A 71,368-nucleotide genomic window follows, 5' to 3' on the forward strand; every position below is an offset into this window, starting at 1 on the left:
AAGGGCACTCCGTTCATCCACCTCTGGCCTGCTCGCCTCCCTACCTCTGAGGAAGCACAGTTCCCGCTCAGCCCAGTCAAAACTGTTCGCTGCTCTGGCACCCCAATGGTGGAACAAGCTCCCTCACGACGCCAGGACAGCGGAGTCAATCACCACCTTCCGGAGACACCTGAAACCCCACCTCTTCAAGGAATACCTGGGATAGGATAAAGTAATCCTTCTAACCCCCCCCTTAAAAGATTTAGATGCACTATTGTAAAGTGGCTGTTCCACTGGATATTATAGGTGAATGCACCAATTTGTAAGTCGCTCTGGATAAGAGCGTCTGCTAAATGACTAAAATGTAAATGTAAATGTATAGTTTTTTAACAAGAAATGTGTGGAGTGGTTGAAAAATGAGTTTTAATGTCTCCAACCTAAGTGTATGTAAACTTCCGACTTCAACTGTAACTTAACATTGTGGGAGGATAACCAGCCTTCCAATTAATGGAAATGCATTTCTTAGCCGCTATAAATGCCTGGTTACACAGTTTCTTCAGATGACAGTCTCCAGTATAAACATTTCCAAGCAAACAAAAACAGGGATCAGGGAGAATCTGTAGACATGCTGAGATAAAAGAACATACACTTTGTCAGAATTCAGCCAGCCTTCACAAGACCATAACATATGTAAATATGTCCCCTTTTGTGTTTTACACCTCCAGCAGAGGAATGCCATTTCTGAGTGCATGTTATTCAGTTTCACTGGAATAAAGTATGTTCTATGGATGGTCTTAAACTGCAGTAATTGATGCCTGAGATGATATGAACATGACTGGGCATTCAAACATATCTGTATCCATTCATCATCAATAGCTTGTACCAGGTCTTCCTCACATTTTTGTTTTACATGTTTTGTGTCATAGAGAAAAGCTATCAACCCTTGATACAGTTTGGAAATCAACTTTGGAGGTTTGTCCAAGTGCCTTAAAATAGCTGGCTTGTCCAGTGTTTGCTGCACAGAGAAAATAAAGTGTATCTGCAAAGATTCACCTCAGCTCCATCACAAACTGGTCTTCCCTGGCTGCCTGACCCTTCTATGACGAGGCTTGGTGTACATTTATACATTACATTATCCAAGAATATAATCAATGGTTCAACCATTGAAATGACCATTATTCCTTGATCCCAGACTGTAGCTTTAAGCTAAAGCTGCTGTCCTGTAGCTACTGGAGGTCTACCCATCAATTCAATGATGGAACTTTTTTTATCATTCACTGATATTGTTAATATACTGCAAAATTCACCTGAGCTCCATAGAATGGTCATCTCTGGCTGTCTGACCCTGCTGGGACTCCTGTCACCATCTGATCCTGCTAAGACATGATGAGCAGTGTGGTGTACTGACTGTGCACTAGAGGGCTGCATTCCCGCGGGATGCCTGTTGGACTTGTGGGTCCCGACATTGAACATTGCGGTGCGGTCGGCATTTTTCATGCTGCGGACGGTCAGACAGACGACTTTGGGATGAAAATATTTTTGTTGTACCACAGATTATTTGGAAACGGTCCTCTTTCTGCTTTGTATGCATTCGCCTATGTATTGTATTAAAATCAGCCATTTTTCTGATTATTCCCACACTCAGAATTTGCTGCTTCAATTTCCGTAGTCTACCTCTCCTAGTCTGGGGTCAGAGTTCAAGTGCGCCTTGTATGTGTGGTCTCATTGAAATAGTAACACAATCTCACACTCAATTCGTGCAAATATGTACAAAAAGTATTTCAGCAGATTTAATGTGTTTTTGTGCCTTTTTGTGTGGCTTAATTCATGTGAAAAGAACAACATTTTGTAAGACTTAATTCGTGGGAAAATATACACATTTTGTGCGACTTCATTCATAGGAAAATACATTTTTTAGGGGCAAACTTCAGAACAATCTTTTGAAAGTTATTAGAGCAATGCATGAGGGGCAATGGTGTTCCACACTGACTTTTTTTGTGTGTCCCACATTTATTTATATAAAAAATATATTGTTATTGTGCAGAAGAAAGTGAAAGCTGCAACAGGGACTCTAACCAGAGCTCATATGTGGCAAAGTGAACTCTATTGGCCGTTGCCATGAAAGCCTAGTAGGCCTCTGGGCAGAGGCAGTAGGCCTACGATGCTGGCATATGCTTTGTTACAATAGCCTAAGTATATAACATGATTGACAAAACCGTAATAATCATTATGAAATGGCCTTGGAAGTTCCATAAGTGTGAACCAACATAATTCCTCATTTTACATTAACTTGTTTAACTGCATTGATATGGCTTAATTGATCATAGTCCAGACTTGTTATAGTTGCAAATACCATGCAGTTGCACGAGGGAAATTTAAACCAAACAGATTTGTAGGTCTTCTGTTTCCCCACATTTATCGATTAATTAATTTTCCATTACGAAAATGTATCCCCATTCCCCACTCAAATACCTTCATCGATACCACAAAAAAAAAAAAAAACAGACAAATACAGCTTTTGACTCCAATCTGGCATGTTAAGACGTTTTTATATATATATATATATATATATATATATATATATATATATATATATATATATATATATATATATATAAATGTGGGACACAAAAAAAGGCAGTGTAGAACACCATTGCCCAAAATGCATTGCTCCAATAACTTTCAAAAGATTGTTCCGAAGTTTACCCCTCAAAAGTCGTCCAAAAATGTGTCTTTTCCTACAATTTTCTTTTACACGAATTAAGACACACAAAAACATTTTTGAAAAACTCACAAAATCAGCTTTTTATACTTATTTGAACGAATTGAGTGTGATATTGTTTTGTTGGAAATAGAGTAGGATGCATAGGCGGAGAATCACGTGGAAGTTAACTTAAATATGAAATTAACTTAAATATGATTGGACTGTATTTTACTATTGTGTCTGTAAATAAATAGGCTATTGATAATGGAAAGAAGTGGAGGGCGCTCAACCAACGTGAGTCGAAGTGCAATCAAAACATTTAATCATAATTTAAAAGGAAAAGGCACAATGCATTGCGATTTCATTTTCAATAAGTATTGATTACCCATGTATTTGTTTCTGTCTGCAAATCGTCCTGAGAGGCAGGCTATATCATAAAGGCCTATGCAAAACGTAGCCAGCGTCGCTGTCGTCGTTATTGCTGCTTCAAATTCAGTAGCCATACCTGCGAGATCGGTGCGCGTGTGGTCTCAATGAAATAGAGTAGGCTATAGCCTATGCATGGGCAGAGAAGTACGGGGCAGTTATCTTTCCAAAGAAATGTACTTCCTAAATAGTTTACTACACTGTATAGAAATAGTCCTAAAACATTGATCACCCATATTTCTCCGTCTGAAAATATTCCCACCCCTAAAATGTAGGCTATAAAAATACCTCTAGAGAAAGTGTAACCCTCTCCAACTCTGCTTTCTTCAAACTACATCTAGCATATTGGCTGATATAGCCCAGTAATACAGATAGCCTAATATAAGGGCCAAGATACCAAACAGAAACCAAAAAACAAGCCTGTTTAACTTCATTGTTTGTACATAATGTTAACAAACACTATATAGCTTTAAAACACAGTTAAATCTATAATTTTTATATCATAGATGGTCAGTCTTTGCAATACAGATAGCCTAATATAAGGGCCATGTGAGAATCTCTGGTCATTTAAACTATTTCTTAAGTTATTTTTGCGCTTTTGACTTTCCCTATATGGTGCAAAATTGCTGGCAAGTGAGCTGCATCACAAAAGCCTAAGGGACAAGTTCTTGCAGTAGCGGGTGGGAGTCGGACAGCGGGTGGTCCAGTGAAAGTTGCGCCCCTGATTTTTATATACATTCTACACGGAAGTGAAGCCCATTCGAACTATTGTGGGCTCAGTGTGGTAGGCATTCCAGTACGTTAGATGGCGCTAAACAAACGTTTATAGCTACATTTCCTGGCTCAAGTTTGTCCATGCTCCTTTGCCTTACCCGGCTTGGTTCAATGACATTCCGGCTTTCATAAGGATAAATATCGAGGTTTGAATATATAAAAAGTTCCAAGAATGGCATTAACCTATGTTTTCAGATCAATCAGAACAGAGTTCTCAAAGGTAGGCAAGAAAAGGGTGCGCTGGCATCCAGCATTTTTTTTCTGGTTGTGCTTTCTGAAGCTGCTGTCAGCTGTTGATTTGAAGCTAGCTAGCTTCCAGTACCTAGCCTAGCTAACCACGTATGGGACAAGAAAGTTAAAGTATTCCAAATTCTGCAGCTAGCCTTTGAGTGTTGTTGGCAACATCACAGTGAATTGAAATATCATCCTAGGACCAGAGGTCATCATGGACATTTGATTTGTACCTCTGTTAGCAATGATGATGGCTTCACTGAAATGTAACGTTCGATAATCTCATTTCTTTTCCACCCCAGGTCTGCACCGTTCATCATGCACAGTCTTTACACACAGGATTTCCAACTCTTGCTGCAGAGAAAGCTCTCCTCATGAAACTACGCAAAAGTACTGGCTACACATTCATTAACTGCAAAAAAGCATTGGAGAAATGTGATAATGACATCACAAAGGTAAACATTGCTTCTTTCAGTACAGCTTTGCTTGCTGAGCAGGGCAGGGATGGATGTATGAACTTGGCCCTGGAGAGGTGCAGGATTTGTTCCAGCCCAACAATAACACATATGGTTTTAGTACTTTTCAATCTGGTGAGTTAGTGCTGGGTTGGAACAAAAGCCTGCCCTGCAGTGCCTGCACACAATGCAGGCCGCCTGGATCGGGATTGGGCAGCTGCTGACTTAAATGTAGTGTATATTTAAGCTGGCGTGTGCGTGTGTGCGTGTGCGCGTGCGTGTGTGTGTGTGTGTGTGTGTGTAATGTTTTTCTCCAACCAAGGCAGAGAGCTGGTTACATGAGCAGGCCCAGAAAGAAGGCTGGAGCAAGGCCAGCAAGCTGGAGGGGAGGAGGGCCAAGGAGGGGCTGATCGGTCTGTTTGTAGGAGACAAAGCTGCAGTCATGGTAGAGGTAAGCAGATCTCATTCACTCAATGAGATCCTATCACTCATCCTCCTTGATGCAGTCTGCATACAATATTCAAGTTGAATAATACCTGCTTTGAAAGTCATCTTCATTTGTTTAGTTTGATAAAATGTAAAATGATCATGAGTATTTGTATCCCAATGTCCTCCATGTTTGTGTGTTGCAGGTGAACTGTGAAACAGACTTTGTTGCCCGTAATGAGAAGTTCCAGCAGCTGGTGAAGGATGTGGCGTTCGCCACCATGGCTCACCACAGCAGTAAAAACCAGGGCCAAACTGGATATGTGAAGGTATGACACATCACCACACCACCCCCCACTCAGTAGCCACATCACCCTAGTATACCTGTTGAAATACTTAAAACTGCATTTATCTTTGTTGGTTTTAGAGTCTCCTGGCAGCAGAGGACCTCTCGAAATTGAACTTGGGTGAAGATGCTTCTCTGGCTGATCAGCTGGCCCTTACAATAGGTGAGTGAGTAATAAAAATAGCCATTTAATCATTTAGTAGACTCTTATCAATATTGAGATGCTCTCATTGAATTTGAGATTTAATAACCTCTATCTGCAGCATTATTTCTTACTTGGAAGCATTTGGAAATTGAAGACCGCTCTGTTAGTGAAGTTGTAATTTCCTGTCAGGTCGTCTGGGTGAGAACATTTCAGTGAGGCGGGCGGTGACGGTTGGCGTCCCTGCAGGCTGGCATATCGGCTCCTACATCCACGGTGGTGTGGCGGGCCAGTCTGATATGGCCATGGGGCGATACGGCGCCCTCGTGGTGTTCCAGGGGGGCAAGGACGGGGCGCTGGACACCCTGGGGAGGAAGCTGGGGCAGCACGTAGTGGGAGAGGCCCCCGTATCCCTGGGCAACATGGATGACCTGCCCTGTGGGGACGCGGAGACGCGCCTGCTGCCCCAATCCTTCCTCCCTGACCCTAGTAGGACAGTGGCCCAGTACCTGACGGAGCAGGGGGCACGAGTTCTGGACTTTGTTCGCTTTCAGTGTGGGGAGGCAGGCAGTGATGGGGCACATTGAAGGGTAGAGGAGAGCATCTCAGAGACCTTACAGGTCATGTTTTATCTGCCTTTTATGTGTTTCTAAATTAGGCCAAAGTGCAGATGGTTATTTGATGTCATGCAAATGCATTCAACCAATTTCAATGTGTCATGTTTTCATGCCTTGTGTGATAAGCTTAATATATGTGTACCAAAATGACATATGCTGCAGGATGAATGAACTGAATCACCCCAACAATAAAGATATTTCAAACTGTAGATTTATATTTTACTAATTTGTCATATAACTCTAGCTACAGTTTGTATATTCGTACCACACGATGGCGCACTTGTTCAATCATACAAATGGTTTATATGGCTGACTCGTATGATCGTCTACATGAAAGCTTCAATGGAATTGACTAACATAAATTCAGTTTTTCCACTACCACAGCATACATACACCAATATTTATTTACTCGCTTTTAAAGTACAGTCAGGATTCCAATAAACTCACGTTTGGACAGTTTTGTTGCACCTATCTTCCAGAATTACGGTAAGTAATCCGAAAAGCCAACGCCTGCCAGATGTGATTGGTTTGTACAGTGCATGAATTAAGGATGACGTCACGAGCATAGTTTTCTTAACGTTCGCGTCTATCGGTCTACATTCCCCTGACCTCCGCCCGCTGACAGGATTCAAACCAAGCCCAGAAATGGTAAATGCCTTTGCTTTGTTCCGTTTTAAAGATGTTTGTATGTGACGTGCAGTGTAGACTATTAGCCTAGCAAAATGTCGTTTTAAATTCGTGTAGACAAAGCCAGTTAGCTAGCTAATCCAACGAAGACGTTTCACTGCTGGATTATCAAACAATGGCTGGCCAATGTTAGCTGGTTAATGTAGTTATCTAGCTAGCTACTTGTTCTCTTCATCTTCGATAATCATATTCATTTGTTTTCCCTTTTCATTCTTGCCGTACCGTTTAACCAGTCTGACTTCTCAGAAGACCAGATCATTGGTGAGTTTCAATCCGCTTTGTGACAGTAACGTTATTTGAAGGCTAACTAGCTACTGTAAAATGTTAGCTAGTTGCTAGTCTATCCCCTTGTTTCATCTGTGTCATTCATTGTGGAATAGCTCTACTTCTTTCCTGTCCCCTTTGTTGTGAGAAGCAGTTTCCCTGCTGACAAGTTGATATAAACTGGAGTTTATGGTGAGTTATTTTTTTTGACGGACCAGGTTTTGTTTTCTCTAACCATTTTGGGAAGACCTTGCATTATTAGAGGCGTTGTCGTCTGACATGTACACATCAACGAATGGTGATCTACGATTACAAAAATATTGATTCACGGTTGTCTATTATTGGCGCAGTCAATCCCCTCCTTTGATCCCACATAGCGGTTTGATTGAATGGTGTTTCATCAGATTAATGTTTTGTGTTGAACGTTACTGACCAACTAATTTTGCACTGAGTTCTGTGCCTGGTATTTTTATGCATGCAGAACAAAGTAAAGGGACAGACGTCAGCATGTCAAGACATTATGGCTAGTCATTATACGATCTGAGTGTTCAAAAACCAGGCTACTTTGATGAAAGATTTGCCGTTTAGTAATTCCATTTTAAAGTAGTTTTTTGCCAACACCAATTTTGGTATTATTTATCTGTTCCGTTAATTGTTGTGTGATGTCTAGTTCGGCTACCTAGCTGCGTGGTTAATTTAGAAACCGGAAGTTCTCAATTCTGGAACGTGAATTTATTCGTTCCCGATGCCAGAACTGTATCAAATGTCTAGATATATTATAGTGAAAATCAAGCAACTATATTGTAATTTGTTCCCAGTCCTTCACTGGTGTTGACTCGTATACATTGTGTAAACAAAAGGAAATGACTAAACCACTTATTAAAGAGTTGTACGCCTCGAAGGCGTGGCCGAATTAAACCTCACAGATATGCTGTTCTTTGAAATGGAGTTGGCGAAGCATAATGTAACCATTTAGCAAGAATATATGTAGCGACATAGTGTTACTGTAGGCTACTCATCGATTGCCTGTGCCTTTTTCCTTTACTCAATCAATGGCACTTTTAGGAGTTTAGTTTCGCAGTTGCTAGATTTCGTTTGCGCTCGTTTGGTTGCTGGATTACACCACCAGCGTTTTCTGTCAATGCCATATATGGGTAAATGAGTGGCTGCTGTGTAGTTTCAGGCGGGCCATCTCGGGATGCGCAGCATACCAGTGATGGAAGGCAAGCACCATAACAATGGCCCTGGGAAATGACCCTGGGAAATGACCCTGATGTCAGAAAGCATTCCAATAGAGGCCACCGCATTTACTGTAGATTACACATAATCAAAGAAACAACAAAACAAATCATCTTTGGATTCTCTTTCTTGACCATTTTTATGGGTGGGGGGTAAACCAAAACACATACACACTCAATCCAGCTCTGCTTTTTTAAAAATGTATTTTTAAATTGTTATGCCTTTTCTCTCCCTGTCTGTCAGAGTTCAAGGAGGCCTTCCTGCTGTTTGACAGGACGGGCGATGGGAAGATCAGCTACAGCCAGTGTGGTGACGTCATGCGGGCCCTCGGCCAGAACCCCGTCAACGCTGAGGTCCTCAAGGTCCTGGGCAACCCCAAGTCAGAAGGTCAGCCCTGCTTCTAGATACTTACTGAACATTGACCATTAGTATCTATTGGCTGGATCAAACTTATAGAAGTATTACACACATCAGTAAGATTTTATTCCGGCATGGCATCGTCTTGTGTTCAGTTCGATTTAGGCCTATCCTCCAAAGCTTAGGGCTGGTGTGTTTTTAGGCCTGTTGCTGTTTGTAGTCAACCACTTCACCAAACCAGTTTGACTAATTTGTATCTGGTTAGGTGGAAGATGTCACTTAATGTGCTTAACCATCCAAGGATAAAACTGACGTGACAGAATGTTCTTCTGGGTATGAAATTCCCATCCTATGGAGTGTGAACTTGTGTGTAATCTGCAATTGTCAAGTACCACAGATGTTCTGTGTTGTAGTCGCGCAGCCTGTCACTTATCAGCTAGGGAACAGGAGTGTTGTGTGGGGTCCTGTTCTTACGTGTGTTAATTACACACAGAATAGATGCAGCTCATGTCAACAGGATCTGATAACGTATAGCTGATTATCAATTTATAGAGTACCGCAAGTTTACCACTAATTAGGAATTTATAAGGTTTGTGGATTTGTTCAGATTTCTTACAAAAATCTAAATCAAATTGAAAGTTTATTGGTCACGTACACAGATTTGCAGGTTTTATAGCGTTCCCACAAACAAAGTTAGGCTACACATAGTGGGACTGAGTGCAGTAGTTTGTCCTTTGGGGATTTAAGAAATTCTTATGAAAGCTCTCCTTTTTTTAAATAAATACATTCCAAGCCATTATTTTTACTCTCAGTATGTGGGCCTAAACATAGGTCTTTCATATAAGTTATTCTCTCTGTTTATAGCAAAGTAATAGTAGTTTCTATTAATAGCATCTAGTAATAGTTTTTGTTTCACTCCCCAGAAATGAATCACAAAATGCTGGACTTTGAGCAGTTCCTCCCCATGCTCCAGGCCATCGCTAAGAACAAGGACCAGGGCTCCTTTGAGGACTTTGTGGAGGGTCTGCGTGTCTTTGACAAGGAGGGCAACGGCACAGTGATGGGCGCTGAGCTGCGCCACGTCCTCACAACACTCGGTAAGACCTCAGAACGATTTTATAAAGCTTTCATGAAGCATTTGTAAGTGCTGTCACGGCTAGGTTTACATCTCCCTGTATGAAAATATATAGAACTGCACTGTCTGTTTATTTCTCTTGTATTAGCGAATGGTTTATATTACACTATAAAAGCTAACAGTTTATTTCTTGTACTTGAGAGCTCAACTTCAGCTTAAAGAGCAACTACCCCTAAAAAACAACTTTCCCATTTAGAAACATCCTATGTGGCATCGATATGAGTCAGAAACATTTATTCTACTGTTAAAATTGATCACAAATTGTAAATAGGATAACTTTGGTCATAAAGTCAGTTTTTTCCAAAACAGAGTTTGAGACGTGAGGTCATGACTGCGTCACAACGTAAATGCTGGTTGGGTTTGTTTCAATCCTGCCCACAGCTGGCAGCACACAAGTAATCATCAATTTAGAGTGCAGCTGCATGGGACCCGATCATAATGCCTGTGGTACATTTGAGTTAACTTTGGATATCCCTATGGGGATAGTTAAGATCTGTAAGTTACACAATGTACATGGGACAATATGTTAAAATTACAATAGTGCCAAATGTCAATGACTTAACCTCAAACCAACTATAAATTGTAGAAATTCATATACAAATATTGAAAGCATTTAATGAGAACCTAAAAGGTGTGCAACATGAAAAGTCTAATTTATATTGTGTAATGTATTGACGGTCCCTAACTAGCCCCGGAGATAGGCTATCCAAAGTCAAACTAATTTTGCCACAGTTGCACACCAGCTGGCTGAAGCTAATTGGTGAAATAATTTGGCCAACTCTTCCCACCTGCGCACACACACACACACACACACACACACACACACACACACACACACACACACACACACACACACGACACTCACATCAAACCCGCACCCTGAAACCAGCTTCTGTTTGAATTCAGTCATAGCATTTCTTAATGAACCAAATTTTAAAGAGGCCTAGTCAGGGAGTGTATTCGCCGTTTAACACTCCAGACAAACAGTACTGCAACCTGCCATGTGACGATGTTGGAGACATAAACCATTGACATTCAGCTCTTGACGGTTTGACCTGAAGAATTGAATTTGGATCAAGAGAAACGTTTGATCCACACAGTCCTGATAGTTTACCTCTTCTCCTTATCAACCACACCTGACTGTTGTGCCAAAGGTCTTCATTGTCACTAATCAGTAATCACCTCTTAAACTGACTCAATGCCCTACTGTATCCATGGTGATACACTTAATTTGCATCCTGGACATCTTTCTTGTCTGTAAGGCGATTGGGCAACACAAATGACAAGACGTGACTTTGTTGAGTCTCCCTGGTTAACTGTGTCAGTATCCCTCCAGAATGTCTGCTTGGTAGTGTAGGGATGGACATTTAAGGGTTGTAAGTGGACTTGGCAGTCATTAAAGTTAAACCTGCGCCGAGGTTGCCTCATTGGGCAGGTGAAAAAGTGAAAACAACCAAACTGTAAATAATTCCTGTAGCCTAAAACTAATCTTTCTGGTTCCTCCACACTTTTTTAGTGAAATACACTATTTATGGATGTTGGGTAAGTTGAGCCTGCTCTGAGTTATAATTTTTTTATTTTTTACTGATAACAACCAAAATACAAAGAATTCCAGTCCTGAGCATTCTGATTTCTCTCCTATGTGTAGATGAAAGGCAGGCAATAAATGGCACTTCCGTGTGTAAATAGCTCATTTGCCTGAAAATGTAAGTAATCATAATCGGTGGGGGGGACCCATAAATACTCCTGACTTGTCTTTCACACTTTGTCAATCCGTCTAGTGGCTTTTACCTTTGTAGAATGAAAGGAAAGATGGGATTCCCTTATTGTACACTGTCTTTTTGTCTATTTATCTGTTATGAGAATGTAAAAGAGCATTTCATTTGTGTTACAGGTGAGAAAATGACAGAAGAGGAGGTGGAGACTCTGTTAGCAGGACACGAAGATGCCAACGGCTGCATCAACTACGAAGGTAAAGCAGAGTGGTGAACAGGATGGATATGATGGCTGTAAAGGAGAGAACACTGAACCTCGTCCTGTACTGTAGAATATATTACAATGCTTGAGGAATTACCATTTCCCATAGTGTTTGAATGATGGAAGAATCATGTGAATGATAAGACATGAATTGTAACAAAATACAATTGTCTTGAATGGGATGTACTCGTGTTTTGTGCCACGTAAACACAAAGCCCTATGATTATTAAGAAGGATTAGGCCTATGACTGGCTGGAGGTTGTATTATTGGATTTCAGGTGTGTTTGTGTCCCTTGTTGTCCCTTCACTGACCTCCCTGTTCCTCTCCCACAGTCTTTGTCCGCCACATCATGTCCGGCTGAGCGGCGAGTACGAGCAGACCCCCCCCCCCCCCCCTCTGTCTCCTACCCCAGCAGTGGGCTCTCACCTGCTCTGGGAGACTTGTGTGTGTAGGGGGGAGGGGGCCCTCTTGTCAGCCCATCACTGCACAGAATGCTCCTACTCCTAGCTACTGATGCCACACATATAGCCAGTAGTTTACTAGCAGTTTTACTCTTTAATGTTTTAAAATTATACTTGGTTGGGGTTGTATGGGGGGACCGGGTGCTCCTAGTCTAACACACTTGTTTAATAAATGGCAGGCTGTTGTAGAGATGCAGAGTAAAAGCTATGATACTAATAGAGTAGGACATCGCTCTGTGCCATGATGGTGTTGTCCGAGGCTGCTGGGTTCCTGTGGTGGAATCAGTGGTTTGAATTTATGGTTTGATCTCTTATCTTTAACTTTCTATCTTGCAGGGTTCTTCTCCTGCCCAGCTCCCTCGCCTCTCTCTCCCTCCCCTGGCTGTAGCCTGCATGTAGCGTCTCTGCATGTGTCTAGGTGGCTCCTCTAAATTACCCCCATGGACACCGACTCTCCAACTGGAGGAGGGCAGGACACTGACGGGGGGTCTGTTAGTTAGACTAGAGGGGTGACAGTTCAACTCTGAATGTAGGGGAGAGAGAGGGGTTTGGATAAAGTGGTGTGCAATAATAAGGTTTCTGTTCCCTTGTCCTTAAGGAAGCTGCTGCTGGTACTGTAGGCGTGCTAGACACCCTTGATTTATTTTTTTCCCTGCCTTTCTGCCAGATCCATCGCTCCTCCTCCTTCCTCACAGCTGTCCTTGTTCTCCTCTGTTAGAACAGCCCAAATAAGGAGGGGGGTTGCTAATCCTAACACATTCCAGGTCCTGAGGCCTGGCTGAGCAAATCCTTGGCTGTTCTGGCTCGCTAGGAGATAGAGCTTCTCTCTGAGTCCCTCCTCTACAGCCCCCCCCCCCCCTCGCTCCTGCCTCTAATGCTCAACCTTTAATGCTGACTCTCTCTTCTGTCTGACTGACACATGGAGTCTCTGTGGATCAGATTCAGGCTTCAGCATCCAGCTGAGAGCAGTGCTCATGTTGGGGAGGAAAACACCTCCTAGAGAACCATATGGAAGCATGTCACTTACAGTGCATTCGGAAAGTATTCAGACGCCTTGACTTTTTCCACATTTTGTTACGTTGCAGCCTTATTTTGTTTCCTCCTCAATCTACAGACAATAGCCCATAAATACAAAGCAAAAACAGGTTTTTATATATTTTTTTGGCACATTTAGAAAAAAACGAATCACATTTACATATGTTTTCAGTACTTTGTTGAAGTACCTTTGGCAGCAATTACAGCCTTGAGTCTTCTTGGGTATGACGCTACAAGCTTGGCACACCTGGAGAGTTGGTTGTCCTTCTGGAAGGTTTTCTCATTTCCACAAAGGAGCTCTGTCAGAGTGACCATTGGGTTTTTGGTCACCTCCCTGACCAAGGCCCTTCTCCCCCAATTGCTCAGTTTGGCCAGGCGGCCAGCTCTAAGAAGTGTCTTGGTGGTTTCAAACTTCTTCCATTTAAGAATGGAGGCCACTGTGTTCTTGGGGACCTTCAATGCTGCATAAATGTTTTGGTTCCTTTCTCCAGATCTGTTGCTTGACACAATCCTGTGACCTCATGGCTTAGTTTTTGCGCTGACATGCACTGTCAACTGTGGGACCTTATATAGACAGGTGTGTGGCTTTCCAAATCATGTCCAATCAATTTAATTTACCACAGGTGGACTCCAATCAAGTTATAGAAACATCTCAAGGATGGTCAATGGAAACAGGATGCACCTGAGCTCAATTTTGAATCTCATAGCGAAGGGTCTGAATACTTATGTAAAGTATTTTTGTTGTAAATTTTTATACGTTTGTTAATATTTCTAAACTTGTTTTCGCTTTGTCATTTATAGGGTATTGTGTGTAGATTGATGAGTGAAAAACAATTATTTAATACATTTTAGAATAAGGCTGTAACATAACAAAATGTGCAAAAAGGGAAGGGGTCTGAATTCTTTACGAATGCACTGTACCTCTCCGTTGATTCATTTTAATTTCTCATTGTGATTTTGAAATATATAGGTGTCTGTAGACTGACATCCTTTGTGTGCTTTGAAAATGACAGCTTGTTGGGATAATGCTTAAGAAGGCTTTTGGTCAAATTTCTTTGCTTGTAATGGCCCCTCCATAAATTATTCTCGGCTACCCAAGCCATTTCATATTGGGCCATTCAGTAATGAGTCACAGTATGAATTAATAAGGAAAATAAGGCCCTCAATCTTGATGGGGGAGTCTGGGGCTATTTGGGAGAGATGGGAGGCTATAGCACTGCTGTCTGATGCTGGAGGTGGAGTTTGCTCTAGGCTCTTCTCAGACACTGATATGCTGCTGATGTTCTTTCTTCTTCTCTCCCTCAGAACTCGTCCGGATGGTGATGAGTGGTTGAAGATTAAGAACACATCCGGAACATTTTATTCCCAAATGTTTTTTCTTCTTCTATTATATATGTAACGTCTGTCTTGCCCCCATCCACCGTATCATTCCCCACCCAGCTCTCGTTTGCCCTTGTTTTGTCATATTTTTTAAATTTTCTTTCAAAAGTGCCTTTTCTGTGTCTGAGTTGAAGAGCCCGTTTTCATTTCACTTCAAAATATCATCCAACCACGGAGGCGCATGCTATCATGCCTGGCTCGTGGACAGAATCGGCAATAACATTCCCTTGATTATTCCATACATTCCCATCGCTCACCCTGTCACTCAACCCTTGTCAGCCCCACCACCAAATAGCTGTGTTTTTATACGGAGGAGATGCATGTTCATTGGCTGAGACCATGCTGTAATGTGGGTTTTACCAGGCCAACCAACCAATCATGAAATTACAGATTTGCTGTCATGTATATGTTATAACGAACGGTATTTAATAAAATCCCCAGTTTCTGAAAGTAATGTATCTTTTTTTAAAATACAACGATGGTGATGTTTTGAAGCACCATTCTTCATTTAGTTTAAGAGTCAGTGGAATTCTAATAAAGCAGCAGTGCAGTAATATATAAATGGATACATCATGTACTGGACCATTTTGGCGCAGTGTCCAGGATGGGCTGGATACCTAGCTATTCTGGCTACACATCTGGGATGGCTAAGAGATGCATGTTTTGAGTTGACACATGTAATGCAATCTAGGAAGTGGTATTCAAGTAGCAGATTTAACCGTTGGACAGTTTAAGTGAACAATCTTCTCTGATAGCTTTCTCTCAAATGTAAAGGTCATTTGAATAATTTAACAGAGCTGTATAGGGCCTTTATTCTTTGCTTAATGTAAGGCCTACTCAACTTTGTCATAGTATCTTTTTTGCAGTAGTCCTTTATGGTTAGATGAGTATGTTCTATTGCAGTGGCCCTGTATGGTTCTCTATGATGTAGTTCCAGTACTTACACCAGCCCTTGTATGGTAATGCAGGTATGAGTCTATTTGCTCCGAGGCAGTAGGCCCTGTATGGTAAGGTGAGATTTTCCCGCTGGATTGTTTGTGGTCTCTGCAGTATCTGTTTAGTACTAGGTGATAGTTCAGTGGAAAATTTGAAATGTACAGTATGTTCAGGATGCAGCAGTCTCATGCATAGAGGGTGGGGGGGGGGGGGGGGACTGTAAGTAAGACAACACACACAGCCTGTCCTCTTGTGGTGCCTGCAGTGCAGACACTGACTTTAGGATTATTTCCATATAGACCTAATGTCGCATGGGGAAAAAAGTGAAAGATCCTCATCTGTCTATTCCTTTATATAAAAGTTATGTAAAGAAATAGACAAGAAGTAATAGTTTTTTTTCTCTCAAATGTAGTGGACATAATTATTGAAATCCCTTTTTTTCAATACTTCACCTTGCGAGGATAATGACACTGAGCCTTTTCCTAAAACATTTTATGAGATTGGAGAATACACTGGGAGAGATATTAGACCTGTCGTTGGACTTGAACCCCATTGCAAACCTGTGGTTTGAATTGAAGAGGGCATTCCACAAGCACAGACGAAGGATAAAGGATCTGGAAAGATTCTGTATAGAGGAATGGTCTAAGATCTATCCCAATGTGTTCTCCAATCTCAAACGTTTCAGAAAAAGGCACAGTGCTGTTATACTTGCAAGGTGAGGTATTGAAAGCAGGTGTCAATTCTGACCCAACTTTTTTGAAAAAAATATTACTTGTTAAAGGTCCAATGCAGCGGTTTTTAACTCAATATCAAATAATTTATGGGTAACAATGAAGTACCTTACTGTGATTGTTTTCAATGAAATGGTCAAAAGGAAACAAATAGCTTCTTAGCTAAGAGCAATTTCTCAAGCAAGAATTTTGCAAGTGAATCAGATGTGGCAGTAACTCTCTTGCGTTGTGTATTTATAGGACTGGCCAGCCAGCGATCCCAGTTGGTGTTTATTCTGACTATAAGACACGTAGAAGCACATTAGATATGCAGAACAACAGTATGTTGATGGCAGTATATTTGTGACTCGTCGCTTGCATGTCAATATCAGACTGGGTATTTTGTAATTAAACAATGACAAAAATAGTACAAAATACAATAAATGTAAGTGTCTGACGATAGACAAAAGGAAGCACATTAGATGTGCAGGACAACAGTATATATTATATATATTATATTTATATTATATATATTATATTTATATATATATTTATATTATATTTTAGTCATTTAGCAGACGCTCTTATCCAGAGCGACTTACAGTAGTGAATGCATACATTTCATATTCATTTTTTTTTTTCCGTACTGGTCCCCCGTGGGAAATTATATTATATATATATATATAGTATGTTGATGGTTGTAGATTTGTAATTAATTTGTTAGCATGGAAATAACTGTCAATTAGCAGGGAGCTAATGTGACCATTAGAATTAAAACAGGCTAGCTAACTCGCTCTTTTTGCAATTACATACAAAAGCACATGCCAGAATGCCCCCAATATCTAACAGGTACCGTACACATATACACCGAGTATACAAAATATTAGGAATACCTGCTCTTTCCATGACAGACTGACCAGGTGAATCCAGGTGAAAGCTATAATCCCTTATTGATGTCACTTGTTAAATCCACTTCGATCAGTGGAGATGAAGGGGAGGAGACAGGTTAAACAAGGATTTTTAAGCCTTGAGACAATTGAGATATGCATTGTGTGTATGTGCCATTCAGAGGGTGATTGGGCAAGACACAAGATTTGTATCTTTGTGAACAGGTTATGGTAGTAGGTGCCAGGTGCACCGGTTTGAATGTGTCAAGAACTGCAACGCTGCAGGGTTTTTCACACAACAGTTTCCCATGTGTATCAAGGATGGCCTACCACCAAAAAGACGTCCAGCCAACTTGACACAACTGTGAGAAGCATTGGAGTCAACATGGGCCAGCATCCCTGTAGAACGCTTCCGACGAATTTAGGCTGTTTTGAGGGAAAGGGGATGCAACTCAATAGGAAGGTGTTCCTAATGTTTGGTATACTCAGTGTATATACATCAGGACATGTACACATTGTAAATATGAAAATAGAATGCACTATTTCAGAACGTGAGCTCCCGCTTGCATGTTAATATCAGACTGGGAAGAATTGATATTCATGATCTATCTCCCCCTATCTGCAAGCGTTACCAATGGCATAACACTTTATTGATATGTAAATTCAACCAACCAATAAGAATACATAAACATCGAAAACATAGTTCTGCAGTGGCATGTGGAAACATAACCAACACTGTTATACTAGGACTGTCTGGGAGTGGTCTGAGCTGGGAGGGGAAAACTGAAAGCTAGCTGTTATAGGCAGAGAGGTTTGGAACTCTCTTTCTTATTGGTCTACAAACGAATTTACCACCTGGGGTTGTCACCAGGCAGTGCAAAACTCCATCCCACCAAAATAGGCTGAAAGTTCAGGCGGTCTTTTCAAACCACTCTTAGACTAAAAGCGCATTATCACCATTTCCACAGTTTTACAGTATTTTTCCAACCTCAATGTGGAAATATATATATAAAAAAAAAACGTAGGAAAAATCAGTTTTGACTGCACAGGGCCTTTAAACAAAATCTCTTTCTTTGAGCAATTGTATTAGTATAAAATAATTAAAAACAAATATGTTGCATACAATACAGCTCAGTATTTGAATTATTTCTTTTATACAGTCATTTTTGCTGATCTTTATCCAGGGTGTCAATAATTGTGATCCCCACTGTAGCAACAATGACCAAACTATACACGTCACATCTTCATTTATTTGATTTTCCCCAAAAAATTGTAAGTAAAACCTTCGCATATATATATTTTTTTAATTCAATTCGAACTGCAGAGCAACTGTTGACACTAATTTGACAACAGTTTGACTGAGGAAAGGTTCATTTCTACTGTATAATCAATGCAATCATTGTTATCGTTAGCAATCATGAAAAACTAACAGAAACAAGAAACTGAACATGTATTTCATATCACGAAATCCACACAATGCAATAACAGAGACCAAAGCAGTCCATCCATGGTCACGACTGTAGTGAAGTTTCTAACACTGGCTATCTGGACACAAGTTTTATTATCGAAGTATATGTACGACACTGTCAGAGGAGTGGGTTTGTGTGATGTGTTGCTGTGTCGTCATTTTGTACTTCTGTATGAGAACAATGAGCATCCCAATTCCTCAGCCTTTGTAACAATTCAAAACAATGGCACAAGGGGGTTGGTTGGAACTGAACTGAAGGAACACTGGGGGAAACACACCCATGCTCACAGTCACACTGATTGAAAGGTCATGGAGGCCTATCAGGATCACGCACATGACAATGAGGGAGGGGATTAGAGGTTACAAGATAATGAAATACAGCAATAAAATGCAAACAATAATATCAAAGAAACAAAACTGGAAAACCCGACAGTCAAATATTATAAAAATAGATAGGATACATAGAGAAGATATTGTTTACAGATATTAAAGGACACAATTCTCCTCTGCAAGCTGAACTGACTTCTCAGATTCCTTGAATTAGAAAGTTATTTTGTAACATTAAAGCCACTTCCATCACACTAACAGCTTCGTGCTAGTTGGACAGGTCATTGGAAAACACAAAACAAACTATAAAAATCTGTGAATTTCCAAATGTCCACACCTCTGGCTTCACCCCACAAACTCATATGGAGAAAATTGCAAACATAAAAAAAATGAACAGAGTTGTGATGGTGATGCCTGTTATCTTTGAAGTTGCCAATAAGGTTCTTCCAGAGCTATATCCAGTAATTGTTTTAGAGTATAATCTCTACAATGGTATGATTCACTGATACTGACTAGCCATACTGGATATGCTGACAAACACCATCTTATTTGTGCAGTTACTGCTAGACTTATGCTCTGCTCTGAGCATGTGCAACTGTTTCAGAAGTGCTTCAGATCTTAAACTTAAAAAACAAAGGGCTCTATTCAGTCTGTATTGCTGAAGTGTTACAGATTGCGCGATAGAAATGTAAAGGTCATTTCCGATTGAGCTGACATATGCAGTGTTTACTGTGAATGCAGTCTCCGCTAACATTGCCTTTACATTTCAATCACACCGTAACGCTGAACATTTGCTATATGGATTGAATCGAGCTCAAAATACAGTTCAAATAAGGCCTTTTAGGACATTGTGTCCTAGAGGGCACTCTGACTCTGGGGGTGTGGCCCTTCATCAATACTTTAAGTGGTTTCTAATGCTCAGTCATGGAGGGATTTTCTGTTCCAATTGGAGTGAAACATTTGTAACAGAAAATCCAGTTTACAGTACATAGTCTTAATAACAAATGGCAGTAGGGCAAGATGAGACGGTCTCCAAGTGGAATACATATCATTACAAAAGAGTAATACCATTCGTTCATCCTTTTTCATTTCCCTAACACATACTTTGTTTTAGTTTAGGATACATCTAACCAACAGACCAACCCCAATGCTCTATAACAGCACATTCACACACATAGGGCAACAAGCAGCCAATCCAATGAAATAAGGTGACCTAGGACTGAGAATCTCATATTTGGAAACTATGACATCGTAGTAAAAGTTCAAAACAAGAGAGCAGCTAAGTGCTTCAGGTCAATTGAGTTAGGGCTCTATTCAATCTGTATTGCTGAAGTGTTACAGATTGCGCGATAGAAATGTAAAGGTCATTTCCGATTGAGCTGACATATGCAGTGTTTACTGTGAATGCAGTCTCCGCTAACATTGCCTTTACATTTCAATCACGCCGTAACGCTGAACTTCTGCGACGCGGATTGAATAGAGCCATTAATAATGCTTCATGTCTCTAGATATGGCCACCGGGGAAACATCTTTTCAAAGTGCAAATCTTTTTTTCTCTTTTATAAATTCCTACCAGGGGTACCGTGGGTGAATAGGTAGGTAGGTACCTCTGGGAACATGGTAGGACATCTGACTTCAGTAAACTATAACAGGAAACGAAAGCACCAAAGCACCACTGGTCAAAGGACTGCTCAGACAAGTCTTTAAGTTCTCTTCATATCCTCAGGTCAAGTGGTGTATTTACATGACCATACTCTCTTGGTTTAACCTTGGGCTCTGATGTGAAAGGTGAAAGTCATTAGGCAACTTATGTCTGGAAAAATGACTGGGGGACTGTTAGTTTGAAAACCGACAAAGTTCTTCATTGGTATTTTCTTGTTTAGTTGAGGGGATCTTTATAGTCACTCTGGTAAGGTAACACATAGGTTTAGTTGAGGGGATCTTTATAGTCACTCTGGTAAGGTAAGGTAGACTTCAGTGAAATGTTCTTGTTTTGCTTTTCTTTCTCATGTAAATCGTTCAAAATGTTAAACATGATCAAAGTTTGTTATATGTCCTTCAGTTTGACTTCTTCATTTTTAGATGAAACAGGCAGGATTCATAGGTACAAAGTGGTCAATGTCATTCAGTTTGCCAGGACCCTTCTCTCGCTCTCTTCTTCCCTCTCTCCTCTCCCTCCCTCTCTTTCTTTTCACTGTGGAGGGGGAACTGGGGCTGAGGAGTGGTGTGTATCCTCAGGTAGAGGGGCACTAGGCTCTGGGTTCAAGAAAAGAGAATAAGATGTGTAAAACACACACACACACACACACACACACACACACACACACACACACACACACACACACACACACACACACACACACACACACCAACAAAAAAAAGTCACAGTAAAGTTCAAGTTGATTCCAGTGGCTCACATGATTATTATTTATTTTTAACCCCTTTTTCTCCCCAACTTTGTGGTGTCCAAATTGGTAGTTACAGTCTTGTCTCATCGCTGCAACTCCCATACAGACTCAGGAAAGGCGAAGGTCGAGAGCCGTGCGTTCTCCGAAACATGACCCCGCCAAGCCGCACTGCTTCTTGACACAATGTCCGCCTAACACGGAAGCCAGCCACACCAATGTGTCGGAGGAAACACTGTACACCTGGCGACCGTGTCAGCGCGCATTGCACCCGGCCCGCCACAGGAGTTGCTAGAGCGTGATGGGACAAGGACAACCCGGCCGGCCAAACCCTCCCCTAACCCGGACGACGCTGGGCCAATCGCCGCTTGACGGGTCTCCCGGTTGAGGCCGGCTGCAAAACAGCCTGGGATCGAAACAGGATCTGTAGTGACGCAGCTAGCACTGCGATGCAGTGCCTTAGACCGCTGCGCTACTCAGTAGGCCCACGTTATTACTTTTGTACAGTATGAGTTAAATACTGAATTTGCAGTTCGATAACACAAAGTGTGACTCACCGTGGAGTGTTGGGGTGGTGCTGGAGTGGGCCGTGGGGGGCTGGCCTGGCGGGCGGGGAGGTGAGGTGTGAGGACCACTGGGGGGCGGCTGGGGCTCCGCGGGCTGGACAGAGGAAGGGATGGAGCTGGTAGGGGGTGCTGGGCTGGGAGCTGGCTGTGGTGCAGGGGTACTGAGGGTTGGCTGGGACTGGGTGGCTGAGGGGCCCTGGGGTGGAGGGCCAGTGGGGGCCGGGGCGGAGTGTGGGCCTCCAGTCTGGCTGTGCTGCTGGATCTGTTGGAAGTGCTGCTGACGCGCCCTCATCTCTGCATACTTCAGCTGCTCCATGTGGAACGACTGACGGTCTGCCAGCAGCTGCTGCCTCTGGTACTCCAACTACACACACACATGTATATGCGCACTCCAACCAACAAGTCTACTTAAACTACATCCCCCATAACCCTTCACTTCTCCCTGACTCACCGCCTCCCTCTCTCGGTCCATGATGGTCTCCAGCTCTTCAAAGTGTCTAAGTTTGATCTCCAGCTTCTTCATCTGAGTCTCCACCAGCAGAGCCACCAGAGACTTGATCTTCCTCTCCTCCACCGCAGCCAGGTGCTATGGAGAGAGACAGACAGATAGAGAAGGATGGAGGGGGAGACAGAAATGGAGACGGAGGGGGAGAGAAGATGTATAGGGGAGATCAAGAAAGAGAGAGAAGTATGGATGCGAGTCATCTTTTCATGTGAAATGGCACAGACATATTGAACAATCCCTGGTTGATAATCAGTATGAGAAACAGATAGGGTCAGATATGATTTAACCCCTGGCGGTTGGCTAGGAGAGCTGATCTAGGATCAGGTGCATCCTAATGTAATCTGGAACAAATTGCAAAAATCGCTGAAGCTGGAGACTTATATTTCCCTCACTAACTTTAAACATCAGCTATCCGAGCAGCTAACCAATCACTGCAGCTATACATAGTCCATCTGTAAATAGACCATCCAATCTACCTACCTCATCCCCATATTGTTTTTATTTACTTTTCTGCTCTTTTGCACACCAGTACTTCTACTTGCACATCATCATCTGCTCATTTATCACTCCAGTGTTAATCTTCTAAATTGTAATTACTTGCTACTATGGCCTATTTATTGCCTTACCTCCTCACACCAGTTGCACACACTGTATATAGACTTTCTTTTTTCTATTGTGTTATTGACTGTACGCTTGTTTATTCCATGTGTAACTAACTCTATGTTGTTGTTTGTGTCGCACTGCTTTGCTTTATCTTGGCCATGTTGCAGTTGTAAATGAGAACTTGTTCTCAACTGGCCTACCTGGTTAAATAAAGGTGAAATAAAATAAAAAAATAACATCTTATTCATTATGATCCCAAAGGGAAAACTGACCCTACAGATGTAAGATCTTAATTTCAGCCAGTTTGCTACAGCAGGAAATGGATCCTGCAGCAACAAGAACTGTGATTATAATTAATGGACCTTTTTTGTAGGGGTTGATGCATTTTTCATTAGGGCAAATCAAGTCTGACATTTTTAAGTGGAAATTACAAACTTTAGAAGCCTTTTCAAAACCTCAAGCACGCTGCTGTGCAAGAAAATCCTCAGCAACAAAATAGTGATCGAATTAAGATCCTACACCTGTAGATCAGCACTCCTGCTCTGAGAAGTTTGATACATACAGCCCCTCATCCTAGATCTGTGGTTAGGGGCATCATGCTAAACACGGGTCAGAGGTCAGACCTTGGCTTTGACGGCAGCAGCAGCCAGGGCGGAGGCAGCAGCGGTAGCCAGGTTCCCCTCTCCCACATCCCGCTCCACCTTCGCCTTCCTCTCTCCCTCACTCTCTCCTTCTCTCTGGCCCTCCTCAGAGCCCTCCTTCCCTTCCTTCTCCTTCTCTCCATCACCTAATGCAGAGAGGGAAACATAGAAGTCACACATAATTAAGTGTCTGTAAAAAACAAGAGACAAACTTGACTATTTTACAAAGTTTATAAAGATACATTCAAAATCAGTCACAGACATAAACATTACCCATCTCCGAGTCTGTCTTCTCAGTCTCTCCCTCTCCTTCTCCCTCTCTCCCTCTCTCCTCCTCCTTCTTCCCGTTTTCTCCTTGCTTCTCCCCCTCTTCCATGGCTCCCTCTTTGTTCTCCTGTTATCACCATGGGGACGGGGACAAGGACAATGGTCAACACTTGAGTATAAATCATCACAACCTACACCATTCAGACCCAGAGCGTAGCTGGTTTCAGAAGACTCGACCACACAAACACAAGTAAAGTAGAAGTCCTAAAGGCACCATACCTTGGTCTCCCTCTTCTCCTCACTGGATTGGCTGTCACTTTTACTCTCCTCACTGCTCTCTTCTGGAGGAAGAGAAAAGACATGAGTTGTCAACAAGCCTAGTGTCCTATGTGCACCCCACCGGAAACTCATTTCCCCTCATTGACATACATGGAAATATGACCAAAGACAACTATAGTTTTAGATAATAGTAGATGGAATCTGTACCAGGTTTTTCTCCCTCCTCCAGGCTGGTGCCTGCGATGCCGCTGCCTTCCAGGCCGTAGAGGGGGTCCTGTCTGCCACTGGTCCGCGCTGCCTCCTCCACCCTCCTCACATGGGCCTCCACCAGTGCTGCTGGGACCTCCTCCTTCATACGGGAAAACTCCTCTGAGAGAGAGAGAGCGAGAGGGGGGAAGGAAAAGAGAGAGAATGAACAGTGGTGAAAGAAGCAGGGAGTTGGTTCTGAAGGCTACAGCAAATACACATGCCACCTCTAAAAAGTATCTCTGGAGAAAAAAAAAAAGATCCAAAACTTCCAAGACACTTCCTGGTAAATAAAGGTTAACTAAACAGCTCTGACACAAATCAGGCCAGCCTGTACTCTGTGTGATCCGACGGTTATTTAGTGAGTTGACCTCTCACCCAGGGCAGACTTGGCGGCTGCGGAGGCCACGCGGGGGTCCACCACGGACGCCAGGAAGGCCACGGTGCTCATGACGGGGTTGCCTGCCTGGCTGAAGGGGACGGGCTGGTAGGCCAGGGGGCCCAGGGACGAGGACGTGTCCTCCAGGTATGGGTCCTCGATGGGCAGACGCAGGAAGTGCAGGATACACTCGTCCTGGGTGCGTGAGCCCACATGCTCCGACACCTTGTTCCAGTCATCCTTGTACATCTCTAGACCCTGGGGGGAGAGGAGGGGGGGGGGGGAGAGGAGGGGAGAGGAGGGGATGATATGATTGATATTAATAAGGATGTCATATTAAGCCCTAGGTTACATTTTCAGATAAGTTCTTTGTGTGTTTTTGTTGTCGATCCTCTCAACACCGTTTCAAGTTTATTTGGCTGTAAAGGGCATTCTATTGAATGGTAATAAAGGGGATGAGACAGAGCTGTGCTGTTAGTTACCTCTAGCAGCAGTAGTGTCTCCTGTTCGGTCCAGTCTCGCATGGCGCTGGCAGCAGTCTTACTCTGCAGACAGGAAGAAGTAGCATCCCCGTAACACACCTCACTACTCTTTATAGATAGCTACACAGTGCACTATGATCCTCATCAGTCCTGCAGTGTTCAGAGCCATACCTTAGGAGGCCCAGTCTTCTTGCTGTACATGTCTGTCCTCAGGCCAAAGTTCTGCAGGTCGGCTGGCTGCTTCTCCTTCACCTTGTCTGGGAAGGACAGAATCTGCTGGGCTGCCGGAGTCTGGAGGGGACAGAGAGAAGTGGAGTGAAGCTACAGTCAAATAGAGAGGCATCTAGAACCAAAATATAGAAACAACCTGTCTGTGTACCTGGGAGGCCTTGGGCTGCAGGGGCACCAGGCTGGAAGGGGTGTCAGCCAGGACGTGGAAGTGGGAGGTGGGCGGGGGGCCCATGGGGGTGGGCCGGCTCTCGGAGTCCACCTGGTAGTTGATCAGACCCCACTGCTCCAGGAACGCATGCACCCTGAGGAAGAGGAGAGAGGAAGACGAAGAGGAGAGAGGGATAAATGGAATAGGTAAATATTACTGCATGCCATAGATGAAAAGACAATGCGACTGTGGTAAATGTCCTGTGTGCACTGAGTCCTCCCGACCTCATGATGGCGCACACGTCTCCGGCCAGGTTCCTACGACAGGCGGTAGAGGTGAGGTACTCCTGCGGGTTCAGCCTGTAAGTGTCAATCATGAAGTTCCTATAGGCCAGGTAACTGTGAAGAGAAAGAGAGACTCTTGTCATTGGTTATGCAGCTAAGTTACTCCAAATTCCAAAGCTGTTGGTCTCTGTATAACACAGAGGAGTGTACATGTGTATTAAGCTAGGTATGTGTAATAATAATAATAACATTATGTTAGCATGTGTTTACTCACATCTCAGGGGTTTTGGATTTGTTCTTGCCGTTGAAAAACTCTGGGAGGGCTCTACGCTCGATAGCATGGACACTGGAAAACACAGAAAGAGGTCAAACAGACATCATTGATGGTCGGGAAAGACGCGTAGATGTGTAGTCTACCTTTTGTAGTCGAACCAGGCAGCATAGCTGGGGATAATGATGTGTAGTCTACCTGTTGTAGTCGAACCAGGCAGCATAGCTGGGGATAATGATGTGAAGCCTACCTGTTGTAGTCGAACCAGGCAGCATAGCTGGGGATAATGATGTGTAGCCTACCTGTTGTAGTCGAACCAGGCAGCATAGCTGGGGATAATGATGTGTAGCCTACCTGTTGTAGTCGAACCAGGCAGCATAGCTGGGGATAATGATGTGTAGCCTACCTGTTGTAGTCGAACCAGGCAGCATAGCTGGGGATAATGATGTGTAGCCTACCTGTTGTAGTCGAACCAGGCAGCATAGCTGGGGATAATGATGTGTAGCCTACCTGTTGTAGTCGAACCAGGCAGCATAGCTGGGGATAATGATGTGTAGCCTACCTGTTGTAGTCGAACCAGGCAGCATAGCTGGGGATAATGATGTGTAGCCTACCTGTTGTAGTCGAACCAGGCAGCATAGCTGGGGATAATGATGTGTAGCCTACCTGTTGTAGTCGAACCAGGCAGCATAGCTGGGGATAATGATGTGTAGCCTACCTGTTGTAGTCGAACCAGGCAGCATAGCTGGGGATAATGATGTGTAGCCTACCTGTTGTAGTCGAACCAGGCAGCATAGCTGGGGATAATGATGTGTAGCCTACCTGTTGTAGTCGAACCAGGCAGCATAGCTGGGGATAATGATGTGTAGCCTACCTGTTGTAGTCGAACCAGGCAGCATAGCTGGGGATAATGATGTGTAGCCTACCTGTTGTAGTCGAACCAGGCAGCATAGCTGGGGATAATGATGTGTAGCCTACCTGTTGTAGTCGAACCAGGCAGCATAGCTGGGGATAATGATGTGTAGCCTACCTGTTGTAGTCGAACCAGGCAGCATAGCTGGGGATAATGATGTGTAGCCTACCTGTTGTAGTCGAACCAGGCAGCATAGCTGGGGATAATGATGTGTAGTCTACCTGTTGTAGTCGAACCAGGCAGCATAGCTGGGGATAATGATGTGTAGCCTACCTGTTGTAGTCGAACCAGGCAGCATAGCTGGGGATAATGATGTGTAGCCTACCTGTTGTAGTCGAACCAGGCAGCATAGCTGGGGATAATGATGTGTAGCCTACCTGTTGTAGTCGAACCAGGCAGCATAGCTGGGGATAATGATGTGTAGCCTACCTGTTGTAGTCGAACAAGGCAGCATAGCTGGGGATAATGATGTGTAGCCTACCTGTTGTAGTCGAACCAGGCAGCATAGCTGGGGATAATGATGTGTAGCCTACCTGTTGTAGTCGAACCAGGCAGCATAGCTGGGGATAATGATGTGAAGCCTACCTGTTGTAGTCGAACCAGGCAGCATAGCTGGGGATAATGATGTGTAGCCTACCTGTTGTAGTCGAACCAGGCAGCATAGCTGGGGATAATGATGTGTAGCCTACCTGTTGTAGTCGAACCAGGCAGCATAGCTGGGGATAATGATGTGTAGCCTACCTGTTGTAGTCGAACCAGGCAGCATAGCTGGGGATAATGATGTGTAGCCTACCTGTTGTAGTCGAACCAGGCAGCATAGCTGGGGATAATGATGTGTAGCCTACCTGTTGTAGTCGAACCAGGCAGCATAGCTGGGGATAATGATGTGTAGCCTACCTGTTGTAGTCGAACCAGGCAGCATAGCTGGGGATAATGATGTGTAGCCTACCTGTTGTAGTCGAACCAGGCAGCATAGCTGGGGATAATGATGTGTAGCCTACCTGTTGTAGTCGAACCAGGCAGCATAGCTGGGGATAATGATGTGTAGCCTACCTGTTGTAGTCGAACCAGGCAGCATAGCTGGGGATAATGATGTGTAGCCTACCTGTTGTAGTCGAACCAGGCAGCATAGCTGGGGATAATGATGTGTAGCCTACCTGTTGTAGTCGAACAAGGCAGCATAGCTGGGGATAATGATGTGTAGCCTACCTGTTGTAGTCGAACCAGGCAGCATAGCTGGGGATAATGATGTGAAGCCTACCTGTTGTAGTCGAACCAGGCAGCATAGCTGGGGATAATGATGTGTAGCCTACCTGTTGTAGTCGAACCAGGCAGCATAGCTGGGGATAATGATGTGTAGCCTACCTGTTGTAGTCGAACCAGGCAGCATAGCTGGGGATAATGATGTGTAGCCTACCTGTTGTAGTCGAACCAGGCAGCATAGCTGGGGATAATGATGTGTAGCCTACCTGTTGTAGTCGAACCAGGCAGCATAGCTGGGGATAATGATGTGTAGCCTACCTGTTGTAGTCGAACCAGGCAGCATAGCTGGGGATAATGATGTGTAGCCTACCTGTTGTAGTCGAACCAGGCAGCATAGCTGGGGATAATGATGTGTAGCCTACCTGTTGTAGTCGAACCAGGCAGCATAGCTGGGGATAATGATGTGTAGCCTACCTGTTGTAGTCGAACCAGGCAGCATAGCTGGGGATAATGATGTGTAGCCTACCTGTTGTAGTCGAACCAGGCAGCATAGCTGGGGATAATGATGTGTAGCCTACCTGTTGTAGTCGAACCAGGCAGCATAGCTGGGGATAATGATGTGTAGCCTACCTGTTGTAGTCGAACCAGGCAGCATAGCTGGGGATAATGATGTGTAGCCTACCTGTTGTAGTCGAACCAGGCAGCATAGCTGGGGATAATGATGTGTAGCCTACCTGTTGTAGTCGAACCAGGCAGCATAGCTGGGGATAATGATGTGTAGCCTACCTGTTGTAGTCGAACCAGGCAGCATAGCTGGGGATAATGATGTGTAGCCTACCTGTTGTAGTCGAACCAGGCAGCATAGCTGGGGATAATGATGTGTAGCCTACCTGTTGTAGTCGAACCAGGCAGCATAGCTGGGGATAATGATGTGAAGCCTACCTGTTGTAGTCGAACCAGGCAGCATAGCTGGGGATAATGATGTGTAGCCTACCTGTTGTAGTCGAACCAGGCAGCATAGCTGGGGATAATGATGTGAAGCCTAGCTGTTGTAGTCGAACCAGGCAGCATAGCTGGGGATAATGATGTGAAGCCTACCTGTTGTAGTCGAACCAGGCAGCATAGCTGGGGATAATGATGTGAAGCCTACCTGTTGTAGTCGAACCAGGCAGCATAGCTGGGGATAATGATGTGTAGTCTACCTGTTGTAGTCGAACCAGGCAGCATAGCTGGGGATAATGATGTGTAGTCTACCTGTTGTAGTCGAACCAGGCAGCATAGCTGGGGATAATGATGTGTAGCCTACCTGTTGTAGTCGAACCAGGCAGCATAGCTGGGGATAATGATGTGTAGCCTACCTGTTGTAGTCGAACCAGGCAGCATAGCTGGGGATAATGATGTGTAGTTTACCTGTTGTAGTCGAACCAGGCAGCATAGCTGGGGATAATGATGTGTAGCCTACCTGTTGTAGTCGAACCAGGCAGCATAGCTGGGGATAATGATGTGTAGTTTACCTGTTGTAGTCGAACCAGGCAGCATAGCTGGGGATAATGATGTGTAGCCTACCTGTTGTAGTCGAACCAGGCAGCATAGCTGGGGATAATGATGTGTAGCCTACCTGTTGTAGTCGAACCAGGCAGCATAGCTGGGGATAATGATGTGAAGCCTACCTGTTGTAGTCGAACCAGGCAGCATAGCTGGGGATAATGATGTGTAGTCTACCTGTTGTAGTCGAACCAGGCAGCATAGCTGGGGATAATGATGTGTAGCCTACCTGTTGTAGTCGAACCAGGCAGCATAGCTGGGGATAATGATGTGTAGCCTACCTGTTGTAGTCGAACCAGGCAGCATAGCTGGGGATAATGATGTGTAGCCTACCTGTTGTAGTCGAACCAGGCAGCATAGCTGGGGATAATGATGTGTAGCCTACCTGTTGTAGTCGAACCAGGCAGCATAGCTGGGGATAATGATGTGTAGCCTACCTGTTGTAGTCGAACCAGGCAGCATAGCTGGGGATAATGATGTGTAGCCTACCTGTTGTAGTCGAACCAGGCAGCATAGCTGGGGATAATGATGTGTAGCCTACCTGTTGTAGTCGAACCAGGCAGCATAGCTGGGGATAATGATGTGTAGCCTACCTGTTGTAGTCGAACCAGGCAGCATAGCTGGGGATAATGATGTGTAGTCTACCTGTTGTAGTCGAACCAGGCAGCATAGCTGGGGATAATGATGTGAAGCCTACCTGTTGTAGTCGAACCAGGCAGCATAGCTGGGGATAATGATGTGTAGTCTACCTGTTGTAGTCGAACCAGGCAGCATAGCTGGGGATAATGATGTGTAGCCTACCTGTTGTAGTCGAACCAGGCAGCATAGCTGGGGATAATGATGTGTAGTCTACCTGTTGTAGTCGAACCAGGCAGACCTGTTGTAGTCGAACCAGGCAGCATAGCTGGGGATAATGATGTGGTGCGTCTGCTCGGTCACGTTGTCCTCATGAAGGTCCGACCCTTTCACCGGCTCTCCCTTCACACTCGGAGAGCCCTCCTCCTCCTCCTTTCCTGCAGTTTCCATGGATTCATCCTCTTGCTCATCTGTTCAAGAGATAAAAGAGGAGAGAGTGAAAATACAGATCAGGGGACAGATAAAGGATGGAGTAAGCTAAAATATAGTGAGAAGTGACCTCATCCTGCAGACAGCGTATACACTGAGAACTTATTAAGTTGTTCAGGGAACTCACCCAGGTCTGTCATGGTACCTCCCTTTACTGGTGTTGACTCAGAGTCTTTCTTAGTGTTGGCTACACATGCACACACACACACAGAGAGAGAGAGGGGTATGGGGGAGAGAGAGAGAGAGGGAGAGAGAGGTGTGGGGGGAGAGAGAGAGAGAGAGGGGTGTGGGGGAGAGAGAGAGAAAGAGAGAGGGGTGTGGGGGGAGCGAGAGAGGAAGAGAGAGAAAGAGAGAGAGGTGTGGGGGGAGAGAGAAAGAGAGAGAGAGGGGTGTGGGGGGAGAGAGAGAGAAAGAGAGGGGTGTGGGGGGAGAGAGAGAAAGAGAGAGAGGTGTGGGGGGGAGAGAGAGAAAGGGGTGTGGGGGGAGAGAGAGAAAGAGAGAGAGGTGTGGGGGGAGAGAAAGAGAAAGGGGTGTGGGGGAGAGAGAGAAAGGGGTGTGGGGGGAGAGAGAGAAAGAGAGAGAGGTGTGGGGGAGAGAGAGAAAGGGGTGTGGGGGAGAGAGAGAAAGGGGTGTGGGGGGAGAGAGAGAAAGAGAGAGAGAGGGGTGTGGGGGGAGAGAGAGAAAGAGAGAGAGGTGTGGGGGAGAGAGAGAAAGGGGTGTGGGGGAGAGAGAGAAAGGGGTGTGGGGGGAGAGAGAGAAAGAGAGAGAGGTGTGGGGGAGAGAGAGAAAGGGGTGTGGGGGAGAGAGAGAAAGGGGTGTGGGGGGAGAGAGAGAAAGAGAGAGAGAGGGGTGTGGGGGGAGAGAGAGAAAGGGGTGTGGGGGGAGAGAGAGAAAGAGAGAGAGAGGGGTGTGGGGGGAGAGAGAGAAAGAGAGAGAGAGGGGTGTGGGGGGAGAGAGAGAAAGGGGTGTGGGGGGAGAGAGAGAAAGGGGTGTGGGGGGAGAGAGAGAAAGGGGTGTGGGGGGAGAGAGTTGCATTACCTGTGATACAACACTTCAGTTCAACCCCTCACAATGATGACGAATACTAATGTTTCAACCAATGTAAATATCAGGAGGTCTAAATCTTAGGTAATAAAGTGTATGTGTAAGTGTGTGTGTATATATATATATATACATGTGTGTGAGCGTGTGTACCTGTCTTAGGTAGGGTGACCTCCTCCACTGCAGGTACAGGTGATGGTTCATCCAGATCTTTAGTCAGATCCTCCGGCTCCTCCTCTCTCTGGCCTCGCTTAGACTTAGTGTACGGGGTGGTGGGCCTACACACACACACACACACACACACACACACACACACACACACACACACACACACACACACACACACACACACACACACACACACACACACACACACACACACACACACACACACACACACACACACACACACACACACACCATTATGTGTATATCATTTTAAGGCTTATATTTCTTAGTCATTGTGTATTTCAGCAATCTACAGATCTCCCAACACAGTAGTAAACAAAGGGTAACACACCCACACCCTTTCTTGGTGTTCTTCTTCTTGCTCTCCTGGGGTGGTGGGGTGGGCGAGGGGGAGGGCGAGCGCTTCCTCTTCTTGGCACTGCCGGGCTTCTTGTCACGACGCTCGTCCCCTGGGGTGGTGACCTCATCCGTCAGGGTCTTAGCTGAGATCCTCTTCCTCTTGGGCCCCCCCTCCCCCACCTCATAGTCCTCCTCATTCATCCACTCATTAAACTGGTCCAGGTCCAGGATCCACTTGGCATGGACCTGAAGACACAGTTTATATGGTGTTAATTTAATGTAGCAAAATGTTATATGTTGGCTATAAAAAAAACACAAACAGAAAGAGAGGAGAGGAAGAAAGAGCGAGAGAAAAATAGAGACTTAAAGAGAGGGGAAGAGAGAGAGAGGACGTGTCTGAAACCTGTCTTGCTTAGTACTTACTAAAACAACATTCTGTGTACTCAACGTACTACATACTATTTAGAACGTACTGTTTATTAAAAATGTATGCAGTAAGCAACAAATATCAACAAACAATGTGTCTTCTAATGCACAATTGCGTTGTTTCCCGCCATTTGTTCAGTATGGTACAGCCCCGTCCCCTTATCTATCAGCTCACACAGAAAGTCACAGATAGACACAGAAAGAGAAGAAGGAAGGATGTGTTTGCCGACCTTCCTGGGTTTCTCTGGGCTGGGCGCTTCTTCCACAGCAGCCTCCACCTCACTGGCTGAGATCCAGGTGTCATAGCTGAGCAGCAGGGGACAGAGGTCAGAGGTTAGACTAATGTGTCTAGTGCACCACGTGTCAAAACATGGTGCTATAACACAAGCTGAGAAAACAGTGTGGAACTCAAATGGTAAAGGAGATGTGGGTATTGGACAGAGAAAATGTCAGTGTACTTTCAATGTGTCTGCACCCCAAATGGTGACATTTAAGACACATGGTGCCATGCGGCCAGCAGCACACCACCCTGCATCCCACTGCTGGCTTGCTTCTGAAGCTAAGCAGAGTTGGTCCTGGATGAGAGACCAGATGCTGCTGGAGGCCCAGTAGGGGGCACTCTTCTCTCTATTCTTAAGATCGAATCCCAATGCCCAAGGGCAGTGAAAGGGACACTGCCCTGCGTAGAGTGCTGTCTTTCGGGTCGGATGGGATGTTTAATGGGTGTCCTGACTCTTTCTGGTCATTAAAGGTCCCATTATCGTATGAGTAGGGGTGTTAACCCTGGTGTCCTGGCAGAATTCCCAACCTGGCCCCATTTCCATCATGGCCACTTAATCATCTCCCTCATTCCTAGTTGGCATATATCACTCCTCACCATGCTAGCTGTTGTATGATGAGCGTTCTGGCACCCAATGGTTGCCATGCATCACCCAGGTGGGTGAGGTGTGTTTCCCCCTTACTATGATAAGTGCTTTGAGTACCAATGTAAAAAGGCGCTATATAAATCCAATCCATCATTATTATTATCATCCTGAGTTTCCATGGTGTTAGAGCACCCTGTTCTGCACAAGGCTTTATCCGAAGGTTGTGTTGACGTTGTCAGGCTGAGGCCCCAGTACGGACAGTCCCTACCTGTCAGGATAGTATCCCCAGTGGAGCAGCACCTGCTTGTCTCTCTTCATTACCGGACGCACCCACTCCTCTGAACCAACGGGGGAGGGGAGAGGGAGAGAGAAAAATGTCTCTATGATCAATCCATTAGTCTAGTTAGCTACTAGACCAATTCACTTTCCAGGTATAAAGTCAGGACAAACATTCTGGCCACCAGATAACATTTGATAATGTCTGACTGCCTCACCCTCCTCCAGACTGGCAGGGATGGGAACCACCACATGGGAGCTGGACGTCTTGTCTTCAGTCACTGAGCCCTGCAGGAGACAGCAAACACACTCTGCTTAACTGTGTTGTACTGTATTGTATTATATTGTGCTGTATTGTATTGTTTTGCATGAAGCTGTACTGTATTGTATTGTTCTGCATTGTGCTGTACTGTAATGTGCTGTATTGTATTGTTTTGTATGATGCTGTACTGTAATGTATTGTGCTGTATTGTAATGTATTGTTTTGTATGAAGCTGTACTGTATTGTATTGTGCTGTACTGTATTGTGCTGTACTGTAATGTTTTGTATGAAGCTGTACTGTATTGTATTGTACTGTAATGTGCTGTATTGTATTGTTTTGTATGAAGCTGTACTGTAATGTATTGTGCTTTATTGTAATGTATTGTTTTGTATGAAGTTGTACTGTATTGTACTCTAATGTATTGTGCTGTACTGTAATGTATTGTGCTGTATTATAATGTATTGTATTGTTTTGTATGAAGCTGAACTGTATTGTATTGTGCTGTACTGTATTGTGCTGTATTATAATGTATTGTATTGTTTTGTATTGTTCTGTACTGTATTGTGCTGTATTATAATGTATTGTATTGTTTTGTATGAAGCTGAACTGTATTGTATTGTGCTGTAATGTATTGTGCTGTATTATAATGTATTGTATTGTTTTGTATGAAGCTGAACTGTATTGTATTGTATTGTGCTGTACTGTATTGTGCTGTATTATAATGTATTGTATTGTTTTGTATTGTGCTGTACTGTATTGTGCTGTATTATATTGTTTTGTATTGTGCTGTACTGTAATGTATTGTTTTGTATGAAGCTGTACTGTATTGTGTACTCATACAGTTTGGTCATTAGGTCAGTGAAGAAAAGCCTACCTGGTGCCTCTTGATGATGTCCTTCAGTTTCCCCAGCAGCTTGGCCTCAATGTCAGAGCTCAGGTAGATCACTGGTCGACTCAGACAGTTGTTCTGATGAACAGATGCAGAGAACGAGAGAGTAAATAAAAAAAGAGAGCGACACAGACAAAGAAAATAGTTTTCCAAGGAAGACAAGGGCAGACGGACCTGTACTAGAGATTTCTCGATAGTCATGAACATCTCTACATTGCGGTCCATCCGAGAAGGATTCTGAAAGTCAAACCTGCGCCTGCCATGAAGACAGACAGGAGTCAAAAATCTCACACAACCTCATCAAATATTTCAATAAAAATGCATCATTGTGAAAATGAAAACGTCTCAAGGATCAGTCTATTTGGTTTCATCTTAATCAGAACTTCTGAACCATACAAATTAGTGGGTTAAACTCATTTGAGGGGGGTGTAAGTGTAGTGAGCAAAACAAAATATACAGGCTAGAATGAAACTCTTACCAGCCCTGATCACTCTTGAACTTGTAGGCTGCAGCCAGAATGTGGCAGAGAGCCCCGCCAGACTTAAAGTCCAGGAAACTCTTCATCTGAACAGAAAGACAGAGGGTTAGATACACTATTAGAATAGTGGAATAGGGGAAGCACAATAGTAAATTGTGTGCGTGAGTGTGCCTGAGCACATGTGTGTGCATGCAAGTTCTCTCACCGGCAACCTGGTGAGAGGTGGGTTGCTGACATGTCGTCCGAACACCTCCTCCTGAAACTGCAGCAGCTGGACCACCAGGCTGGACAGAGACTTGTTGGTGGGGGGCTCCGCCTGGATGTACTGAGGGACAAGAGAGAGGATTTACATGGAAATATCAGGATAAATATACATTGTAACACATCATCATTATTCTGGTATTATCCCATATATTCAAGAATGGTGTAAGTGAGTGGATCTTAGATAGATATTTGATAGTTGGAACAGTACAATTAACAAAAACAGAGGTAATTTGATGGTCAAAGAAATTATAGGTTCATCAATGTGAATCTTTGTATTCTTTCTGTCTGGCCCATGTTGAAAATGGTGGGGTTGAGCGCTTGCTCTGAGACAATAGACATGGCTTTTTTGGCAACACTATAATGAGAAAATCCTTCTCACCATCTGGGGGTAAAAGGAGTCGGATCATGAAAACTCATGGCGCATATATTGCCCTAAAAGACCATGGAGTGCAATGGGGTGAAAGAGAAAACCGAAGGCGCCGGTAAAAAAAAAAACAGCTTAACATCTGGATTTGTGCACTTGCGCTGGCAGGAGTAGGCATCTGCAATCCATGAAATTAACGTTAGCTAGCTAGCCAGCTAGCTAGGTTCCCTCCCCTCCCCCGAACAGCAACCCCCAACACAGGCCATTCATTTCCCTCTACTAAATGGGTGTAGAAACATCCACTTAAAACATATCAAATGTCCATCACGCGGCACTTGCCAAGACGTTTCCTCAGCATCCTTTTGTTTCCGTCTCGTGAATGTGTGGATTAAACAACTGGACTATACTGCAACCCATCTCATCACACCCTCACTCGCCTGCCCACTCCTTCTACTGTTAAAATTGCCCTCTTTCATTTATGATCATATGAATGAATGTATTCATTACATTAACAAAAAACAGCAGTACCTTTTTATAATTCTTGCCCAACCAAACGCGAACATTGTCGAACTGCGAGACTGTATCAGACGCTTCGAAATATTTTACGTTCGGGCCGCCGTCTTTCTTCCGCACCGCCATCTTTGTCTGCAGAATGTCGACGTCGACCGCCGCCTCGTGGTGGAAATATGACATTGCAGCCAATGGGTCCATTAATACCGCTGTAGTTGCAGCAAATGTACTGCAAGTGGTGTTGTTGTATAAAGAAAATACAGTTTAAAGGGCTTTCACACAGTCAGCGGAATATCACCTAGTACCCAGCGCCCCCCACCCCCCCAAAAAACCAACAACAACAAATATATATATATATATATATATATATATATATATATATATATATATATATATATATATATATATATATATATATATATAGTACCAGTCAAAAGTTTGGACACATCTACTCATTCAAGGGTTTTTCTTTATTTGTACTATTTTCTACATTGTCAAAACACCAAAACAATGAAATAACACATATGGGAAAACGTAATAACCAAAAAAGTGTTAAACAAATTAAAATAGATTTTAGATTTTAGATTTTTCAAAGTAGCCACCCTAAACCTTGATGACAATTTTGCACACTCTCAACCAGCTCGGAATGCTTTTCCAACAATCTTGAAGGATTTCACGGATTTGCTGAGCACTTGTTGGCTGCTTTTCCTTCACTCTGCAGTCCAACTCATCCCAAACCATCTCAATTGGGTTGAGGTCAGGTGATTGTGGAGGCCAGGTCATCAGATGCAGCACTCCATCACTCTCCTTCTTGGTCAAATAGCTCTTACACAGCCTGGAGGTGTGTTAGGTCATTGTCCTGTTGAAAAACAAATGATAGTCCCACTAAGCACAAACCAGATGGGATGGTGCATAGCTGCAGAATGCTGTGTAGCCATGCTGGTTGTGTGCCTTGAATTCTAAATAAATCACTGACAGTGTCACCAGCAAAGCACCCCCAACCATCACACCTCCTCCTCCATGCTTCACATTGGGAACCACAAATGCGGAGGTAATCCGTTCACCTACTCTGCGTCTCAGAAAGACACGGCGGTTGGAACCAAAAATCTCAAATTTGGATTTATCAGACCAAAAGACAGATTTCCACCGGTCTAATATCCTTTGCTTGTGTTTCTTGGACCAAGTCTCTTCTTAGTATTAGTGTCCTTTAGTAGCGGTTTCATTGCAGCAATTCGACCATGAAGGCCTAATTCACACAGTCTCCTCTGAACAGTTGATGTTGAGATGTGTCTGTTACTTGAACTCTGTGAAGCATTTATTTGGGCTGCAATCTGAGGCTGGTGAATCTAATGAACTTATCCTCTGCAGCAGAGGTAACTCGGTCTTCCTTTCCTGTGGCGGTCCTCATTAGAGCCAGTTTCATCATAGTGCTTGATGGTTTTTGCGACTGCACTTGAAGAAACTTTCAAAGTTCTTGACATGTTCCAGACTGACTGATCTTCATGTCTCTCTACGGGATCGGTGTCCCTCCTGCGGGACCGTTGAGCTAATGTAGGCTAATGTGAATAGCATGAGGTTGTAAGTAACCCCAAAAAATCCCAGACATGTCTGATATGGGCAAAAAGCTTAAATTATTGTTCATCTAACTGCACTGTCCAATTTACAGTAGCTATTACAGTGAAAGAATGCCATGCTATGGTTTAAGGAGAGTGCACAATTATGAACTTGAACATTTATTAATAAACCAATTAGGCACATTTGGGCAGTCTTGATAGAACATTTTGAACAGATATGCAATGGTTCATTGGATCAGTCAAAAAATTTGCACATACACTGCTGCCATCTAGTGGCCAAAATGTAAATTGCACCTGGGCTGGAATAATACATTATTGCCATTCTTTTGCATTTCAAAGATGGTAAAAAAATACAAAAATTAACTAACGTTTTGTTCTTTGTATTATATTTTACCAGACAGTTTCTATTGGACAAATTCAGGTATGTTTATCCCCATATAATTCCAGTTGCTTCTCCCTAGAGTCTATTGACGCATGGGTGTGTCAATCTAAGTAACATAATAAAAAAATCCCCATCAAAATCTGCCAGTTTAAGCTACAGATATCCCATGTTTTTTCATAGGCTGCGTCTCAATCTATCGCATCTCAATCTATCGCATCTATGGTGGTTGTCACACCATGAGACATCCTGAAAATCTGTTTTCTCATGAAAACTGCTGTAAGGTTTAGCCTACAAACTAATGTGACCACTCTATGGAAAGATGAGACTCTCATGAACAAGACGGGACCCGTCTAAACTTAACGCATACAAATGAATGGAAGTATGGAGGTAGTTTTGTGCCAACAAAAATAAGAGGTTAAATATGTGTACAAATTTATAGTTTATATTTCCTGAGCTTTCTTATATCTCCTAGATATAGGACAGACACTCAAAAGTATTTTTTACCGTTTATGAATGTGTTATTCAATGGGTTTCTGTGGGATTTGGTAATAAATGCCAAATTCTATATATTATCAAATATTTTTGGTACTTATATTTTATGATAGCTAAAGGGGTCCTAAAATTCAAAATCAAATAGCTAAATTATCTATGGTATGATCGTCTTAAAACAATTCCATGTGCCAGCTTATAACCCAACACCACCCGTCAACGTCTTAGACTCTAGAGAATTAAGAAATGTTTTTCAACAGAATTGAATACACCGCTGATCACATGCAAACACAGTTCACTTTCATAGCAGCCAGATACAAACAGAATGATCACTTTGCTCATTGTATTGTCGTGTTCTCGTGCTAGTTGGAACTAGGCAACTCAAAAATGTCTGACTTGCTAACTGGTTGTAGTTATACACGTGCTGCATTCAACCAGTTAGCAAGTCAGACATTTCAGAGTGTCCTTGAACGCTTGAACGCGGCATACAATTAATTCTCGCATTTACGCTCTCTCCTCTTACCTTTTCCCTTCGCTTGTGGACTTCAGTGCAAAACACATCAGCTGACTGTGACCAGGCGAAAAAACTTTTCCAAAGCCAAACCTTCATATCATAACTGCTAACCGCTACACACAGCCTACATTATTGTCACCATATTAGCTAATAATATAGTCAACATGGCTACTAGAAGTAACGCGTTAGTGAACGCGCTACAATTATGCAGTACAGTTCAGCAAGCAGTTTAGCAGTTACACCGGCTGGCCCCAATGGCAATAAATGAATAAAGCCAAAAACTTACCTTGATTTGGAAGAGTTCCAGTGTTGGATAGCCATAGCCAGTTAGCTAACATAGCATCATTTTCTGTTTGATCCTGGTGTTTGAGTAGGCTAAACTAGCTAGCTCATTCACTAGCTAAGTAAGTGAAAGGGAAAGTGAAAACATTTCAACGAAATACATCTCTCTCTGTCTCTCTCAGTCAGTCAGTTAGTCAGTCAGTCAGTCAGTCAGTCAGTCAGTCAGTCAGTCAGTCAGTCTCTCTCTCTCTCTCTCTCTCTCTTCCTTCTCCTTCATTTTTGAAGAAATTGATTTGTTCCAAACTGTTCAACTAATGTCTTTCTCTCTCTCTCTTTGAGTGAACTACTCACCACACTTTATGCACTGCAGGGGTAGCTAGCTGTAGCTTATGCTTTCAGTACTAGATGAATTATCTCATCCTTTAATCGGGTGGACAACATGTTAGTTAATGTTGCAATAGCTCTGATATGTTGCAGGAAGTTGTCATAATTGCTACGTAAGTCTATGGAAGTGGTGAGAACCATGAGCCTCCTATGTTTTGTATTGAAGTCAATCTACTCAGAGGAGGACGGAAATTTGCTGTCCCCCGGCTACACCATGGTGCTACCTTACAGTGTGCTGTTGAGGCTACTGTAGGCCTTCATTACAAAACTGTGTGTTTTAATAACTGATTTGGTGACATGAAACTATTTAGTATAGTTTTATCTAAAAAAGTTTCAAAATTTGTAATTTTATAAAATTCATTGAGGAGGATGATCCTCCTCTGAGGAGCCTCCACTGGTGTTGGGTATAAAGATGAGGTAGTCCTTCAAAAATCATTTTAAACACTATTATTGCACACAGAGTGAGTCCATGCATCTTATTATGTGCCTTGTTAAGCAAATATTTACTCCTGAACATATTTAGGCTTGACATAACAAAGGGGTTGAATAATTATTGACTCAAGACATTTCAGCTTTACATTTTTTATTAATTTATAAAAATGTCTAGAAACATTATTCCACTTTGACATTATGGGGTATTGTGTTTACGTCAGTGACACAAAATCGCAATTTAATAAATTCAGGCGGAAACACAACAAAATGTGGAAAAAGTCAAGGGGTGTGAATACTTTCTGTAGGCGCTGTATGTACATATAGTAGGGGTAAAGTGACTAGGCAACAGAATAGATAATAGACAGTAGCAGCAGCATATGTGGTAAATGTGAAAGTGTGTGTGAGAGTGTGTGTGAGAGTGTGTGTGTGTCAGTATGCATGGGTGTGCGTCTTATGTGTGTGTGGTGTTTGTAGTGTGTGTGTGTGAGTGGTTCCAGACTTGGTGCACTGGTACCACTTGCCGTGCGGTAGCAGAGAGAATAGTCTATGTCTAGGGTTGCTGGAGACTTTGAACATTTTTGGGCCTTCTTCTGACACCGCCTGGTATAGAGGTCCAGGGTGGCAGGGAGCTCGGTCCCAGTGATGTACTGGGCCGTGCTCACCACCCCCTGTAGCGCCTTGCGGTCAGGTGCCTTGCAGTTGCCGTACCAAGCGGTGATGCAGCCAGTCAAGATGCTTTTAATGGTGCAGCTGTATGTGAGGATCTGAGGGCCTATGCCACATTTTTTCCACCTCTTTAGGGGGAAGAGGTGCTGTCTTGCCCTCTTCCCAACTGTGTGGATGTGTGTGGACCTTAGTGATGTGGACACCGAGGAACTTGACGCACTCGTTACGCTCCACTATAGCCCTGTCAATGTGGATGAGTGCGTGCTTGCCCCTCCATTTCCTGTAGTCCACCATCAGCTCCTTCGTCTTGCTGACACTGAAATGAGAGGTTGTTGTCCTGGCACCACACTGCCAGGTCTCTGATATCCTCCCTATCAGCTGCCTCATCATCGGTGATCAGTCCTACCACCGTCGTGTCATCAACAAACTTGATGATGTTGGAGTTGTGCATGGCCACGCAGTCGTGGGTGAGCAGGGAGTATAGGAGGTGACTAAGCACACACCCCTGAGAGGCCCCTGTGTTGATGGTCAATATGGCGGATGTGTTGTTAGCGACCCTCACTGCCCTTCAAGAAGTCCAGGATCCAGTTGTAGAAGGAGGTGTTATGTCCCAGGGTCCTGATCTTGGTGATGAGATTGGAGGGGACTATAGTGTTGAATGTTGAGCTGAAGTCAATGAACAGCATTCTTATATAGGCATTCCTTTTGTCCAGGTGGGTGAGGGCAGTGTGGAGTGCAATAGAGGTTGCGTCATCTGTGGATCTGTTGGAGCGAGATGTGAATTGGAGTGGGTCCAGTGTGTCTGGGATGATGGTGTTGATGTGAGCAACGACCAGTCTTTCCAAGCCTTTCATGGCTATGGATGTGAGTGCTATGCGGTGGTAGTCATTTAGGCAGGTTACCATGGCATTCTTGGGCGTTCCGGGATAGGTTGAAGTTGTCAGTGAGACACTTGCCAGCTGGTCAGTGCATGCTCTGAGTACGTGTCCTGATATTCCTTCTGGCCCCGCGGCCTTACGAATGTTAAACCTGTTTAGAGGTCTTAATCACATCGGCTACGACGAGCAAGATCACACAGTCACCCAGAACAGCTGGTCTCTCATGCATGGTTTAATATTTCTTGCCTTGAATCAAGCATAAAATACATTTAGCTCGTCTGATAGGCTCACGTCACTGGCAAGCTCACGGCTGGATTTTCCTTTGTAATCCGTGATAGTATACAAGCCCTGCCACATTCGTTGAGCGTCAGAGCCGGCATAGTAGGATTCTATCTTAATCCTGTATCGATGCTTTGCCTGTTTGATGGCTCGTCGTAGCGGGATTTCTTATAAGCATCTGGATTAGTGTCCCGCTTCTTGAAAGCAGCAGCTCTAGCCTTTAGCTCAGTGTGGATGTTGCCTGTAATCCATGGCTTCTGGTTGGGGTATGTACGGTCACTGTGGGGACAATGTCGTTAATGCACTTATTAATGATGCCGGTGACTGATGTGGTAAACTCCTCAATGTTATTGGATGAATCTTGGAACATATTCCAATCTGTGCTAGCGAAACAGTCCTGTAGCTTAGCATCTGGTACAGTACATCGGACCACCTCAACATTGGTCACGTCACTGGTACTTCCTGTTTGAGTTTAAGGAAGGGCGAGGGAGGGCCTTGTATGTGTTTCTGTGTGTGGAGTAAAGTAATGTAGAGTTTTGTCGCCTCAAGTTGTACAGGTGACATGCTGGTAAAAATGAGGTAAAATGGATTTCAGTTTCCCTCCATTAAAATCACCAGCCACGAGAAAAGATGTCTCTGGATGTGCATTTCTTGTTTGCTTATAGCCCTTTACTTCTCTTTGAGTGTGTTCTAAGTCCCAGCATTGGTTTGTGGTGGTAAATAGACAGCTATGACATTTTTGTGATGAAAACTCTCTTGGTAAATAGTGTGGTCTGCAGCTTATGACGAGGAATTCTAAAACTCAGGCGAGCATAACCTCTTCCTTAACATTAGAGATTGCTCACCAGCTGATGTTAACAAGAGACACACCCATCCTCCATTCGCCTTACCCAAGTCTGCCATCTGGTCTTCATGATACATAGAAAAACCAGCAAGACATATATTATCCATGTCCTCATTCAGCCGCGACTCTGAGAAACATAGAATATTGCAGTTTTTCAGGTCCTGTTGACAGGATGCATAAATGAACAGAAAATATATAAAAGATCAATAAAATATACTAGAAACATCAATTTCACGGTGTGCCAAAGATAGACACACAGCTGTTTGGTGAACCGGGCCTTGCCAAAGACTATCATCTCTCTGACCTTTTTGCTCCTATTCTCCATCTCTGTCAGTCAAAGGCATACCCCTCATTAGCACTGGGATAGGTGTATGAGTGTGTGCGTGCTTGCATGCGTGTTCAGTGTGTGGGTGCTTGTGTGTGTGGGGAATCATTACTGTTGTATGCTTCATACAATATAGTGTTTATATGTGGCAGCGTGAGTAATTGAAAGTTTACATTTCTGTCTGTCTTGAGTGTATAGGTGTGTGCATGTGACCAGACAGAATGTATTTATTTCTGTTTGTGTTGCTGGTTTGTGTGTGGGCCTTCCCTAGACTGTGTGTGTGTGTGTGTGTGTGTGTGTGTGTGTGTGTGTGTGTGTGTGTGTGTGTGTGTGTGTGTGTGTGTGTGTGTGTGTGTGTGTGTGTGTGTGGTGCTGGAGAAAAGAGAGTGAAGCCTATTGATTATTTTAATCCTCCTATTTGTGAGTCTGTGATCCTCTCGGCTCAAGATTCCACGGGGGGATTGCTAATGGGCCAGAATGCTTCCCTCCTCAGCCCTTTCTCCCTGTCCAATTAACTTTACACTGCAATCTGCCAGGAGAGGAGCGTGAGGAGGAGGGGAGTCTTCCAAGGTACACCCCACCCCTTCTTTTCTACACCCCTATCCATCCCCCCAGTCTCCCATAGCCACCAAATTCAGCTAAAACATTTAAATCCAGAATACTATTACCTCTCACCTATAATTAAAGATCTGTCTGCTTGTTTTCACTCTGACAAGATGAGACCTCCATTCAGACAATACTTCAATACCTCAGACTGGTTCACTGAGGGTGGGAGCAGAACAATGGTCTATTCTGTAATTGTAGAGTTTTGCTTGTGGTTTCAGTGGTTAAGTGACAGGATGCTATCATTTTATATGAGTAAGGAATCACCTAACTGTGGTAATAGTGAGATTAAAAAATAAATAAATAAAGCCAACATTTCGGTTATTAGGTTTTTCCATTCAATTGTTGGGAGCATATATAGTGAGCGACTGTCTTTACTTATTTTTAGACAGTTTACTCTTGGTTAGCCAGCACCTGTTCAAAAAAATGTAGGTGAGCATCAGCTCATGCTATTTTACTAAAATAATAGTGAAATGTGAGATAACAGTAGCTATTTCAGTGGCATCTGAGAGTTTAAGTTGTAGTACACTGAATGCAATGTACATCCATAAATGCAGTATTCGTCCTTAAGTCTGTAACATTCATTGGTTCTCAACTCACCACATAAACAAAGGAAAATAAATTACTGCAGTAACAAATTGACAATGTTTTTGGATTGTAAATAATGACAGCATTAGTGTAAGTCAGCGAGTGACTCAGAGGCATCTTCACATTGGTTTATTGTAGGTCTTAGATATAGTCTTAGGGCTGAGTTTTTAGTATTATACATAAGATATACACACACAGCTCAGCTTGCAAGGTACAGTGACAACAATCAATTCATACTGTTCAAAAACAAAGATCAGGTTTCTTTTTCAACAGTAAGTTACTTAACATTGTTTAGTGCCAGGGAACACAGCAGAATGCAGCATGACACAGAGGAAGGTCATGTACACTCACACACAAACTAATCTGTACATTACGTTGGTGTAAATGAGATGGTAGATGGTTGTTGCAATACTGTCCGTTAAGGTATAATACAGGAATAATGTTTTCATCTGACTGATGCAGTTTGATAATAACCAGTGTTCTGTCTCTAGATCAAGCCCAAAGCTCTGTCCTGTAGTTGGACCTGAGACTCGACACACACACCGGTTTACTGGGTTGTAACATTAATGCACACACATGGTGTAGCAGTATCATCCCTGCTGCAGCAGTGGTTTATTCAGGGGTTTTCCTAATACAACTACTTGTTACAATAGAGCCCTCCTCTGAAGTCCTGTAACATGTACAACTACTTACATTAGGTACATGTATGATGCTCTAACTACAGATGCGTGTCATGAGGATCTGTTTTTCATGGTATTGTCTAGGCAGGGCATTTACATTGATGTAAAGATAGTTAGTTGTATTTTGTTATGGTATGACAAGATAACTATGTCGCCACACTAAAACCGCCATGAAATCCATTCTGATCGATAACACAAGTGAAACATTATAGATTCTCGTTGCCACTGTGTCAAGTGTTTGCATAACATCTTTGACCGACAGCATCAACCTGAACCTGCATATTTGGATTGCATTTACAATTAGTAATGTATGGTACATTCAATAAAACACACAAAGATGCACATTTCCATTGAAGACACTCTACGGTAGCATATATTTGAAAATTTGAAACTAGTTCTGTACAGAGTACAAGATGAATCCTCAATGTCCATATCCACACTGTAAACAAACCGTCTGCTTTACCTTTGAAGAAAAGAAGACTCATCTATATACAAATAACCAGTATGATCTAAAGCTCCATCTCTGTGTATGCCTTTGACACCCATTTTAAATTGCTATGTTATCAATTGAATGTAAAGTGAATATAGGAATAGTAATCCTATAGTAGTCCTGCCAACAGTTGAGGGTTTATACACAGGATCATTAGTGGAACATGATGATGCTCTATCATCCGCCATAAGGTCTGGAAAAATACTGTATCTGTCTGCCATAAGCCTCATCGTTGATATCCTGTGTGTTAGGAACACCCCCATAGCTGTAGCCAGGGGCCATGTGGGTAAAACTAACAACAACATGATACTTATCTTTACACACACACACACCATACTGGATGATGTTCGTGATGTTGCGTGTATTATCAGCTCCGATCAATATATTCATGACTTTTCTCGTTTTGTGTCTTCAGCCGTATTGGAAATCCATCTCGGAGCGAAGAAGGGAGGCGGGAGGCCCCGCAGCCAAGCTCGAAGTGTTCGATTTACAGTCTGCATTCTGAGACGATTTTACTCAATTCCACACTGGTGGTCGAAATGGTCAGCTCCTGTCAATGCAACACTAGATAGGGGAAGTCGATTAATCACTGTGTGTGTGTGTGTGTGCATTTCTGTCTGTGTTTGTGTGCATTTCTGTGTGTGTGTGTGTGTGTGCATTTCTGTGTGTGTGTGCATGAGTAATGTATGCTTCCACATACCTGATCACATACACAGATGTGTGTGCATCAGAAGTGAATATATACACTCCACTCCATACGTATGTATTTGGACAGTGAAGCTGCATTTTTTTATTTGGCTCTATTCTCCAGCATTTTGGATTTGAGAACACATGTTTCATATGAGGCAACAGTACAGAATGTCACCTTTTATTTGAGGGTATTTTCATGCATAGGCTATCTCTTTGTATCTAGTCCCTATTGGGCAATTTGTTTTCTCCAAAACACACACAAAAAAACTCGCAAATGCATACAAGTTTTTAGAATCACAAGCTTGATGTAGTCATTGTGTGCAAGGATTATGGGACCAAATACTTATAGCGTTTGACTACTTTAATACACAATATGTGAATTTGTACAAATACTTATGACTTATTCAAATGGATACATAAAGTGCTTTGATACATAAAGCGCTTTGATTTCTAAAAGGTAAAACGGATATGTATGAAAATAACCCTAAAATAAAAGGTGACATTCTGCACTGTTGCCTTACATGAAACATTCTATCTCAAATCTAAAATGCTGGATTAAAAAAAAAATCCTTCACTGTCCACATACATATGGAGGGGAGTGTATGTAACTTTAAGAATATACACAATATCAAGATTATATCTTTTTTTGTCTTGACATAATTCTTGTTTATCACCACATACTTACATGCTAGTTTAATTTAAATATCTGTGATTCAGGGATATCATGAGAATTACACAACACAGTAATACTAATAAAAAAAAAATGAAATGTAAAATATATACTTTTTTTAGACCTGCAGGCGGACCGGACCCATAGCCGTGGGAAGTGAGGGTGCTGCAGCACGACAAACGAATGGACATGTGGATGTGTATATTAAATTAACATTTCTATATACACACTTGCACATTAGATGCCTTGTAACTGCATTTGGTTTGGAATGTTATGGTTCGGCCACTATCCAAACTTTTAAAGACATAAAAAACACAGAGCAAATATACATTTTCCTTTTCCCACTGCATCTGTTTCTTTAAATAATGTGTGTGTTTTAGCAATAGAGAGAGAGAGAGGTTTAGAGAATCAGGTTGGATGAGAATCCCGAAGAAGGTGCTGTATATGTTTGCCTGGGAGATTGTTTGTGTGGTTGTATGTTTGTGTGTGTGTAACGCATGAATGCCATCAGTCAGGGTAGATGAGGAAGCCAGAGAAGGTGCTGTATTTGTTGGTGTTTCCTCCGTGGACTTTGCCCCCATCGAGCTGCACACACACTTCGTCCCCCACGTCCAGGTGCAGGATGACACTGTTGGAGGCGTAGTCATAGTTCAGATCAGCATCCTGGGCTATGGCACTGGCCCTCACCTGAGAGAGAGAGGGACAAAGAGAGAAAGAGCGAGAGAGAGACGGAGAGACAGAGAGGGACAAAGAGAGAGAAAGAGAAAGAGAAGGGGGGGTGGGTGGGGTGTTAGGTTGGAGAAAGTGACTAAGTAGACAAGTGGATAAATAATACAGACATGGAAAGCACATCATCTAATTGCATGTATTTAATCCAGAGACAAGACCTAATTAATTTGGGTGTGATGTGTTTATACATGTACAGTACTATATAATGTAATATCTCAGCCTATGTCGCCCTTCAGTCCCTAAATGGATTACCCCAGAGAACACTGCTTCTCCAGCTGCTCTCTCCTCAGCTGACTATGTGTTCTCTCATAGTCCTAGAGCATCTGGTCATCGTGGTGTTGGCACAGGGCTACTCATTTTTCCTAAATGGAGATTTTATATTTTCCCCCTCTCCCACCTGTCCATCTCCTCACTTGAATTCCATGCTGTCACTGTCACTTGTCCACTCAAGCTTAACATTGTTGTCATCTATCGCCCACAAGGTGCCCTTGGAGAGTTCTTCAATGAGCTTGACACTTTGATAAGCCAATTTTCCAATGATGGCTCACCACTCATCGTACTGGGCAACTTCAACCTCCCGACGCCTGACTTCATCTAATTTCTTTCCACCTCTTTCTTGCCCCTCCTTGCCTCTTTTGACATCACACTTTCTCAGTCCCCTCCCACTCGCAAGGCAGGCAATACGCTTTATCTCATCTTTAGTAGGGGCTGTTCGCCTATTGATCTCACTGCAACCCCCCCTTCAGATCTCTGATCACTACTTTGTTTCTTTTTCTCTCCTTCTCTCCTCCAACCTTACCCGCTCAGCTCCTACCCAGATGGTCATGTGCCATCACAATATTCTCTCTCTCTCTCCCACTATTCTCTCCTTTTCTATCCTATCATCTCTTCCTGCTAAATCCTTCTCCCTCCTTTCTCCTAACTTTGCCTCGTCGAGCCTACTCTCCCTCCTTTGACTCTAACTGTTCCCTTTTCTGCCGGCCGGCTCGACCCTCCTGTCCTGCTCTGTGGCTGAGTGACTCACTGCATGCCCACAGAACAAGGCTGCGGCTGCTGGACAAAAATGGAGGAAAACTAAACACCGCGGACCTATCATCCTTCCACTTCCTCCTCTCTACCTTCTCTTCTTCTGTATCCACTGCTAAAGCCACTTTCTATCACTCTAAATTTCAAGGCTCTGCTTCCAACCCTGGGAAACTCTTTTCCACCTGCTCCTCCTTCCTTAATCCTCCCCCCCCTCCCCACACCCTCTCTGACATTCGCTCCGACATTCGCTCCTCATCCACTCAGCCTACTGAGTCCACTGGTCCTCCTCATACAGAACTACACTATGCCTTGACCTCTTTCTCCACTCTTTCTCCAGTTGAAATCCTGTGACTATTGATGTCCAGTCACCCAACAACCTGCCCACTCAAACCCATCCTCTCTTCCCTTCTCTAGACTATCTATGGAGACTTTCTATTCCTCACTTCCCTCATCAACTCATCCCTGACCACTGGTTCCGTCCCCTCTGACTTCAAGATGGCCAGAGTCACTCTCCTCCTACAGACCGGTATCCCTTATTTCTTTTTTTCTCCAAACACTTGAGCATGTTGTCTCTGACCAACTCTCTCGTTATCTCTCTCAGAATGATCTTCTTGACCCTAACCAGTCAGGCTTCAAGACGGGTCACTCAACTGAGACTGCTCTCTTCTGTGTCACGAAGGCTCTCCGCTCTGCCAAAGCTGACTCGCTCTCCTCTCTTCTCATCCTCCTATATCTATCCACTGCCTTTGACACTGTGAACAATCAGATCCTCTTCTCCACCCTGTCAGGGCTGGGCGTCTCAGGCTCTCCACACTCCTGGATGGCATCCTACCTGGCAGGATGCTCTGCTGGTGTCCCCCAGGGCTCGGTTCTAGGCCCTTTCTTCTTTTCTCTATGCACCAAGTCACTCAGGTCCGGCATATCCTCTGATGGTCTTTCCTATCATTGCTATGTAGATGACACTCAACTATTTTCTCATTCTCCCTCCTGACACACAGGTGGCGACATGCATCTCTGTGTGTCTGGCAGATATCTTAGCTTGAATGTCAGCCCACCACTCCAAGCTCAACCTCGACAAGACAGAGCTGCTCTTCCTCTCGGGGAAGTCCTGCCCGCTCCAAGACCTCTCCATCACGGTCGACAACTCCACGGTGTCACCCTCCCAGAGTACAAAGAACCTTGGCATGACCGTGGACAACACCATGTCATTCTCTGCAAATTTCAAAGCAGTGACTCACTCCTGCAGGTTTATGCTCTACAATATCCTTTGAGTACATTCCTCACACCTGAAACGGCGCAGGTCCTAATCCAGACATTTGTCATCTCCCGTCTGGACTATTGCAACTCTCTGTTGTCTGGGCTCCCCACTTGTGCCATCAAACCCCTGCAACTTATCCAGAATGTAGCAGCCCGTCTGGTGTTCAACCTTCCCAAGCTCGCAACGACTACCAGACCATGGTGCTTGCCACTTACTGAGCAGCAAGGGGAACTGCCCATCCCCACCTTCAGGCTATGCTTAAACCCTACATCCCAACCCAAGCACCCTGTTGTGCTATTTCTGGTCTCTTGGCTGTCCCATCCCTACAGGAGGTCAGCTCCTGCTCAGTCCAGTCAAAGCTCTTCTCTGTCCTGGCACCCCAATGGTGGAACCATAGAGATCCTATTAAATAACTAGAGGGGCTATGTCATCCCACATGAAAAAATACTATTGTGTATACTATGGTAGGAATACTGTAGTGTTTTTGCATACTTTACTGTAGTATTTACAGTTTACTATATTATAAATACTGTAGTAAAAAAAAGAGTAGTACATACTATAGTAATTACTGTAGTGTTTTTGCAGACAAGTATTTTCTGAAGTGTTTTTGCGGACTGTAGTATGGTATACTGTAGAATTTACGGTCGAGTTTGTGCAAACTGTAGTATACTGTAGTATTTATTGTAGTGTTTTTTTGGGGACACTACTGTAGTATTTACTAAAGTGTTTGCGTATTATTATCTTTGACAATGAAGTGGGGGGCTTTCTCCTTGAGGAAACCTACTGGAGAAATACTAAAATATCACATTTTCCATAACCTGTAGGTAGGTAGGACAGAGAGTTCAGAGCTTCTACTATTTTCTAGAACCTGTAGGGAACAAAATATATTGTCTATACTTGGGTTTAGGTTTCTCACTTACGGGTGGCACAAATTGGGATATGCGGGAGGGAAACGCACAGTGTATATGCAAATTAAATACTATAGTATTTACTATAGTTGAAATGTTTGGGGTTTTTTGTGGACTGTAGTGTTTTTGTGGACATTTCTGTAGTATTTACTACAGTGTTTTTTTGTGTTGCCAATACTGTAGTGTTTCGTATAGTATACTACAAAATTATATACAAAGTACTACACATGATTGAGGTTTACTACAGTGTGTAGTACAGTATTCTACAGTATACTACAGTTTACTACATAATTATATAGTAAGTACTGTAGTATTCTATAGTAAACTCAAATCAAATCAAATCACATTTTATTTGTCACACCGAATACAGCAGATGTAGACCTTACAGTGAAATGCTTACTTACAAGCCCTTAACCAACAATGCAGTTTTAAGAAAATACTAGTGGTGCAACGGATCACAAAACGGTTTTGAGTCACGGATTCGATAATTTTTCGGATCAGCAAAAAAAAAAGAAGGGAGATAAATTAAACTTTGCTTTCCATTTATTGCTTAAAGAACACTTAAAGCAAGGAACTTTTCAATGTTTAAATAAAATATTCAAATAAAATATTCAATACTCAATTGTTAAATTAAAGTGCAATATGAGGCATGATACCTTCTTCCTTTGAACAATAGTGAATGTAAAAATAGCTTGTGTCTTCATCATCAATACAAAGTAAAAAAAGAAAGAAAGCAAAGCAGACCTGAGCTTGTAACTTCACATTCTTTTTCAAAAAGATGATGTCTACATTGTCTGGGGAGAGGGAAGACCTCTTTACAGTCACTATGTCCCCTGCCGTGGAGAACACCCTCCCACTAGGAAGTGAAGTGCCAGGCACAGCCAGGTAGCATCTTGCCATCATGGCAATGTGAGGGTATTTACACTCATTGCTTTTCCACCATGCCAGTGGATCACCATCCACTGGAATGCCGCTTGCTGCCTTGTAGGATGCCACCTCCTCTTTGATGGTGTTGGCAAACGTCTTGCCTGTGTCCTTGCTCGCAAAGGTCTCCCCCGAAAAGCTCCTTCATGGCCAAATTATTTAGTGGAGGAGATGCCTCTGAGTCTGCTCCGGTCGGCTCTGTGGCTTGACCCTGCAGAAAAAATGACTTGATCTATGAAACAAACAAATTATTTATTTTCAAAAATGATGATTATAATAGCAATAGCATTATTTATTTGTTTACCTCTTCAGTGGCCTCAATGTCAGTGGTGAGATCACTGTATGTCCTCCGGTGTAGGGCAGGGTCTAGGTGAGACAGGGACTTGAACAGACAGGGACTTGAACAGACAGGGACTTGAACAGACAGGGACTTGAACAGACAGGGACTTGAACAGACAGGGACTTGAACAGACAGGGACTTGAACAAACAGGGACTTGAACCTTGGATCCAGTGCAGTAGATCTATCAAGGTAGTCCTGTACATTAGGGGGGTATCTGGGGTTCAGGTCCTCTCTAATGGCAGCCTTGACATCTCTAGTGATGGTGCTGTCTTCCTCACTTGGAGCCATGGATTGTAGAATCCTTGTTTTCAGAGGTAGGATCATGGACACAGACGGTGACGTTTCAGTGCTCAATAGGGTTGTAACCATTTTGAGGGGTTTGAGCACCTGGAGGACCTCCTCTGCCACTTTCACGTCATCATCAGACAAGGTGACGATGTCTTTATTTTCTTTCAGGGTCATGTCTGTCAGTGCAGAGTATACAGCTGCCTGCTGCTCAAGATAGCGCTCCAACGTGTCAGAAGTGGAGTTCCATCTTGTTGTGACATGGTGTATGAGCTTGTGGGTCGGTAGCTGTAGCATTTATTGCTTGGTCTTAAGCACATGGGCGGCTGTTGTGCTTCGGTGGAAAACGGAAACCACCTTCCTAATCCTCCCAAGGAGACGGCCCATCTGGTTCACTGAGATTCCCCTTTGGGATGCTAAATTGATCACATGTGCAAAGCAAGCTATCTGTGGCCCCAGTCTAGCTTCTAACACTGCATTTACCTGGCATTATCTGTGGTGATTGGGATATTGCTATTGGGCCTCTCTAGCTTCCACTCTGCTACTGCTCCGAGCAGTACCTGCGCCAGATTTGTGCCTGTGTGACTCTCATAGAGGGGGCATGTCTGTAGCACTGGACTTCACATCTCCCACTCCTCTGTGGTGTAGTGAGCAGTCACAGTCACGTAGCTTTCCGTTACCCTGGAGGTCCACTCCTCTGTGGTGTAGTGAACAGTCACAGTCACGTAGCTTTCCGTTGCCCTGGAGGTCCACTCCTCTGTGGTGTAGTGAGCAGTCACAGTCACGTAGCTTTCCGTTGTCCTGGAGGTCCACTCCTCTGTGGTGTAGTGAACAGTCACAGTCACGTAGCTTTCCGTTGTCCTGGAGGTCCACTCCTCTGTGGTGTAGTGAGCAGTCACAGTCACGTAGCTTTCCGTTGTTCTGGAGGTCCACTCCTCTGTGGTGTAGTGAGCAGTCACAGTCACGTAGCTTTCTGTTACCCTGGAGGTCCACTCCTCTGTGGTGTAGTGAGCAGTCACAGTCACGTAGCTTTCCGTTGTCCTGGAGGTCCACTCCTCTGTGGTGTAGTGAGCAGTCACAGTCACGTAGCTTTCCGTTGTCCTGGAGGTCCACTCCTCTGTGGTGTAGTGAGCAGTCACAGTCACGTAGGTTTCCGTTGCCCTGGAGGTCCACCCATATGTGGTGAGGGAAACAGAGGATGCCTTGGATAATTCGGCGACAATTTTGATATTTTCCTGTTCATAAAGATCTGGCATGATCTTCATACTGACGTGGGTGCGCGAGGGGATTTCGTAGAGTGGCTCAAGTACTTTCACCATATTTTTAAACCCTTTGTTTTCCACAACAGAGTATGACCTCATGTCTGCAGTGATAAACATCCCAATAGATTTGGTGATGGCTTCAGTCCGGTCTGATTCTGCAGCAAAGGGCTTAAATGTCACGGTGAGAAGTTGTTGTCTCTTGGCTGAGTTTGCTCCTGTCACTCACCAGGGTGATGACGCTATGAATATGTGGCTATGCTCCATGTATTTCCATGATCATACGGCTTTCTTGTGGCACAATGCCTACACACCGTAATGGTGTTGTCCACCACCGTTCTTCCATCATCATATTTGACAGGGAAGCCAACATGCTCCCATACATGAGACTTAAATGAAGCGGGAGGCTTTTCCAGTCCTTCAGCTCCTACGCTAGCCATGGCTGTCACTGCTCTTTTTTCTTCTTTGCTTTTTGCAACGCGAGCATCCGCGACTGATTCGTTGGGATTCAACATGCCCCGTTCACGTGAACAGTACACACAACTGCTTTAAAAAAATAATCAAATCAACCTTCAGGCTTCAGAGTAAAACACAGCACGCATCTGTCTTGTCTTTATCTTTTCACTGCAACTCTGCATCGATATTTAGGGAATTATTACTTTAAAAAGTAACAGTGACAGTAAAACTGTATTTCACACTATGATGGTTAAACTTTGCAAATGATCTACGGTTCACATGCGTGCCGAACAATGGGGGGTGATCCTCACGGATCAACTAAGGTCCGTTACACCACTAGAAAATAGCAACAAAAAGTAAGAAATAAAAGTAAGAAATAGTGAAAGAGCAGCAGTAAAATAACAATAGCGAGGCTATATACAGGGGGTACCGGTACAGAGTCAGTGTGCAGAGGTACTGTGGTATTTGTTATGTGGGATGGACCTTCAATGTTCCAGAATGGGGCATTTTACTTATGCAATAAAATAAAAGTAAGGCACGCGATATATCAGAGATTGTGTAATAGAATTATTGTCAACTTAAAATATTGTCACATAATTATAAATACAGTTTATATTGGTTTCATACCAAGTTTCTGTGTAAATAGCCTCTAAAATATATATAAACAGAATGTATAAATTGTTGTTCTTGGAAAATGTTCTTGGAAAACTTGTTGCATTTCCAACTTGTCTAAGTCCTATCATCAACTGAATTCAGTCAGTGTCTGGCTGTGGATTCACTGCATTGTTTAATTGGAATGCTGGCATATTGGCGGTTCATTTGAAATATCCTCTTAAACTGTCTGGCTAGTTAGCTAACAAATACACAGTGCAGATAAAAAACTTCAAATTCATTATTACAGTACTGGCAAACCATGTTTGACCAACTCACCTATCAAAATGGCTGACCTTTATCCCATTATAAGAAGGTTCATGTCCATTCTCGTATTCTAATTCCTTATTCTATGGGTGGAACCAGCTTCCCTGTGATGCTAGGACAGCTGAGTACCTGCCCCTCTTCCAAAACCACCTGAAACCCTATATCTTCAAAGAGTATCTTAAATAAGACATCTCAGTCTTATCCCATCCCACTCCCATTTCCTTGCACTTATCTTCACCTACTATCACTGACTTTGCTGATAATTTCCTTATTGAGGAAAAATGTACTTACTACGACTGTGATATGTGGTTGTCTCACCTAGCGCGATGAATGCGCTAACTGTAATTCACTCTGGATAAGAGTGTCTGCTAAATGACTAAAATGTAAACATGTAGACTCTTGCACTCCCACGCCCCCTTGTAACCCTTCCTGCTGTCCCTGCTTCCTCATACACCACCCCACCACAGACAACCTTGCCCACTGGCCCGGACCCATCTCTTCCACTGAGCAGCCACTCTAACTCTCCTCTCTGTGGTACATTAGCCTCATGTCTGTAATATAATCATGGCCTGAGGTTGAGCCTTGGTTATCATGGTCATCTAAATGTTCATTACTGGGATGAGAAGGACACGGGGGAATATGGGCCGATTATGGCTCATCCCTATGTGTTCATTTACAACTATCCCTCCAAGACAATCTCCCCAACACACATAGTGTAAATCATTAATATTCACTACTAATGGCCCAAAAGAAGGAATACGGGTATTTTCCCACTGTCTCTATTTCTTATTTTTACCTCTCTCTTTTTCTCAGCTTCCCTCCTCCAATCTTCCCTCTATCCATCTTTTATCTCTCCATCCCTCTCTCTCTCCTCCCGTTTCCCCATCTCATTCTCTTTTCTCTCTCTGAGCCGTGTAATATTATTTCCTCCTTCACTCTGGGGTCTTTGTATAATGTCATCGGTACAGAGGCCTTCCTGTCCAATGTATTGCTCTAAATAGAAGAGCTGTGTATTGACCTTTAACCCAGAGCCTTCATTGAGAACACAACCTCACACTATCGATTTATCGGGGTGTCCAGCACCTGTTGCAGTGGAAGAATGATAGAGATCGCCTCCTAGATGGTTTAGTTGGGGTCCGGGAAGACATGCTTCAACAGAGCATCAATCTCAATGTTCCTCATAGTCATAATATAGAAATCAGCTTAACGTGTTTAGAACATGGTTTTAACTGATCTTTGCTTTCCTATTTAGTAACCAAGTATTTTACAAACTCTCACCAGTCACACATTTATATGTATGCCTCAAACAATTATAAAAGTATATTCCATTTATATTCATTATACATGGTAAAACATAGGAAAAGACAGTGCTCATGGTATACACATTTTGTGTACACCAATGGCCTATAATGAGTTGCACTACATCTTAAGTTGTGCCATTTATTCATTGTCTGTTTGTAGCCCTAATTACTAAAGCTGCTTATAATGAAAAGTAACATCACCAGATAAATAGCCAACTGCTCAAGCATGGGATCCATTTAATCGCGGGAAAATTTAATACACTAGCGCATCTATATTAATTAATGCAAATCTGATACCCTCACTCCATCCTTGTCTCTCTCCCAGGGCCTAGGCATGGCTGAGGATATGTTCCATCATCTTAACCTGTCACCAAGTCCCTGTCCCCTATGATCGGTTAGACATATCAAATGAAACTAACCATTTCTCCACAACCTGGTTGGCAATAACGATTTTTTTGCACATATCATCAATTTAACTGATTAGGTTACTCACTATAGTTTCCCATATTCTTATAGGCCAGAATATCTCTTTCCATTTACAGCTTGTTGCATGGGCCTTTTTTTCTTCTTCCCTTTGTTGTTTTTAATCCAACTCACATCCCTCCATCATCCTCCCTCCTTCCGCACCCCCTCACTATCTCTTCATTCTGGACCCATCTATCCATCTTTTTTTGTCCTTTCCCCAGAATGAGATGCAGGTCACGCTTGCGGTTTCTACCCCTGCCATGGCAGTGTTGGCGGGAGCGGCGGCTAAGCGTGTCCCTGTCCGGTCTAAATTGGATTGATTAACGGCGCGCTGCTGTGCCAGGTCTCCCGGGACCCCCTCCAACACCCCCCCCCCCTTGGTAATTGGTAGTCGAACAGCCATGGCAGCTCCCTCCTTAATGGCTCCCACTCCTCAATAACTCCATACAATCACAATAAATGGGGCCACAGAATAGGCTACTGCGGTCAGATGGTCTCCTGAAACAGTGGCGGGAGGTCAAAATAAAAATCCATGCTTGGCTACACACACTGTTGTCTATAAAAGCTGCTGGACTAGTAGTATTTCCTTTAGTTGTCTATATTGTTTTTTTTATGTATCTCAGGTAGACTGGAGACACATAAAGGAATTGCATCTTTTAAAGATCTTTTGCCATCTTCTATAGACTTCCTCTTCTCTGAGAGAAATGAATGACTCCCGTGAGGAGGATCTGTGATATGGTTTTGTGTAAAACAAAATGGAGAACGGAGAGGCTGACTTGCTGTCAATCCCAACATCTGTCTACATGGTTGAGTGGCATTAATCCCCTGACATTCTCTGAGTTGTGTTTTGAGGGGCGGGCAAGGAGGAGAACCTTTCCAGGAGAACCTTTTTTCCATAGATGTATAGCTAGGCGGCTTATGTTAATCTACACTGGGTTGTTGTGGTTTAGGGTTAAGGTTAGTATTCTAGTTTGGTATGGGCCTTGCCACATCCTTATAATTATTCATCTGTCATTCTCTCTTGGTAGCACTTGGTCATTCCTGGTTCACAAGTATCAGGCGATATCATTAATAGTATCAGACGATATATCGCCATATCAGTATCGGCCGATAATGACAACAACAAAAACATAACAACAGAAAAATGGTATCTGAGAATCTTTTTCATAAGAAATATGAAATAGTAAAGCATCTTATCGGCCATCATGGTCAAGAAAATATTGGTTATCAGTATCAGCCCAAAATTTCCCAATGTCAAGCTTTCAGAGCAATTGGCCAGCTTTTACTTAACATATGACACTGCCCAGTTTTGAATTCAAGGTCAAATGCCATGAGCGTTCTGTCTATTTGAATATCCCAAAGCTACCAATATGCTACCTTCAACCTCCTTCAAACTGCATGCAGAGACATCAAAATGGTATATATGAGTTCGTCTGACTCCCAAGTCCAACATACCAAAGTATCCCTTTAAAGGGTCATAACAAGGGCTGTGACAGTGCTGGCGTGTATCCCTCCTCCCTGCAATGACCCTTTAAACATGGCAGTCAGTTAATTATATTTGCTAGCGATAAGGAGACCTGGTTATTTATGACTTCTGGCACAGAGCCATAGGGGACATTACTTCACCAAGACTCAGACAGCAGAAAATATATTCAGTCGCTGACATTTCATGTGTAATGTTTATGATTAATGTCTAGTTGCATTGTAATTCCTAATATAACCTAGTGGCTTAACAGCAATTCTGCCCAACAATGAAGCGTCATGGTGTAACATTTAAAAACCATGTTGGTGAAACTAATGTATTAAAATGAGAATACATGTACTGATGAAGTCAAATATATTTCAACTTTTCACTGCAATGGAGCGGAATGTTCTGTTTTTTCCTTTCAAAACGGGTTAAAATGGCTACTTTTACCCTGTAGGCACCTGCAACTTACCACAGGTGAGATACACAACACATGAAATTACAATTATTCCCTCCAACCAATTTAGAATTTTGAATAATTTAGTCCTGGCCATTTCTTTGAAGTAAAAAAATCTAAATTTCAGTTTAGATTTTATTTCTTGGTCCTGTGCAGTTCTAAATCAAACAAATACTCGTGTGAACACAAACGTTTTTCAATTTCAACTTATTTTAGAAGAAATAGTGAATCATGCAACGTATGTAGAGTCTTATTTATGATGTTACCTTCAACTCTAAAGTAAGTGCATGGTCAAACAGCAACGAGAAAATAGTCATTTGTATGAATAAATAGAGCATACCAATTACAGAACATATTGTAAATACTACCACCATAACTGTTAACGTACCAGCATTTAAACAAAGGGAACAGGCGGAGCAGTCTGATTAGAGAATCAGAGCAGTGAATCTCAGTTTGGGCTCTCACCCAGTAACTATCAAAATGAAACCTTGTTTTCTCTAAGAGGGGAGGAGGGGGAGCAGTGGGAGTGTGAAAGAGAGAAAGGCAAATCGGGATTATTGTCAACTGCAGTGGAGATTGATATCGACAAGGGAGTGAATTTCTGTCTGTTGGCCAAATGCCGTGCCGACTTGAGCTGCTGCTGGGGAGAGCGAGGGCCCGCGGGACGACAGAGAGGATAACACTGCCTCCACTTTTCATTATTGGGGCACCATTAAATAGGAGAGGGAGAGAGATAGAGAGAGATGGACAAAGGGAGGGAGCTAAAGACAAAGAGAGGAGAGAGGGAGGTGGAGACAGAGAGTCCGTGGAGAATAGGAGAAGGCAGAGAAGGAGAGCCGGGAGAGTACAGGGGAAAAGGGAATGGGGTAAAGAGAAAAGAGAGGAGAGGGATGGTGAAAACGAGGGTAAGTGAGAGAGATTTAGAATGAGACCACAGGAGGGAGCAGCTGCGTGCCACTTTAACAGTCCAAGCACAAGACGGGTGAGGGGAGCCAAACTGGAGGGGGGCTGGAGTATGGGGAGGGAGGGAGCCCATTGGGTAACAAACTGATCAAGCGAGCCTATTTCAGGGGGGTAAGAATGAGACTGGGGAGGTGGGGGTCTGCGTAGTCTCTGTTATTTTGGTGTTTTTCAGTGGGCCCTGCTCCTCTGGTAATAAAACTGACAGGATTCATTCACCATGATGTACAGACCTCTCAGAGCGGAGCGAGAAGATTGAGAGGGGTCTCTTAAACTCACCTGTGGGACCACTGTGGGCAGAGAGGCAGGGGTCGAGGAGGGGGAGAACTGATGGAAATATCCAGTTTATGCAATGCTATGGCGCTCTGTCTGTCTGTCTGTCTATCTGCCTGTCTGTCTCTCGCTCTGTCTCTGTCTCTGTCTCTGTCTCTCTCTCTCTCTCTCTCTCTCTCTCTCTCTCTCTGGTCAGCGTTAAGGTGTGCTCTGTTACCATTAGGGTGGTGGTTGTGGAAGCCCTTTAGCAGCCATGTGGGTCTGACCCCTAATTGGCATGCTAAATGCTAATATATTGCCATGACACTCTGGACCTAAGGTGAAGACGTTGATTAGAAAGTTACTAATTGGCTCTTGGCTGGCACGTACCAATGGTGGAAACTGTTCAATTGGATATAAAGGGGTTTCAGCTACAGACGACTCTACCTGCAGAGCATCAACTATAAAACAGACATAGATTGAGCAATGACATTAAGTTAAGTGACAGTCAGTCACAGGTCATTTGCTACCCCCTATTGACAATTTGGACATGATGAATATTGGGATCCTTGCGATATTTACCAATGCAAACACGTATGCTGGCAGGTAGATGCACAAGTATGCACACAGGCAGGCAGACACAAGCATGCATGCACACACATAGGCATGCGCACACACAGGCACACACACACACACACACACACACACACACACACACACACACACACACACACACACACACACATTTTCTTGGACCTTGCTAACCACTGTTTTCTCCTCCATATCATCTGATTACAATGCTATCTAGGCCCATCTGTAAATAGCCCATCCAACTACCTCATCCCCCATACTGTTATTTATTTTGTTCCTTTGCACCCCCAGTATCTCTACTTGCACACTCATCTTTTGCACATCTATCACTCCAGTGTTTAATTGCTATATTGTAATTATTTCGCCACTATGGCCTATTTATTGCCTTACCTCCCTTATCCTACCTCATGTGCACAATCTGTATATAGATTTTTCTATTGTATTATTGACTGCATGTTTGCTTATTCCACGTGTAACTCTGTGTTGTTGTTTGTGTCGCACTGCTTTGCTTTATCTTGGCCAAGTCGCAGTTGTAAATGAGAACTTGTTCTGAACTGGCCTACCTGATTAAATAAATAAAGTAATAAAAGTGTGGTTGGGTCTTGCAAACATCACATGACTGATTAAACATTTACTTCACATGTTCAGCCAATCCTAAAACATCTCACACCGCTGCCATTTTCATAAAGGGATCAAGCTGTCATGGTGGGGAGAAATTCTTCATTGGCTACCTTTAGTTCCCTCATTATATAATACCATGAGTCATGGGTTAATGCCATACTTTTAGCCTTCACTGTCTATTCTGGCAAATGTTATACTTCCAACGCCATATACACGTTCATGATCTCTAAGGGCTAAATGCTCTATATCCTCCCGTACACAGAAAATGGTCTTTATCAAACCCATCCTGACATTTCAACACTCCTCAATGAGAAAACACAACCTTTGGGATGAACTATTGAAGTGTGAGGCAAAATGAGAAGGAAAACAAAGACAAGACAAAAGACCGGAAAAGGAAGAGAAGGAAGGCCTATTAGTCTGCACTGTATAAAGGCCAGTGATGATTAGAGAAATGTATGGACATATAGTGTGTGTGCGTGCGTGTGAGCGTCTGTGTGAGTGCGTGCGAGCAGACGAGTGTGTGTGTGAGTGTGTGAGTGAGTGAGTGAGTGAGTGAGTGAGTGAGTGAGAAACACAGAGCAAAACTGCATTTGTGGTGTACTGACTTATAAATGTCCTCCTGTGTGACTCAGTTGGTAGAGCATGGTGCTTGCAACACCAGGGTCGTGGGTTCAAATCCCAAGGGGGACAAGTACGAAAATGCATGCAAAAACACAGCTTTTTTTTCACAAGTCAAATGAATGACAAGAACCATCGCTTGGAAAATGTTCGCTACTATAAAAGGCAGCGATGTCATTTCCAAGGAAGTGTTGTGAATATACACTTATACCAAAGCTTTGCTGTTGCAGTTTCAAAGCCACCTGTATGTCCTACAAACTCTGGATGACAAGTAAGGGAACGTCAAAACAAATGTAGTCATTAAGTCCTGTGTAGCAGACAGTATCTGGAAGGCTGTACTAAACTAACACCTCCACTGAAACCCATGGTAATTAGTAGCCGCTAATCCTGACAGCGAATACGTCAGGCCCACTAAATGAGATCTAGCGCTTCACACAGTTGTCCACAAATTAGCTGCTAGCATCATTAATTAATGAGCTAATTAAGTTGATGTTGGACCGGATCCCTTCTGAAGTGAACATGACTGTGTTTTTGGATCAAAATGGTATAACTACACTGATATGTATAGCCTAAAGTTCAACTGAATGGAAAAACACTCTCTCTAGCTCTCCAGTAGCCAATGTCCTCTGTGAGGTGTGCAAAGGGCTGAGCCGTGCGAAGCGGGAAGCGGGGCCGCGGTTCCAATGTTGTGTTGGGCTTAATTAGTGCTCAGTCTGTCTCCGGGTCTCTTTCTCCAATAGGTCAAATCAAACCAAATGCCACAGTCCTGTAATGGGGACACGGTGTCACAGGAGGCACAATGCTACTGAGCAGACATGTTGGGTCTAAATGGTTTAGCAGCAGCTCTTTAAACACTGTACTGGACTCATCATAAACTATTATATTGAAGAAATATGAGGCCAACATGGCACAGGCCAGGCCTAGACACTCCCAAAATGACCAATCCATGCATTCCATACCGGCTATAAATATTAATCCCACTCCCAGCTCATCATCGCAAAGGGCAAAATCTATATTGGTTGTAAATTATAGATCCATGGGAAAGGTCACTTACTTTAACAAAAATCTGTTGGTGGCTCAAGAAACATGGCGAGAGGAGATCTGACAGCTCACTAGGGTATGCAGGCTTGTCAGTTGTGAGCTGTGATCAGACACAGTATAACTTCCTTCCATAGATGTCTAATAGGTACACTGGACACACTGGACACACTGGAAAATATGTCAAGGAGCACACGTGAAGGATTCACCATCCATCTAGCAATATCAGAGATTCAGAGATTTACGACTGTCAAGGTCTTTAATCATTTGAATTTCTTCCACCTTTCTGTCTTTACACTGGCCTTCTCTTTCACGCCATCTCTCCTCCTCTGTTCACTCTATCCCTCCTCATCTGTCTTCTTTATGTTGATCTGATCCAGTGCTCTCATGTTGGCCTCGCTGTAGCAGTGTGTCTCTCATCCCGTATGTCCGCTCTCCTTTGTTTATCCATCCATCTTTCTCTCCTCCCTTGATCTCTCTGTCTCCCCACTTGTCTGCAGCCTGCCTCCCGTTACCTACCCCCAGTTGTGTCTTAATCCCACCTCCCTTTGATTTACCGTGGATAAACTGTATCTCTGTGTCAATGCCACAGCCGGGGGTGGCGTTGACACCTAGATCTGCCCTTTGAGTTATAGTCAATGTAAATCACACGTACATCATTTTTCTGCCCTGTACTTGCTTCCCCTTAGTGACATCATAACATTCAGTTTCACTGCTCTGCTGATGACACACAGCTTTGTTTACCAACCAGACCCAGTGACCAAGCTAGCATGGCTAACCTTCACAAGTGTCTTGCTGGCATCAAATGTTGGATGTCTGACAATTTTCTCCAGCTCAATGATAAGAAATCAGAGGTTGTTTTATTTGGCCCCCACCTTGCTAGAACCTAGATTGTAAATAACCTTGGTAATTTGTCCACCAAAATAAAGTCTACGGCCAGAAACCTTCTTTGACCCTGACTAAACCTCGACCTGCATGTAAAGAAATCCAAGAAATAAAGCTAAAGTCGAGTATTTTATTTTAGTCACTGATCTGGAGAAAGTTATATATGCTTTTATTTCCTCAGGCCTAAATTACTGCAACTCTTTGTATACGTCTCAGTCAAAAATCACTCCATCGTCTACAGGAAGTTTAAAAGTCTGCAGCTGAGCTTTTAACAGGCACCAGGAAATGTTACCATATCACACCTATTTCAGCTTCTCTACACTGGCTACCAGTCACTGTTAGAATAGATTTCAAATGTTTAAGGCTTGGTTTAGCCACATCGTATATCTCAGATATTGTATCTCCCTATGAGCCAGGACGCAGCCTGAGGTCCTCTGGCAGGGCACTTTTGACCATTCCAAAGTCTAGTTTGAAAACGAAAGACCGGACATTTTCCATTAGGGCCCCTAGACTTTGGAATGGTCTGCCAGAGATGCTTTTAATGTATGATTTTAATTAGCTATCTTTTTTCATTCTCTTTCCTCTGGTCTGTTGCTTTGTTAGTACTTTTATTTTATTATTTTATGATATGAAGCACTTTTACTTGTATTGAAAAGCGCTATACAAATAAAGTTATCATTATTATTATTACATAATTATTACATAAAACTACAGTTTGACTAGGAAACTCAGAAGGACAGGTACAACAACTTAAATGTAACATCACAATGGACACATCACAATTTTCAATTTCTGACACAATCCAAACAGTATGCCGACACATTGCAACTACCAAACATTGACATTGACATTGGTACTCCTTGCTGTAACTTGATGTTCATCCGTTGGTCTCTAGCTTTGGCTATACGATGTTCTCCCAGGGTTGTGTTTTCTAATTGACCCCATCGGTTAGCTCCCCAACGAGAGCACTTGTCTATTCACTGCAAAGTGGGACCACGAAGTGGAGTGGGCCTCTGGAGGGGGGATGGGCACTGAATTAGGTTAAATAATTCAGTTGATGGAAAAAATAATTAATGGGCAAGCCAATAGACAAGCCAGAAGAGACCAGAGGGAGGGGGGGGGGGGGGGGGCACTTGTGTGTGTGTGTGTGTGTGTGAGGTGTGTGTGTGAGAAGGGACGCACAGGTGGATGGGAGAGGTTCTAATCTAAAGGCCATGAATGATTTAACAGCGGGACAGGACAGGAATGACAATTTCAGTGACGGCACACGACAAACCAGGTCTGCCAATTATGCCTGGCATTTTCCTGTCTTCTTTACTGTGTACTTTATACACCCACTGTCAAATTGATGACTGGGGAGGCAGTGCGGAATCTACCTCTTAATAGACCTGGTCAAATAAATACCCCGTGTTACGGGTGTATTAGGGAAGCTGGGAGAAGTGCCAAGGTGGTACAGGATCCGAGGAGAAAATATTATAGACATTTTTATTTTCAAAACTTGTGAAATTAATGGTAACTAATAAAATGTTTAAATACTGCATGTGCCTGACCTGAACTCATCCATTCCACCACCAATTGGGTAGGTAACATTTATACTGAACACAAATATAAATGCAACATGCAACAATTTCAAAGATTTTACTGAGATACTGAGTTCAGTCAAATCAGTCAATTACACTAAATAAATTAGGCCCTAATCTATGGATTTCACATAACTAGGCAGGGGCACAGCCATGGGTGGGCCTGGGAGGGCATAGACCCACCCACTTGGGAGCCAGGTCAACCCACTGGGGAGTCAGGCCCAGCCAATAAGAATGAGTTTTTCCCCACAAAAGGGCTTTATTACAGACAGAAATACTCCTCAGCACCCCCTCAGACAATCCCGCAGGTGAAGAAGCCGGATGTGGAGGTCCTGGGCTGGCGTGGTCATATGTGGTCTGCGGTTGTGAGTCAGGTTGGACGTACTGCCAAATTCTCTAGAACTTGTATACATTCAACCCAGTGAAAACTGTCTGATGAAGACAGGTTAGATCCCTTACACTTAGATCTGGTTGTTTGTACTTGTTGACAAGGTGTAAGAAATCTTGAGACTAAGGGTAAGAAATCTTCAACTCTAGCATTTCCACTGAAGACAGTTTTACAAAGATTTTATGACGGATAGTTGTCCATGCCTACCAATCTTTCATGAAAAAGCAGTAGCTACAGTGAGGGAAAAAAGTATTTCATCCCCTACTGAATTTGTACATTTGCCCACTGACAAAGAAATGATCAGTCTATAATTTTAATGGTAGGTTTATTTGAACAGTGAGAGACAGAATAACAACAAAAATATCCAGAAAAACGCATGTCAGAAATGTTATAAATGGTTTTGCATTTTAATGAGGGAAATAAGTATTTGACCCCCTCTCAATCAGAAAGATTTCTGGCTCCCAGGTGTCTTTTATACAGGTAACGAGTTGAGATTAGAAGCACACTCTTAAAGTGAGTGCTACTAACCACAACTGATTACCTGTATAAAAGACACCTGTCCACAGAAGCAATCAATCAATCAGATTCCAAACTCTCCACCATGGCCAAGACCAAAGAGCTCTCCAAGGATGTCAGGGACAAGATTGTAGACCTACACAAGGCTGGAATGGGCTACAAGACCATCGCCAAGCAGCTTGGTGAGAAGGTGATAACATTTGGTGTGATTATTCGTAAATGGAAGAAACACAAAAGAACTGTCAATATCCCTCGGCCTGGGGCTCCATGCAAGATCTCACCTCGTGGAGTTGCAATGATCATGAGAACGGTGAGGAATCAGCCCAGACCTACACGGGAGGATTTAGTCAATGATCTCAAGGCAGCTGGGACCATAGTCACCAAGAAAACAATTGGTAACACATTACGCCGTGAAGGACTGAAATCCTGCAGTGCCCACAAGGTCCCCCTGCTCAAAAATACATATACATGCCCGTCTGAAGTTGCCAATGAACATCTGAATGATTCAGAGGACAACTGGTGAAAGTGTTGTGGTCAGATCAGACCAAAATGGAGCTCTTTGGCATCAACTCAACTCGCCGTGTTTGGAGGAGGAGGAATGCTGCCTATGACCCCAAGAACACCATCTCCACCGTCAAACATTGAGGTGGAAACATTATGTTTTGGGGGTGTTTTTCTGCTAAGGGGACAGGACAACTTCACCGCATCAAAGGGACGATAGACGGGGCCATGTACCGTCAAATCTTGGGTGAGAACCTCCTTCCCTCAGCCAGGGCATTGAAAGTGGGTCGTGGATGGGTATTCCAGCATGACAATGACCCAAAACACACGGCCAAGGCAACAAAGGAGTGGCTCAAGAAGAAGCACATTAAGGTCCTGGAGTGGCCTAGCCAGTCTCCAGACCTTAATCCCATAGAAAATCTGAAGAGGGAGCTGAAGGTTCGAGTTGCCAAACGTCAGCCTCGAAACCTTAATGACTTGGAGAAGATCTGCAAAGAGGAGTGGGACAAAATCCCTCCTGAGATGTGTGCAAACCTGGTGGCCAACTACAAGATACGTCTGACCTCTGTGATTGCCAACAAGGGTTTTGCCACCAAGTACAAAGTCATGTTTTGCAGAGGGGTCAAATACTTATTTCCCTCATTAAAATGCAAATCAATTTCAAAAAATTTTGACATGCGTCTTTCTGGATTTTTTTGTTGTTATTCTGTCTCTCACTGTTCAAATAAACCTACCATTAAAATTATAGACTGATCATTTCTTTGTAAGTGGGCAAACCTACAAAATCAGCAGGGGATCAAATACTTTTTTCCCCCACTGTATCAGGGTTGCAGTCGACTCAGTAACACACCGCTGCCTGACTATACAGCCTGTAAATTATGTGTAAAGAAACCAAACACCAGTGTTTCATCCAAACACTCAGGCTGATTTGGCTTGGCTGGTAACAATGAGTCTTATTCTATTCCTCTCTGGTAAATCCCTCTGTGTCGTTCTTCTGTTCCACACCACACATGTCAAAATCGAACCTCATTGAGTCAGGGTTTAATCCCTCAAGCTTGTCATGCATCTCCAGATGGGCAACTTTCAAGCCTTTTTGGGGTTTTTGTTGTTGTTGTTGCTTGTTTATTTATTGATGTTAAAGCCGGAGATCCTCAGAGGACAGTAGCCAGCTGTTGCGTTTTGGCGGCACTCCACAGAGATGTGGATGATCGTTATCCTCTTGATCGCTTAGCTGTCACTGCATTCTCTCTCTTTCTCTCCTGCTGCCCAAATCAGGAGGTGGAACCTGACAAAGCGTAAAACTTGTTTATCTTCTATTAAGTGAGGGCTTACTTGTTCTTATTCAAATGCTGAATGAGTTATTTTATTCTCATAATAATCTCTACTTCAACATTCCTTCTTTTCCATTTTTACGTTTAATCTTGATTGCTTTGCTAAGTCATCCTTCAAACATCTTAACAATAATAGAATACTCGGCCCACCTCATTTGGTCTAGCAATAGCGAAATAGTTAGTGTTGAGGGTTTAGAACGCTTAGGCCTAGCATACTTTAAATTTTACATTTTTTACATTTTAGTCATTTAGCAGACGCTCTTATCCAGAGCGACTTACAGTAGTGAATGCATACATTTCATACAATTTCGCATACATTTCATACAATTTCATACATAATTTTTTTTTATTTTTGTGCTGGCCCCCCGTGGGAATCGAACCCACAACCCTGGCGTTGCAAACACCATGCTCTACCAACTGAGCTACAGGGACTTTGAAGTTGATTGGGATATGTAAGAGTTCCACTGTTCTTACTTGTGACTTCATGTTTGAACAGTAATATTCTCTGAGTGTACCTGTGTAAAATTCAGGTCCTCTGGTTAAACTTCCTACCAGAATAGTTTTTTTTCAAGGTATTTGTATATTTAATTAGGAAAACAAGCTGATAAATCTCTAAATCTTGTCTATAATCAGACCTTTCCTTTAATAATATAATAATAATGACACTTTTATCCAAAGTGACTGACAGTCATGCACGAATACATTTGACATATGGGTAGCCCCAGCGGGAATCGAACCCACGACTCTTGGCATTCGTTACAAGTACCATGCTTTATCGACTGAGACTGAAGACACATATGCATACAACTGTAACAATATACCCATTATAACCCTTTCTATTTTTCAGAGAGGCCAATGACAAGGAGAAACACACATTAGAGAATAATGGAAGAAGAAGTGATACAAGAAGGCATAGGCAGCTCTGGGGTTCTCATACTATTATAGAACTGTTGAACTGTTTTAGTGTAAGAACAATTGAGTACTCATCTGTCTAGAATTCTTTATTTTTTAATGGAAACTGTAGTGACATTTAATGAGAAACTGACACGGGCACGAGCAGCCAATTCCCCCAAATACACACGCACACACAACAATACACTCCTCTCTGACTCACCTGTCCATTCTTCTTCAGGTCGGCCCACATGCTGGTCCCGTCTCCGCCCCTCATCAGGACATGGTAGGTGAAGAAGTAGATGCCAGGTAGAGGGCAGGTGAACTTGCCAGTGCTGGGTTCATAGTAGTTCCCCACATTTGTCACCACGTCGTCAAACCTCAACACTTCACTCCCTTCATGCTGTTTACGGAGGCCTGCATAGAAGGCAATCTTGGGGCTATAGAAGGAGGGGACGTAGCCCCCTGGGCCAGGGCCGGCGGGCCCAGGGGGGCCTGGCTTGCCTGGTTCTCCAGGGGGACCTCTGGGGCCTGGGGGGCCAGGAGGTCCAGGGCTCCCACGAAACCCAGATTTGCCCCTTCTCCCTGTGAAGTCTGGGGGTTGGGGGGAGACAGCAGTCAGCTCGTGGCTTCCCTGTGGGGGGGTGAAAGAGTCGCACACCATCTTGCAGCTGCCGAGCATCTCATAATGGGTGCTCCCACCCCCAGACGCGCCCCCTTTGGTGGTGTGAACCAATAAGGGGATGGCAACCAGCAGCACCAGCACCATGGCCACGCCCACTCCTGCCCCGATGACACGTTTCCTGCGGCTGAGCCGGGTGGCGGCCAGCGTAAGGAAGTCCTCCTCCCCCTTGGCCGGAATGGTGGTGCCGGCCAGAATGAACTCTGGGATAACCGGGACTAAGGGGAAAGATGGTGAGAGAGAGGCGCTGAGGGGGAAAGGGGAGGAGGCAGAGAGGTTCTACACCGGGAGTAGGAGGTGAGGTAGTTAGGTCAAATAAAGGGAAAGAAGGGGTAAATGAGGGAGAGTGAAAGGGTAAGAGGGTTATGAGGAGAGACTGGAAATACAGGAGATTTCAATGTAAAGAAAGGAATGAGATGCTATAGGACACTGAAGGAACAACAAAGATCAGGAGTTGTTGAAGTCAAATGTCAGGAGGAGAAACATGTTTTTCCATTCCATAAATAAAACATTTAAAAAAGACTAGGTTTATCTTTGGATTTCTCAACCCCTTTTTCTTCACATCTATTTTTGAAGATTGGACTTTTTGTCCGCAAAGCAATATTTATTCACTTTTCTCATCCCTATTTTCAGTAAAGATCTCACTGATATCATAAGTAGTATGTTATTATCTTTTGGAGGACTAGAGGTGAAACCAGCCAGTTGAGTGTGGACACCTTCTCCGTGTTACAGACATGGGTTGAAACTGACTAAGTCACACATCCAGTTCTTTGGAAGGATAAATACAAGGGTTTTCCCTGGGATAGAATATAGTAGATTGTAGATGGTTCTAGAGGATTCTTTAAAAATATAAATATTTTTCAGACAGAATGGCAGCAGAATCTCCTGGTGAAATGGTCTTATATTTCTCAGTTGGAGAGCTGTCAGGTAGGGTCTGCTGCTTCAGTATTCCCACTGGACTCCATCTCACCCAAGGCATTCAGTGAAGGGCACTCACTTGTCTGGTCCAAGGATCAGTGGAAGGGAATGAAAAAAATGCTTCAATCTCTG

General features: G+C 43.5%; 4 protein-coding genes and 1 non-coding gene across 7 annotated transcripts in view; 2 read left to right on the top strand and 3 right to left on the bottom strand.

The window, feature by feature from the left end:
• Positions 1-3,957: 3,957 nt before the first annotated feature.
• On the top strand, positions 3,958-6,309 carry tsfm (Ts translation elongation factor, mitochondrial). The gene is made up of 6 exons (XM_014132749.3): positions 3,958-4,103; positions 4,417-4,569; positions 4,892-5,020; positions 5,202-5,324; positions 5,423-5,504; positions 5,676-6,309. The coding sequence occupies exons 1-6, from the start codon at positions 4,056-4,058 to the stop codon at positions 6,068-6,070; spliced, it is 930 nt and encodes a 309-aa protein (XP_013988224.1). The 5' UTR covers positions 3,958-4,055; the 3' UTR covers positions 6,071-6,309.
• Positions 6,310-6,486: 177 nt separating this feature from the next.
• On the top strand, positions 6,487-15,086 carry myl6 (myosin, light chain 6, alkali, smooth muscle and non-muscle). Of its 2 annotated transcripts, XM_014132748.3 has the most exons (7): positions 6,487-6,748; positions 7,021-7,048; positions 8,534-8,677; positions 9,571-9,744; positions 11,677-11,754; positions 12,093-12,128; positions 14,562-15,086. In XM_014132748.3, the coding sequence occupies exons 1-6, from the start codon at positions 6,746-6,748 to the stop codon at positions 12,119-12,121; spliced, it is 456 nt and encodes a 151-aa protein (XP_013988223.1). In that variant the 5' UTR covers positions 6,487-6,745; the 3' UTR covers positions 12,122-12,128; positions 14,562-15,086. The 2 variants fall into 2 exon arrangements, with proteins under 2 accessions (XP_013988223.1, XP_013988222.1); XM_014132747.3 differs by lacking the exon at positions 12,093-12,128.
• A 3,313-nt stretch (positions 15,087-18,399) lies between these two features.
• smarcc2 (SWI/SNF related BAF chromatin remodeling complex subunit C2) lies at positions 18,400-37,058 on the bottom strand. 2 transcript variants are annotated; one of them, XM_082959254.1, is made up of 25 exons: positions 36,921-37,058; positions 35,970-36,089; positions 35,765-35,850; positions 35,461-35,536; positions 35,272-35,364; positions 34,353-34,422; positions 34,127-34,196; positions 33,223-33,298; positions 32,559-32,812; positions 32,192-32,316; positions 31,125-31,184; positions 30,810-30,978; positions 26,275-26,346; positions 26,001-26,114; positions 25,717-25,870; positions 25,509-25,628; positions 25,338-25,400; positions 24,855-25,113; positions 24,438-24,599; positions 24,231-24,292; positions 23,958-24,078; positions 23,667-23,830; positions 22,387-22,521; positions 21,927-22,299; positions 18,400-21,220 (listed from the first exon to the last, which is right to left on the bottom strand). In XM_082959254.1, exons 1-25 carry the CDS (start codon positions 37,029-37,031, stop codon positions 21,156-21,158), a joined length of 3,174 nt encoding a protein of 1,057 aa, XP_082815380.1. In that variant the 5' UTR covers positions 37,032-37,058; the 3' UTR covers positions 18,400-21,155. The 2 variants fall into 2 exon arrangements, with proteins under 2 accessions (XP_082815380.1, XP_082815379.1); XM_082959253.1 differs by having other exon boundaries at positions 35,461-35,542.
• Positions 37,059-45,256: 8,198 nt separating this feature from the next.
• The window catches only part of c1ql4b (complement C1q like 4b), a 27,553-nt gene continuing 1,441 nt past the window's right edge, over positions 45,257-71,368 (bottom strand). Inside the window, exons 2-3 of the mRNA XM_082959255.1 lie at positions 69,860-71,368; positions 45,257-48,359 (exon numbers count right to left, since the gene is read on the bottom strand). The exon at positions 69,860-71,368 is cut by the window's right edge and continues 279 nt beyond it. Of these exons, the coding sequence (XP_082815381.1) occupies positions 48,180-48,359; positions 69,860-70,405 (726 nt within the window). The 5' untranslated portion in view covers positions 70,406-71,368 and the 3' untranslated portion in view covers positions 45,257-48,179. The remainder of the gene's footprint in view (positions 48,360-69,859) is intronic.
• On the bottom strand, positions 69,105-69,177 carry trnaa-ugc (transfer RNA alanine (anticodon UGC)). Its single transcript has one exon. It is a non-coding gene; the product is annotated as a tRNA-Ala (tRNA).

The sequence above is a fragment of the Salmo salar genome, chromosome 12 (assembly GCF_965601325.2).
Source record: "Salmo salar chromosome 12, fSalSal1, whole genome shotgun sequence".
In the NCBI taxonomy this organism is placed as follows: Eukaryota; Metazoa; Chordata; class Actinopteri; order Salmoniformes; family Salmonidae; genus Salmo; species Salmo salar.

Coding starts and splice junctions, on each gene's coding strand:
- tsfm (XM_014132749.3), top strand. CDS start 4,056: ATGGCATTAACCTATGTTTTCAGATCAATCAGAACAGAGTTCTCAAAG. Junction 4,104..4,416: donor TCAGAACAGAGTTCTCAAAG/GTAGGCAAGAAA, acceptor TTTCCACCCCAG/GTCTGCACCGTTCATCATGC. Junction 5,325..5,422: donor GCCAAACTGGATATGTGAAG/GTATGACACATC, acceptor TGTTGGTTTTAG/AGTCTCCTGGCAGCAGAGGA.
- myl6 (XM_014132748.3), top strand. Junction 7,049..8,533: donor CTCAGAAGACCAGATCATTG/GTGAGTTTCAAT, acceptor CCTGTCTGTCAG/AGTTCAAGGAGGCCTTCCTG. Junction 11,755..12,092: donor CGGCTGCATCAACTACGAAG/GTAAAGCAGAGT, acceptor CCTCTCCCACAG/TCTTTGTCCGCCACATCATG.
- smarcc2 (XM_082959253.1), bottom strand. CDS start 37,031: ATGGCGGTGCGGAAGAAAGACGGCGGCCCGAACGTAAAATATTTCGAA. Junction 36,090..36,920: donor TGGGCAAGAATTATAAAAAG/GTACTGCTGTTT, acceptor CTTGTCCCTCAG/TACATCCAGGCGGAGCCCCC. Junction 34,423..35,271: donor ACATCATCAAGAGGCACCAG/GTAGGCTTTTCT, acceptor TGTCTCCTGCAG/GGCTCAGTGACTGAAGACAA.